A 72089-nucleotide genomic window follows, 5' to 3' on the forward strand; every position below is an offset into this window, starting at 1 on the left:
AGCTGGGTGCCATTATTGCAACTCCAAGCTTTTCAAACTGTGGGGTTTTTTATTTTTTTTTTTTTCTTATAAGCCTAATAGGAGCCTAGCAGTAGCAGTGACTTTGAGTGATCTGACACACAGCAGGACATTTCGTTCCTCTGGGCCCTGGGTAACCACATCAAAGGTGCCATGCCCAGAGCCCTCATGCATTTCCCAGAAATGCGTTACGAGCATTGAGGTGCGCTGGCTACTTTAGGAGTTCATATGTAAGGATCACTATCAGCAAGGGGATTTCTGCTGGCTGGCATTTAACAGAAAAGGATTACAGGAAAAGTGTCCTAAGCCCAGTGAGCTTGAAGAAGGTCGTAAAAACCTGCCATCGTTTTCCTGGTCCAACTTGATCCGAGTAGGATATGCTGAGAAAAGGAGGATTACTCCTGCCATTATGGAAGGCCAGAGTCAATCACAGATACTTTTAATAATTATCTGTGGAGGTGCAAATTGTCTGCCATGATAGAAGGCCAGGTGAGAGTGGTCTGTGATGGAGAGACATCACCTCTGAACTCTGGCTGCCAGAATTCAAAGAATTTAAAGTCTGTGCTGATATACTTGCTTGTCAAATTAGACAGTCTTCCTCACCAGAAATCAGAGGTCCTGGGAAAGTAGAAGTTTATTCTGGGGTATGTTCTGAGCGTTCTTTTCCATTTGTAAAAATTCTGTTTTCCTGTTGGAAAAAATGAACTTCAGGACACTTCAGATAATGTAGTGTTGTAACTTAAATGACAACATGTTGTCACTTAAAACCAATTTAACCCCACTTTTCATACCTACCTGAAATTAAATGTTCTTATACTTACAGTCCAACAGCTGTCTGTATATCATGTCTCTGTTTTCTCCTTCATCTACAAAGTTCTAAAACATGGCTTAAATTAAATTATGTGTTAATACTCACTTGCAGTTGATTTCGTTATTTGCTTAAAGTTGACCATGTAGTAAAGTCCTTGGCTGAATCATGACTCATATAAATTATTCATTTAATTATTTTTCAGTCAAAAGACCTCTAAGTTTTCTGTGATTGCTTGCAGTTGTGTCTGAAAGTAACTGTTGTGAATCCAACCCTTGCAGACAATTGTCTAAGCCAGTTAGTAGCTACTTATCTCCTGCCTCTCCCTGTAACATCTGGATCAGTTTCTGGTAATATCATGCTAAATGAGGGTGAGAATTCTGAAGAATTAAATTAAGGGGATGTTATAGAAGTTTCCTGGAGTGCAGTTTGTTGCCAGATGGTGATTCATGTTGATGAGAAACAACAACAACAACAATAGCGATTATGGATAGATCCTGAGCCAGGAATTAAAATCTGTGCAATAAGGTTTACATTCTCAGATAAGCTTTTGCTAAATTATTTGGAACAGAAAAGGGGCTACTCAAAAGAGAGAATAGCAAATATTTTAAAATCTCTTCCCAAGAAGCATGTCAGGGTATGTCAAATACATATTGCTTTCACCTCAAAATGGCATAGAGGAATATAAGATTCATAGCTCTGGGTGTGTGGTTTGCTCTTTCATTCTCTCTTCCACACTAGGGTTTTCTAAGCCAATAACTCAGAGAAACATGAAAGCACTGCCTAGAAAAAACACATGTCCCTTTTTCACATTGTAGAGGATAAGACTTCTGTTTTCAACTTACTTCTGTTATCCTGCTGTTACTTGTTGATTACCTGTTGCACCTAATACCTGTTGCACAGATACTAAGATATATAACTAAAGTTATATCAAATTAATTAATTTTCTTTTCCCTACTCATTCAAAAATGCTTTGTTTCCCAACAAAGCACATAAAAGTTCATCTTAGGATTTCCACAAATTGTCTGGGAGAGAGGAGGTAAAAGGGCTGTAGTGTTTGGTTCTCGAGCCTATTGCACCCTTTATTAGTAGGCTATAAAGTGTGAGCTGTTGCCATCTTTTTATTTCATTTGTAGGAGTAGTGACTGAAGAATCATTTAATTCCCTTCCTAATCAGTCAGAGTCTATATAAAGGAAAGGAGTCAGCAACATTACAGAGGAAAGATGCAGTGGAACTGGATTATCCTTCTTTCACATGTTCCTTCTTGAAAATGTGGAAACAGTATTACATTAAAATTTCATCTTGCTTTTTGGCAGGGACCAGTGTTCCAGATAATCAGCAGGAATACAGGTAAAAGGCAAATTGGGGCCTGTAAAGCAGGGGGTTTTCTCCTCTCAATTTCCCAGTCTGATGGCCTTGTAGTAATTACATGCTGATTTATCTTCAGGGAGGAGAATGGGTATGTGCCTTCTTTAAATAATAGCTACCAAGCCTTGGCCAAACATCTTAATTAGTCCTTCATTTTGCCTTGCAGACCTGGGAATTAACTTTAGTGTCCTTCCCTTAAAACTTGTTTTGTCGTGTTAGTGATTTTTGTCAGTTTGCCACTTTGTTGCAAAAGCCTTTAAAAACAAAACAAAACAAAACAAAAAAAGGCAAAGAGCAAAAGCAAAGCTTTGTGTGTGTGTGTGTGGTGACGAGCTACAGGCCAAATCCTGGTCCATGGTTAATCAGCAGTAGATTTTTGGCTCAGTGAAGTAAAACTTTGGCTCAGAGGGAACAGCTCTCTTGAAAAATGCACATCATTCCACATAAGATACTATTTCACTGTTATTGTTTTCTCTACTTTTTCACCGACTCAAGTTGTGGATTGTTGTATTACGGTACATGAGAGAGAGGAAATAACATGAAGCCATATGACCTTTGGAGGTTGTTAGTGAACAAGGATGGAAGCAAAAATCTTTCAGGGTTTTTATACTCTCCTAGCTGTAGTGCTGTGCTTCTTCAGAGATCAGCTATTCAACTTCTTCAAGTAATGGGTGAAAACACTGAAGAGCATTAAGAGAATTAAGATCTTTAAAAGAAAGGGTAGGAGGCAAAATTTAGGGAGCTCTATAAAGTTAGAAGTATATTGTTTCAATTTGCTTTTATTTTGAATGTTCTGGCAGAGTATTTTTGAGTTGTAAATCTTTTTTTTTTTTTAATGATATTTTTCAGTCCATGTCATGCCAGCTCATTAAATGGAATGAATGAAAAAGAGAACACACAGGCCAAAATTTATGCTGGATAAATTATATTCCAAAAATTGTATAATGATCTCTGGCTTCACTCAAGTTTTTTTTTTTTTTTTCCCCCCCCTTTCAACATGACATCACAGGATTTGCCGTATCAGAAAATAAAAAGCTTTTGTTAATTAAAAGGAGGCAGCCTCTAACATGACTGTATTAAGACTGAGGGTTTTTGTAGTCTGGATTCCTTGTGATAAACCTTTGCACTCTACATAATTTTGGTGGTACAGAGCAACACATATTTGATGTTACAAAATGTCATCTCTCCTCAACATCTATGTGCCAGCAGGTTTGATAAGCATCATGTTTCAGATGTTAGCAGCTGGTATGTTAATCTTTAAACTTACTGCTCTGACTAAAGCTTTGCATTGTGATTTACTAATTGCAGTTTGGCTGATGTGAATATGTAGGCGACCAAGGTGAATTTCTTCCTCGTATTGGGCTTGCTGGCAGTGTCATATGTGAATTTTTATTTTTTTTTTCACATTTAGTTGCCCTAGATAAAAGAGTTTGGACTCATCCTCTGTCCTTAACGTTGTGCAGCTATGCAAATAGATGGCTCAGTGTTTAGGTACTGTAACGTGGCTCAGCAGTTCCTGAAGTCTGATCCTAGTTACAGCACTGAGTGCTGCATAGCTTTGGGCAATTCATTTAAAACTAGTTTACACTCTCCTGAGATGAGTAACCTCATTTAATAATACAAGTAAGATAGGCGTGATTGCAAGCAGAAGTGTTAGTTATATTTCTCTCTGAAACAAACAAACAAAAAGTTTTATCATCTGTAAAATATAACCAGTAATAGCGGTCAACAACAGCACTGCAAGAATTCTGACTCTGTGGGATAGGCAGTTTGTTTATGTATATAATTTTAGGTAGAGATTGGCTTAAATTTTTAAAATTCTTTGCTTGCTGAAACCTGCAATATTTCCATTTGATGGGTCTAATCCATAAACAGGACTTGGAACTGCTGTTGACATACTCATGAAAATGTATCTTAAGAAAACTTGTCTTAAGCAACTCTTTGCCCCCTCCGGCCCAATAATATACATATTTAAAGCACCCCTAACTGCATTGAGATTTTGTGATTTTTAAAAAATAAATTCCCTAACATAGAAATATTGGCTGTGAGGGAGGGTTTAAAAGCTCATGTAGACCTTGAGGTTATGTTCACTGCCAGAGAGCTGTGAACTGAGGGATGGAGATGGATGAGGGATGGATCAGGATAAATAAGGGATGACTAGCATGGAGATGGCAACTGATGCTGAGTTTGCTGCTGTCTCAGTGATGGTGAAGGGCGGGAAGATGGACCTGCACAGGGAACTGGAAGGCAGCTAGAAAAATTGCTCAGGAGTCACACTAATGATAATGGGAAGAAATAGAACAGAGCATTATCAGCACTGGCCCAAGTAGCTACCAGGACACAGAGGATTAGCAATTTAGCCAGGAATTCCTGATGCCTGCTTACCAGGATATTGGCTTGGAGGTAACAGCTAAAAATGCCAATGGCAAGTCCAATGCCATGGCAAGTCCACTGTGACAAGTTTCTGTTCTTGGCTCTCCTGTAGCTTTAGTGAATAATGTGCTTGTCTTTAATGGTATATTACTATGGCTGTCAACACTGTGGCGTTGCTTTTCCACTCTATCTGGCTGAAGTTCAGCTCATGTGGAGGAAGATATTAACTCTTTCCTGTTCTCTGCATATTTGATTTGTCATATGGTAAGTGGCAAATCAAGTGCAGATGGGGGATTGTAAATTGAAGTATTTAAATCCCTTATTAATATAACATTAAGTTTGTTTTGTGTTTTAATCAGTTGGTCTTCAGTACTGTGACCTTCCTTGAGAAGATGTGTCAATCACTGACATTTCCCTGATTGTTGTGGACTTATGGGCTAAGTTTTCCTGTCTTCAGTGACACACGTACAGTTTCTGACTTATCTCTAGGCCACTCTGAAGATGGAAAAGTTCTTAGCATGTGACATGCAAACAGTCTATGTACATATGTAGACATGTGCACAGAGGTGCAATTCCAGCTTTTTGGAAGCATCCAAATGTATCTTGAGTTGACAAAATGATTCAATTGCATGTTAGAGCCCTTTGTGTTTTCTAAAGAGGCCAAAAAGCATGTGGATACAAGTGATCCAAGTAATACACCCCGCACAGCTTCCCAGAGGGCTTTTATCATGGTTCCTTACCAGAAGGTTTTAAGTAAAGCTGAGGATGAAAGGGATGCCTGTGGACAGGGTGTATAGCTGCCTGAAAGAGAGGAAACAGAGAATTGGTGTAAATGGTGCTCCAGTGCATGGGGTCTGCAGGGAGATGATCCAGGGGTCGGCGCTGAACCTTGTGCTGCTGCAACGAGGTGACAAAGTTTGGTGATGACAGAATGTTTTTCAAGTTGGCGAGGAAGACTGCAGGACTGCAGGATTGCAGCAAATCCTTACAACAGCAGGTGAAGGGGCAGTGATCTGGCCTCACTGAAGCTCAGCGTAGATAAATGTAAAAAGATTCACATGCCTATGTGCAGCCCCTGTTTCCTGTATGAAATGGTGGGCTCTGGACTGTCCATTACCAAGACTTTGGCTCTACTATAGCTCGTATGATGAACACATCAACTCCCTGCTTGGCAGTGCTCAGAAAAGCAAAGCAAGTTTTGGGATTCTCTGCAAAGGAATAGAGACCGAAACAGAAAATATGAGCTTGCCATCAGCTTGCCCACATCTCCTGTGCAGCATGCATGGCTAGGACTCAACTCACAAACAGGCTAGCAAACCTAGAAAGGTTAGAGGAAGGCAGCAAGCGTGATGAAAGCTTTTGAGCCCTTCCCATGTGGGGAAGGGCCAAATGGAGCGGACTTCTGCAGCCTGGAAATCAGACTTCTGGGAGGGGGCAGGAACCTGCGGGAGCTGTTGTCAAAGGAGGGGATAAATGCAAACCACTTACATGGATGGAGGAGCAGATTGAAGAGGTGTTTGTAAGAGAGAGCCCCTGAGGATGACTGCAGAAAAATGAGAACAGGCTCAGAAAATCACCAGAGCTGAAAACAGAAATACAGTTTCAGGTTTTTACAAAGCAAAAATATATTTTCTCCTTACAATAAAGCTGCAGAGAACTCTGTAGAGCAAACCAAATGTTGTGTCCTGCCTTTTTTTTGTGTGTGTGTGTGGGGGCGGGGAGGCAGGGGAAGTTACTTGCACTATTTTAAAAGTTATTTACAAATAAAATTGACTTTGTTTTGAGATGCACTTTTCATTTTGAAAATGTGCAGAGCTGACTTCTTTTCTCTGTCAGAAGCCAGACATGACCCAGGAGCTGAAAGCTGGGAGGAAATCATTAAAAGCAAACTCAAAATGCTGCAGCTCCTTCTGAAAGTGCAGTTGGGTAGAGGGAGATCCCTGTGCTCGAGCAATGAGAATGGATCCTGGGTATTGCCCGTGGTGCCGCAGGGTGCCCCGGTTCCCCACGGGAACCTGCTCAAGCTGAACAGGTCTCCACGCTCTGTCTCACCGGTCCTTAAGCAGATAGAGGCACCTGCAGGCTGCTCGTGGCTTTTTCTGTGTCCTCCTGCTCACACGTGGACCCGTAATCACTGCGTGGCTCTGAGTGGTTCCCTGTTGGAAGGGTGGTCTGGGAGCTGTGCTAGACCTTGGCACTGGGAGGCATCGAGGAATGCAGTTGTGGCAGGGCACAAGGAATTTGCAAAACCATAACTCGATTTGCTTGTTTTGCTGTGATTGCGAGAGACAAGGCGGTGAAATGGATATCAGATGGGGGGAGAAAGGAATGGGCGCAGGGGAGCGGGGCTGTCCCGTCTTGCAGGCAGATGTGGTGCAGGCTGCTGGCTGCCCTTCTCCTCTGCCGCTCGCATCCCGGGCAGCCTGGGGGACATCTCTTTGCTTCGCATCGTCTTCTGCCTGCTTTTTCCGCGGCAGTTGCAAATTCAGGAGAGAATCATCTCTCCTTAGTCCCAAAGGGTCCATGGCAGCAGGGCTGAAATCTTTACTGCAATTTCTAGGTCTTGGCATAATAGCAGTAAGTTAATGCAGTAGTAAATGTGGGGATAATGGGAGTATACTTAAAAATGCACAGTGAGTATGGTCACAAGGAGAGGCTGGAAAGCTTCTTACCTGCCAAGTTAGTCCTATCCAACCTTCTTCCAATCACAGCAAACAATCTTGGGGTGTTTTGCTTAGGGTTTCTCTCAGGTTAGCAGATCTTTGGAAGCACTTATAAATCAAAGAACAAAAAATATAACTCTAACAACCGACTGCTTTGTATCAATAATGTTATCTTTCATTTTAAAGGTTTATTTCAAAGCATGGAAGCCCAGAAATATGTGTGTGTGTCTGTGTGTGAAGAACTTACCCGTGTGGGAACTACTCAATATTTTAGGAATGTGCGGCCCTTCACCGGAATATAGAAGGTAAGAATAGCAACAAGGATATCTGTCTGGGCTATCAGCTCCACCAGAATTTCCTTGCATGTTTTTTGTGCCTCAGTTTCCCCACCTGTAGTAATTACACTGCTTTTCTAGCCTTGTCATTTTAGCCTGCAGTCTGTTTAGGCTAATGGTTGACTCAGTGTGTCTTTGTGCAGAAGGCTTCACTCCTGCCTGGGAACTTGGAGCATAGCAGTGAACACAATATTATGTAGAAGGTGAGGAGCCAGGAGAAAGCCCTTGTTATATTCATGAATCTACCCAGGGGCTTTCTCTTTGGCCCAAATTTAATGAGAGTGTTATCATCTGTGTTGCACAGACTTCCAGAGCTTTACAGTAGCTGTGTCCGGTGGAAAGAAAAAATTAAAAAAATACTCGCACTGCAGAGGCAAAACTGTTAGTGTCAGTAGGAATTTTTGCATTGGTCTGTGGCTCTGCTTCAGAATGAAGCTGAAATCACCTGATGACAGTGGTCTCCTTTCAGAGCTCTACAAAGCCGCAGCGAGTCGCGCCTGGCATCGTGAGCGCCGCGTCCTGCCCGAGAGCTTGCCGCGTTGGCTATCAAGGGAAATACCTGGCTTCTAAGGTTACAGGGAGGCGGTAATGTAGACGGAAAGCTGAGCTCCCAAAAGCTGGAGGTAATTTCCAGCCCCGTCTGTCAGTCATCGCGGCGCGGCGGCACACAAGGCTGACAACAAAGCATCCTTGCATGGCCTGGCCGTGCATTCCCCGTGCACCCTTCATGCAGGGGAAGAGACGCCTCTTTGTGCTGGAGATAAGCTGAGAGTGAGGATTTGCTGAGCAGCAGAAAGCTACACTGGGCACGTCTTGACTGTAATTAAATCCGGTATTCACTTCTGCTCCCAGTGCTGGCCATGCTCGTAGCCGCGCTTTATAGACGCTTAGACAGTGTAAAAATAATTAAACAGTAATGGGGTTTAAATGCAAACCTGCTGAATCCAGGGAGCTGGCTTGGGTGGGTTTCATCTGCACATTGAGAAAGGAAAGACATTGCAGCCGAGGTTAAAGTAGGGTGGACTCAGCTGTTTGGGAGGGCAGCTGGAGAGGCGTTTCAGCTCTGCTGACCGATAACTTCTCCTTGGCTAGCAAAATGCAGCTGCAACATGGATTTCCTTTTCACCTTGCACTCCACAGATCTCAGGGCCATAGGGATCCCCTGGCGAGGGGTCATCCCCCCAGCCCAAAGGGACTGGTGGCGAGGGGCTGTGCCATGGGCCTGCCTGGTTTGTGTGTGCTCCCCGGGACTGAGCGCTGCCTCAGCTCGCTAAGAAGCGCCCGAGATGGGAGCTCCTCAAATGGGGATTTTGACATCTCTTTAAAACATCTATTCAAGCTTGCCTGCAGCTTGTTAGAGTCAGTGTTGGGATCACTAGGTGAAGTTCTTGGCTTTGATGGTGAAGTTAAGCATAAGAGCAGGCAGATACCCTCCTGGTCTTTAAATCTTGGACTCCGGTAAAAATTAAAGATGGGTTTCCCTGTGGAGTTGGTGGTTTGCTCCGGGAGGGGCTGCGGCTCTTGCTGAGCAGCAGGTTCTCTTTCTGCCTTTTCTAAATTGCCTTTAATTACAAAATGCACTAAGTAGCCAGCAACAGTGAAATCCACAGGAGTTCCAGATAGTTGTCATGTCTTTTTCTCACGCTTGTAGAGATTTGGGATGTCTGCCAAAGACAAACAGCAATAAAGAAGCTTAAATATATAGAGTGAAAAACTGTGCCATAAAAGCTTTCTGTGAACTCTCATCTAGTCCTATTGCCTTTTCTTTCCTCCATCTTTCCTCCGTCTTTCCTCCATCTTTCTTTTGATTATCTACACTTGACTTTCTTCCTCTTGTTTCATTATCCCTTAATTTGGGAGAGGAAAAAAGGCAAATTTAGGGAGCCTACAATTATCTGCAGGGTGTTCTTTTGTCTCTTCATACATACTTTGCATGTATGTATGTATATATACATATGTATTCTTTCGCCTTTCCTCATTCTTTGCCTCTTTCCTAATCCAACCTTCAACTTGTCTCCATTACATCTGCACTGCCCATGCTTCATTTCTCTCTAGTTTGTGATACTCTCCATGTTTTGTCTTTCAGTCATGTTTTCAGGACATTCCCCAAATTAGAAGCTGCTAACATCAATGTTAGCTGCGTATAGAGAGTGTATAAGAGTGTGCATGATAGGTCCGCACGTACATTTATTCAAGTCACCTTTGGGAAAGCCTGGTGTGTATTTCTGTGTGCGTGTTCATCTGTAACTGTGTTGTGTAGCTGATCTCTAGGTCTTGCTCTGCTGCAGGTACTCCCATACATGCTTCCTTAGATACAATTACTGTGCTCCTATGGGCTGTTGTGGCATCTGTGCAGTATACAGCTGGCTCGTTAGTTTTGCAATTAAACATTTTCCCGAAGAGTTACCATGGAGGGTGGCCCGATAATAGTTTGGCTTTCTGAAATGTGGCCTTTGCTTGCTTATCATTTCCATATGAGCAGCTTGAAAAGGAAGGCGAATCAGTTCTTTTCAGCACTGAGAATGAGGCATTTTTGCTCAGACGTACAACTACAACGCAGACCACCAATAACTGTTATAACTGGTTTGCAGAGCAGATTCGCATGAGCTTGCAGACCGAGTGGCCCCAGTTGGGAAAGGTGCACACACATACCCCAGAGCACTTGGGTTGTCCCATTGATGTTGATGGAGCTACTCCTGTTACTAAAGATCAGCATTGACTTACCTTTCTGAATGGTGGCACATAACAGGGAGGTGGCAGGGATTTTTTCCCTAGAATAGCAGATTTTGTCCCAGAGCAGCAGATTTGCTCATGATACAGCTGTTGTTGGGTAGGAAATCACGTTTTGTATTCTGTCCTTGGAGGGGAAGGCTCACGTTTTCACGTTCCCCACATGCCAGTGTTTTGGGAGAGTCAGGAGAGGGAAGAAAGGCTTAACACAAAGGACTTCTGAGCTTGTCATCCAGATTTCCCCAGTGGCCCTCCTGAGTGTATCTCCCAGCTCCTGTGTGAAAGCCCAGATTAGTCAGGTTACAATAGCTTTGAAGTGAATAATAGACCTGCCCCGAGATGCTCCCTGATCAAAAGGATGCAGTGATAACGTGGGAGACACTGGAGTCTGCAGAGATGGTACAGACACCTGTGGCCAAATGGGAACAGAGCTGAATATCCCAGTTATTACAAGTGGTTGTTACTCAGCTGATAACCGGTGGAAATGGGAAACTACTGCACACGGTCATTCTCAGGCACAGTTGAACTATAAGATTATTTAAGGCACTCAATCCTGTCTTTTTCAGAGTGTGATTTCAGACTAAAGAATTATGTTAGACACTCTGGTGAGAAGTGGAAAGTCATCAGCACGTTTGTAAGCTGCCTCTGATTACAGGAAAAAAATAAAAGCTGATCGATTTTTCCAAACTTTTCTTTGCCCTAGTCTAAAATGGAGAAGTTAGCCCATGATAAAAATTCAGCTCAAGCAAGTTTATGCTTTATAGGAGAGTTCTGGAGCATGACGAGATGCTACTTTATTTCAGCTTGATGATTTGTTGTTTTGGTGATGCTGTGCCCAACATTTACAGGATTGGCAATTTCTGACCAGGAGTTTTTAGGAAGATATTGGAAGATTTCCCTAGTGGTCTTGAGTGCATATAGTGATTTGGTATTTTCTTTGATTGGAGTTTTCAAGCTTGTTTTTGTGACAGAAGGTCAATATATTGATGACACGACCTTATGATAAAAATTATGGAGACAAGATTATTTTCTTCCTATTTTTGAAGACTAAATAGGTGCATTTAGGGGACCTAGACTATGAACTAGCTATCTACACTATATTCTTTGATGTTGCTATGTCTTTTCATACAGAATGAGTATTTCTATGTACATAAAATAAATTTTCCTAGTTTTTCTTGTAAATTAACCTTCATTATTACATACTAGAGCATGAAAAATAAGATGTTTTGACATAATCTGAATCCCTCCTGATTCTTAGTGACAAACAAAATCTCATTAAAATGAAATGTCTCAGCACAGACTGAATTTCATCCCTTAATAGAAATGCTTCTAATTTCTGCTTCCTGACTCTCTTTCATTAACTTCCATCCATTTAAAAATGAGCATGTGACACTTTTCCACGTTATATAGCTTGCTGCAATGGCAGCAATGAGATAGTAACCCAACATATAGCTATACGAAGGGAAGGGAAAAGAAATAGAAGCTTGAAAATAAAATGTACTGAGGAAACATTTGGAAAAACAGACTCAGATTTTTTTTTCTTAAAGGATCTGTTGTTTTATTATTGTTTGCTTGTATACTGGCAGCATGTGGAAGCCTGCATGGGGATTTGAGCCCTCTTGTGGTTGTGGCTCTACACAAGCCATGCAGAGCCTCCAGCATGAGCCTGGTTGGAAAGTTGGCACAGAAAAAGATTTGATCCAGAGAAATTAGGGAATTGGCAATTGCTGGCAATTATGTTAAATGATATATTGCACTCCTACCGCCATTGCCGTCTTCTTATTGACAGAAGAATGTCAGAAAACGCTTTATGAGATGTTTAGAAGTGAAAAGAATAAGCTGGAAACATATTTAAGAGACTACTCTTGAATATTTCTCCATTTCTAGCAGTATTTCTCAATCTACAGCAACATTTCTCCATGCACTGGGTGTTGAACACAGGTGGGAAAAGCAAACTGAAACTTTATCCCTTCGTGTGTGCAGAGACAAGTGAGCAGTTCTCCACTGACCTGAGTTTTCAGTTTCTGTTCTCCTAATCATTGCTTCTGGTTTGGGTCTGGTGTTTGGACAGGAAAAATTATTTTAGCAAGTTCTCTGTATCTTCTGGAGAAGTGATCGTAATTCTTCCATGTCTGTCCCACTGGAATGTTTTTTTTTTTTTTTTTTTGAAAGCTTCTATGTTTTCCTCATAATTTTTGAACAACAATTTAATCTGCTTTTATGAGGGTTTTACAACTTCCCTACACACAAACAGGAGCAATCACAGCTGATCCCGAGTCTTCCTTTGCTTCTCTCGGTGCTTCTTGGCCTCACAGATCCAACCTGTCTCCACTGCCCTTTCTCCATGAGCTGCCCTGTGTGTCTCGGTGAGTTTTGACCAGAATCATCCGTCCTCACTGGCTTCCTCTAGGAGAGATGGACTTCCTGGCACCCGCTACCAGCCCGATGTCTCTGCAGGGAAAGGTCTGCTCAGATCTGCCAGCTGCAATAGCACCTAAGACCAGTGAGCACTTCGCTCGGTTCTTCAAAATCTGTCTCTTTCCAACATTTTTGCCCCAGAATGCGTTCCCCCTTGCTAATAATTCTTTTGCTGGAAGCATTGCAAGTTCCTTTATAAAATTAAAAGTTATTGCCTTGCGTCTGGCGTTAGCTTGTCTGTGAATCACAAGGGCCTGAGATATTTCATGGTAGACGTATCTCCTCTCCCATCTTTATCCCCCTGGATATATACTAATTGTTTGGTTGTCGAAGCCCTGACTTTTTGGCTCGCCCAGTGTCAATTGACAAAAGACACACATTAGCATTATCCCAGATTGTGTCTGTCACCCAAGGTCACACAAGATAAGCTGCCAGCTGTCGGCTTCACCAAGGCACGGTACATTGGACATTAATTAAACTGTATTCAATACTGGTCGGATTGATTCAGGATGCCAAGATGCCTAGGCTGAGTCGTGCAAAATGTATTAGAGCAAATCGCTCTGCCAATACAAAACGCATTACAGCAACATCAAAATATTTCCAGAATCCGAGACATGAAGCTTAATAAATTAGAGGATAACCAGATAATTGATTTCTGTCATATTAGAGAAGGGATCCAAATGCCTAAAGGGTTAGGTATTTAACCAAGGGAAGGATTCTTTTTTTGTGGATGAAAAACCTGCTTGATAGCAGCAAAAATATCTCAGGACTAGAATTTTGAAAAAAATATTTTTATTTTTAATTCAAATCAATTAAAAACAAAAACTGCTTCCCTCTCTCTCTCTTTTTTTAAAAAAAGTCTTAAAAAATGAAGAATCAAATTATATTTCTGCTTCTAAATGAACAGCAGACATGGTAAGGGAGAAAGACATTATTTTTGCCAGGAAATGTTATCTTTGCTGTGGAAATGCTTAAGTTTCTCCATGAAAGGGGAATTTCCCTTCAGAAGTAATTTAGCGAAGAAAAATGATAGTTTTGACCAGTGGCTGGAATTTTACTGCCTTCCATGCAAAAAACGTTTTGGCATTAACACTCTTCACCACAGAAAGCTGACCAGAAACCCCATTAAAACTGAGTTGTTTCTGACTTAAACCCAACTCCTTCTGAGCTAGTTTCACAGGAGTGCTGGTTTAAGGAGGATGTAAGTGCTTGTTCATATCAATATGTGTAATGAATTCTTTGGGAGTGTAATTTTGGCAGAACTTGTCAAAAAGAAAGGCAAATGTAAACAGGTATCGTCATCCCATGCTAACACCCAAGCTCTTGATAGGAATGTGCAGGGGCTCCAGTACTAGGTGGACATATGTACCCTTAATCTACCATTCATTAATGGCTATCACTGCTGGCCCTAAAGGCCCCAAGAAATGAAGTCAGAGTAGCAAAAAGTAACATAAAAACTGTCCTTGCTCTCTAAAATCCTGGCAGGCTGACACGGCAGACAAATAATAGAGAAATTGTTGTTATCAGTGCGCAGATGGGAAGGGAAGGAAAGCCCCAAAGGGTTTATCGATTTGTCCCAAAGGCAAACTGGCTGCAGATCCTGCAGTTACCAACGTGCTGGATGATTGGAGGGCAAAATCCTGGTGCTTGACTCTGGATTTTCTAGTGCCATTAGTTTATCTTCCTCAAGGCCTGTCCTGAAAAACTAAAATGCACTTTGTATATTTTTCCTGCAACATGTAAATCTACCACCTACCCCTGTTATCCTTCCAGACCTGGTTCTCTTGAGCTTTCTTTGTACTTTGGGGGAAAAAAACTCATCTGAAGGAACGAGCATTTGAGATGTTTCCACAGTAAAAGCTGTGTTGAAACCAGGCAGTCTTAAGATAACAGTGCAATCTGCACATCCTGATGGCTTTACTCCCTGCCTCTTTCTCTGGCCTGACCAGATGTCTCTGTTTGCTGCTGTAAATGAAGGTTATTATTCCCACACTGACATTAGCCATTGATTGCAGTGTGGTTTTCCAAGCTGGAGGGAGGAGGAAATAGCAGAGAGCAATAAAGCAATAGTTCATGGTGTTAAAGCAGTGCAACATCTCCCTAAGAAGCAGGTGTGAGCTGAATGGAGTGAATAATAGGCCCTCGTTAGCACTTTGGGAGCAGTCTGCATAATAAAGTTCGGACAGCCATGCTGGCCATCAGTATTGCATGTCAGTGGAACAAGCCTGATAAGAAACCCTGTGGTGGAGCATCAATAGCGTGTCCAGAGTGAAGTCTGCAAGCTGCACTCTCCGTGGTCATCTTTTCATCCTTCCAGTTCTTTCAAAGCAGTAAGTTTTTCCTCTGACACTAGCTGCAGTCGGGGAAAAAAGCTGGATTTCCCTCTGAAATAATATCATTTGCACTTTTCGAGTTACAGGAGTTTTCTTACATGAAAAAGAAGCATTCAGGGATTCTTTGGCACCCTTTTCGTTCGGAACGGAAGTTCAATGGTAACTTCAGCATTCGCAGAGAAATAGATGTGCGTAAGCGTATGGTAATTCTGACTTTTTTCCCCCACCCGAAGCCACAAAGGTATTAGCACTTTTCACCACTTCAGACTAAATTTCAAGGGCCAAAGCTGCTGTGGAAAGAGTGAGACCCTGTCTGTGTGAAGGAAATGAACTCTGCTGTAGTTTTATCAAAATAATTACTCTAAGCGTGCCAGGGCATACTTCATTGCACCGCTATGGCAAATTCCCTTCGCATGGATGTTGTCCTGGGTTTTTCAGGAGGGTTCACTCCCCTCGTTGTGCTGCCAAGACATGGGGACCCTGCCGAGCCCAGTGTGGAGCGACGAGAGCTGTGTGGTCCAGCCAGGGCGCCCAGAGACCCGCTGAGCTTAGCAGCTCTGCAGGGCACTGGCAGCCGGTGGACCCTGACTCTGCTGAGCCCTTTAGGTGTTACGCTTGTAAAGCAGCCACGGTGTATTCCAGTTTAGCCATTCAGTCCCTAAAACTTTATGAATGTAAAGCTTTAACGGCGGAAGTTTTAAACTGGCTGAGGTCTCTGCTATTTTAGCATTAAAACCATAAAAGTTTACGTGGCTTAGTTCAGCTTGTGTAGCCCCCGCTGCCAAGGAGAGGTCCTAAAGTCCAGACTGTGCACAAGCGCCTACTTTATTGCTTCAGTTGTGCTGCGTCTTCGTGCTTTCTTTCTCAGCAATTTGTGTCCCATAATCACGTGTGAAAATCTGCTTCTGTAGGAGAACAACCTTCACCCTGACCCACGCTTGCAAACTCCACAACTTCCCTGCTGGAATTTGGTCTCTGTGTTTGCTCAAAATGAGGCTGAATTTGCTGATCTTCTGGCAATACCTAACAGATGGGAATTTTAATAGGGTTTTTGGCACTTTGGTGCTTCCTGGGTGCGATAAGGGGGTTCTCTAGGTCTGCATGTGGCTGAGTTCTAGCCCGGACATTGCTTCAGGGCTGTTGCTATTTCTTGTCCTAATAATGTCATGGACATCTCTTTTCATCAATATTTAGATGCAGATAAGGAAAAAGACACGAGTATCTCCCTTGCTGTACACCCTCAGAGTTGAATCAGGTTTCTTGTGAGCTCTGTAAGTCCTGTGACTTGCTGGTTAGCAGGCTGTGTCCACTCCATCTTTGTGTTTCACTCGTGTAAAAGCATGACACTTACTTATTCATTCTGAAAGTAAACACACAGAAAGTCTTAAATCTTTGCGTGATGCTTTCCCTCTCCAGGTCTGCACATGTTATCTAGAGCGAGACACTTTTTAGAGCAGAAAATACCTCGCGCGATGGCAAGAAATTTAAAATGTCAAACTGGCATCTCTGAATTGCCACAGGAGCAGCATTTTGGGGCAGGGCCTGAGATATTTTTGTTTTTTACTCACTGCCTGTAGCACAGAGCTTCCCCAAAACCAGAGTCTCTCTAGCCAGTGAGAAATTGGCTGCAGTCAGCAAAAGCTGGGTGGCTGCTCGTGGGTCAGGAGTACAGGAAAGCAAAGGTCAGAGTTAGTTCATATTTCTTTTGTGCTGAAACTAAGCACGCACATTCATTCTCCCGTATTTGATGCTTCCGGCTACCGACCGTGGGATTTGCGACTGATGGGGACAATGTCACTCGGGTGCTAATTCAGTCCTTGGTCAGGAAAACGCGGCGCTACCGCGTGAGCAGAGCTCCTGAGCCAGCCAAACTGCCAAGCTGCTACACGGCCTGAAGAGGCAGCTGGTATTAGTTGCAAGCGCTGGTGTCTGGCGCAAGCCAAATCAGATCTCTCCTTTGGAAATGCAGGTACTGTTTGTTTTTTTGACTCCCAGCAGCTATGCTGTATTTCACGCTGCAGAAATCAAATCATAAGAATCAAAAAACAAAAATAGATTTGCTGTATAAACGGGGCAGGCTGCATCTTAGCTTTGTCCTGAACTTCGTACCGCTGGCATGAGAGTCAATACATTCCTATGGTGTGGAAACTGCATCAAATAGGAAACATAACTTGCTCTCTAATACAGTCACCTCTTTACAGACATCAATTTCTAAGCGCTACAGCTGCTGGCAATCAAATGTGATTCATAACACAGTAACCTCACTACCTAAGCACATGTATTTTACAGCCTCACAAGTCCTTGTCCTTTCAGTAACACTGTCTTCTGTAGTGCTTACACACATACACTACACCCATTGCCCAAGACACTCAGGACAGACGTAGACAACCTCACATGTATTTATATCTTACAGTGTATTTCAGTAATTCTCCCAGCCCCTCCTGTTCATCCAGCAATGCGCACAGCCATTCCCTTTATTTACATGTATTTTCTTAATCAACCAATTCTGTTAAATAAATGTTGGAGCAATGATCCACTCCAATTAGTTAACAAAGGTGGAGGATAATCACTTAATTTTTGCTTCTGAGGACAACCCCTTCGCATACAATTGGCACCTTTTCCTCTAGTGTCAGTATTTAATTTTTTCCTCAAAAACCTGGCCAATGCAGAATGACATTTCCCTCTTTACTTGCAATGTGCTTGATCCTAAGGCATCAATGTAGCAGGGAGAGACTTTGTTCCAAAGATCTGCCAAATTTTATGAATTTCCCTTTACAAGCTGGCACCATACATACTTGCAGTACAGTGTTAGCATCTAGCAGTCTTTCTCACCAGCACATCTCTAGGCTGTGACTCCTGATACACAGTTACATTTTTTAAAAGTGTCTTGAGCTTTGAACTAGGTGCAAATTGAATGCCTGACTCCGTAGTCTCATTTGAAAATGATTCCCAACTTTTTGTATCAAACCTCCTGAACAGCAGAAGCGTTTAGACAGAGGAGCTATTTTACTGGTATTGGTTGCATCTCTGTTGAGAGCTGCTCATACAAATACACTGTTTAGAAGTCTGAACTTTTTCTTCCATGCTCCATTAGGAGCACTATAGCTCCTTATGCAAAACTAAGTAGTGTAGACCTGTCTTTCAGCGTCACTCACTGACTCTGAACCGTAGCAAGCTATACTGATAGAAGATGGTTTTGGCAGGACAACTGAGGCTTACTTCTCTACTCTACTTAGACATAGACATCACTCTTCATCTCAGCTGACATGGTTATGCCATCAGAGGTCATGAACGTAAGAAATGCAGCCTCTTATCTAAAACACAGAGGCGTATCTAAGAGTGAGGTGACAACTGAGCATGTTTCAAGAAACTGGCCCAAGGATTAGGAGTTGTGAAATCCATCATGACTTTTTTTTAAAAAAAGTTAGTTGCTTATCTCAAAATGGACCTGACTTTATTTTCAAGCATCCTCCTTTTTCACTATGACCTCCTTAGTTTTTCCTAACTTCTCTTCACTGTCTTCCTTAGAGTTTTTTGGACACTCACATGATCTTCTGAAAAAATGTGTTAACAGAGTTATTGAGGGTCACATAGGAAATTGGGCATTAATTGAAATCCTGTTGACTGTCCCTTGCCATGAGAGAATCATGAGACTGTGGTCAGTAATCCTTGAATGATGCCCTTTCTATTGATTTCAAAGTGTGTTTCTTATGGTTGCACTACTGGGAAATGTTTGTTTTTACTGGCCTCAAGACCATTTCTGGACAACTGCATGTATTCAGAAAGATGTCATTGCCTGCTGTGGTGTTAAACATGTCAGGCACCTTCTAAATTTCCATTGGTTCCAGTATAGTAAAACACTGCTTGGGCAGCAGGTGCAGGGTGAGAGCCATGATGAAAGAGTTAACAGTGTTTCAAAGCCAGATAGGTTCTATTAGTAATAGAACCTTACATAGGCCAGATAGGCCTATTACTTCGTTTTAAATTTAAGAAAGTGTTTAAAAGTGAACACTGGGACTGGTAGGCAAAAAAATAACAACAACAAAAAAATAGAAACAGTAAGATTAGTTGTTGAAAAAGAAAACCAACAAAATCATTAAAATAGAAGGCTAAATGTATAAAAGAAATGATGTGTTAGGCCTCGGAGTTAAATGGTTCATTTCCTGATTCATTAAAGCCTTCCTTCCCCAAGAATAACTGGAAATTACTAAGTTCTGCCCTAGGGGGAGGTTCAGGTAATAAAGGAGAAAAGATCCAGAAGCAAGTGAAGAAAAGAGTTATGGGGAAAATCCTCCAGAGCTACTTTGCTTGTTTACACATTCAAAGGGAAGGCTGCTTGCTTTGCATTCAGAACTCCGCGCACAGACACGCAGGTACAGAGTATTATATCAGGCTCTATTAAGGACTCATTAATAGTAAGTAAGTAGGATAAATTTTATTTGCCCAGAAATACTCTATTGGACCCCAGAACTGATTTAAAGAGCATCGTGCTGTTGCTTTCTGCCATAAGGATGTGAAGGGACCACAAGTATCGCACTGCTGTTCAATGGTTCAGTAGGACTAAGGTTATATATCTACTTTAAAAACCTCTATTGCTGGTCTGCAGCTCTTTTTAGGTACAGGTTAACCTCAGAGCACTTTGCCAAGTCGATCAATAGCGCTATTCCACTTGTGCCTCCTGGGAAAACTGAGGAGGAATAACATGTAAGGCTGTGCTGCCAAGGCAGATTCAAAAATGCGAGGGGTAACAACACAGATGGATGTAATAATAAAGTGAATAATAAGCTTCATATTGCTTAACCAAAGACATTCCATTACAAACAGAAAGTCCATCCTTCATCACCAAAAGCAACATTACTCACTAAGGATTGTTCCACGTAAGTGGGTTGGGGTTATCCTTGCTTCTTGTTTACAGTGAATCTAGGTTGTTAAAGGGATTTAGGCAGCTAAAGTTGAAGTGAAACCAATGGGAGGTTATTGTCTAAAGGCAGATAAAATCTTTACCTGGGTCCTTACATAGCATTAGAAGTCAACTTCTAGTTTTAAATATTTCTCTTGACCCACATGGATGAATAACGTTGGCATCTAAAATTTAGTTTTCAAGGTTTTCCATGCAATTTCCTTGCAAACTCAGCTTCTGTAAGGGTTCTTAATAGCCACCCTGCAAATGTTGATGAAAGTGGGTGAAAACCTGCATGTACTTTTGCAGGGGCCTGACCTCGCTACCTTCAGTGTGCTTTGGCTCAGGCTTGTGAACATTCGCAGAAAACAGACTGGACCCAGTCACCCAGCTCCAAGGAGGAAATGTTAAACAGATCACACTGATTTTCCCAAGGTTCCTAGTTTCTCTAGTGTGACAGAAAACAAACCTTGAGGCCTCTTGTGTGAGCAATCATTGTGTATATGGAATGTGAACCATTTCTAATTTGTGAAAGCAAGCTCCATTGCCTATACTGTACAAACACACACACACAAACACCATGTGGAAATAATAAATGTGTTTATGATGGAGATCTTTGCTTCCTTTATTATTTTAGGATTTTGTCCGGATTTGAAACAATTGCTAGGAATGTTAGCCTCAGTCTTTTGTTACCAGCACATGTATAAGACTGACCTCACTTAGTATTAAGGAAGATGTATTTCTTCTTCCTAAGATACAATGAATTATTTTTAAACATATCATTTTTTTCTTAAAAAGTATGCAAGATTTGGAAAACCAACCAGCAAATTGAGATTAGGCAGTGCTCATGATGGTCCTCTGTTTTTTTTTTTTTTTTTTTTTAAGCATTGGCTGCAGAATTCAAGAATTGCTTCCAATGTAGTGAAATTTAAGAGTGGGGAAGTTTTGTGGTTTGTAAGCTTCTTATTCATACAGAGAGATAAGAGTTTTTGAGGCTTCCCTTCTGCTTTTTGCAGCTTAGATTCAAACTTAGTGTGACTCTAAAGGTGGACTTGCAACGAATGGTCTGTAGCTCCTTCACAGTCTCCTGGTTTGTGCTGCCTGTGCCCACAGCTGCATGCAAGGGGGCTTCTCTTTCTGGTACTTCTTCCTAGCTGAGGAAGTTTGCTCCGTTTGAACATAACGGGGACTAAACCAGGCTGATATACATAACTAAAAGTTATTTTCCAGAAAACAATTTTATTCGACCAGCACTCTTTCAATTAGATTTTGAAAAAAGTATTTTAAAATGCTTACATTTGAAATGTAGTTCACTCGGGTTGACTGAATTTGCTTTGAGATGATTTTCTGTTTTCATTCATTTTCCTTTTTGCCACAAATTTCGGAAGTATTCCATATGTCTACTTCAGGTTAACTCAAAACAGTTGGGAAGTTGTCTGTGCATGAAAATAATCCACTATTTGCCTGGCAGTGATAATTGCGGGCTCTTTAGAGGACTTGGATCACATTGAGTGTAGGGGCCTTTACAAAGTACCTGCACTTCTGTGATGAAAAAGCTAGCATTTTTTTCCAGCTAATAGAGGTTTTGTTCTCATCTGGCTCAGATGAGGACAATATGTGCTTTTAGATACAAAAATGTCCTCGGTCTGTGTACAGTGTAGCACCTTCCTTCCATTTCCTGACAGAAGTCACAAAGGCTGTGGGATGTTACAAGAGCAGAGACCTGAACCTGCTTTTCAGGTGAATGTATGTGAAACAGATGGAACCAAAAGTAGAACCAAAAACTATTTAAAAAGTTGTGGGAATGATGCACAGGAGGCATAAATCAGGTGTATTATTCAATGCTCTTATATAGTTTTGTAGTTGGAAAACCTTGGAGAGTCTTGGAGACAGAAAATGCTAAGTGCTCTTCACTGAAAGTTGGTTTCCATCCACGCAAACAGCATCAGCTAAAGAAACACCATACAAGGACTGGGGAGGATGGTGAAGCCCGCTTCTAGGATGGATTTATTTTTATCTTTTTTGGAAGCGTTTATCATCCCATTTTTTATATCTCCCACCAATGAAAGTGCAGAATGACTGAAATAGCACAGTGTGTTGGAGTGTTTTTTTCCCCAGGAGACTGATTTTGTTTTATTATTGCTGAAGAGAACAGGAATTTATTAAGTCTAGAAAAGTGGAGGAATTGGTACTTTCCTGCCAAGGTAGATGAATTCCCAAGCTGTTCCAGTCACTCCTGAGAAGTTCTGTTACTGACTTTCCTGTATGGTGGGAAAGGCCCTATTTTGTCCATATTATCAGCTGAAAACAAAACAACGAAACTCAAAATGGGGGAGGAGAGGAGGAACTTGTTCAAAAATATATTTAAAGACATCAGCGTTCCTGTAGAGCAGTTTGTTTAGTGAGAAATGGATCTCTTGCTACAAGCTCCAATTTAAACTGGCTGACCCAGAAGGAAGAAAGTGCCTGGGAAAGAAGCAAAAGCAAATAAATAAGAAAGTAAAAAGCAAATAAAAAATAGGATTTGTCTTTCCCACTTTTAAATTTGTGTGGGTACGATGGGATTTTTCTCTCCTACCTCTCCGGGAGCCAAATGCTTTATGTTTGTGCACGCCCTGTAGCAAAGGGCACAATGACAGTCTGTTACGGAGCAGAGCATGTGTCTTTCTTTCTCCCTGACTGCTGCATACTAATGATAGAAAAGTTAATTAAATCCAACAGTGTTTACCACGGGTTCAGATAAAGGAAGTTCCTGAGGGTCAGCAGCCCTTGGTCAGAGAGCAGCTATCTGGCTTGCTCGGTGTCCAGTCCCACTCACAGCTATGGATCGCTCCATCACTTCCACTTTCTGCTCTTCATCCCGCTCTCTGTGTTTTCATCCTTGTCCTCCTCCTTTTGCTCCCCTGACTACCATCTCCTCTGCTCAGCTGTGTGACCCTGCGTGTTCTTATGCTTATCACCTGTTTCTGTCGAAAAACTTGCACTGGTAGTGATGGCGATGAGAGGGAAGGTAGAGCAAAATAAGCAGCAACTGAAGGAAATATCCTCTTTTTAACAAAAAGGATTGAAGGATTTGCTCAGCTGTCAAAATTGGACGGTCTTGACCTGGACTAAAAACAGAAATTTCTTCAAGATTTGAAATACCTCACACTTACGTCATTTCCTCTTAGACCTATAATCTTATAGTTTGTCAAAAAAAAAAGAAAAAGAAAAAACTCAAGAGACTCTTCAGTGATACTCAGATTTCATGATTTTTAAAGCTTTATTAATATCAGAGAGGATGGAGTCCCTTTGGTGATGCTTGAATTGCCTTCAGGAAGTTGGCAGGTCTCAGCATACCTGCTCTGGCCCTTCTTGCTCAGAGGTGATGCCAGGGGAATTGAGCTTGGCAAGAGGTTCCCTGGACGTTGCAGAGCCTCCTGGCTAAGCACCATTCGCCTGTACAGAGTGATCCACGCCAACCTGGTCAGCCCCATGCAGCTGGACTGAGGACATGGGTCTGATATACATCCATGCCTTTAAGTAGCAGTGATCCGCAAAGTACACAAAGCCTACATGTTAGTAGGAAAGCTGATTCGTGTCCTACCCATTGGGACAGGTCATTTCCCTCTTTGCAACGAGGAGAGAATTACTGAGGTGGTAATAAATAGGTGGGGATGGCAATAACAGCTGTAGCAGGGATTGGCAGCTCTTTCTTTCTCCAGAGACCGAATTTTCAATTGCAAGAAGTTGGTTAATATACAGAATAAATTAAGGGATCAATTCTGTATTATTTGAAGGAACTCGAAGTCACACAGTTTTCTTTATCTGCACGAGCAGGAGTAAGGAGCTGTGAAAGGAGGATGGACACAGTCATAACTGGCTTTACAGCAACTTCAGGTCAGTGGTAACGTTATCCCCTGGGGCAGCGAGGACTCAGGGAGGAGAACAGCCCCCAGACTTACCTACCTTCCCTCTCCGGGTCCTGTTACAGCAGCTCTGCAGGGTATCACCTCTCCCGGGGGACTCTCCTGTGCAAATGCACTCAAGCACAGAGGAAATTTTCCCATCTAGTCCTTTATGCTGACTGCAGATCTTGCTGGGGGGAAGCGTTGCTGTAAGCTTTCACTGCACTGCTCTTTATTAGGTTTGGTTCTCTGCCCACTGGATAGAGAGCTCTGTTCCATATAAAAACCTATTACAGAAACAAAAGGGAGCTGATAGCAATTACTGCCTGAGGTTTCAGTGAACCTGCATCTCCACCCAGCTGAGTAGTGGCTAATTTGTAGAAGTTGTTTGGAAGTTAGGCAAACTTCTACCAAGCACAAGCCCTTTTCAGTATGTGCATGTGGAGGTATGAGGGTGTATGTGTCTGCTACCTTGTGGTTGAGATGGGAAATAAAGTTGCAGCATCTATTTTGCTATAGATTTTTTCCCTATATTTTTCCAGTCCTAAGACAGAACAGTTCTTTTTTTTTTCTTTTTTTTCTTTTTTTTTCTTTATTTGTTCCTTTCATAGTGATGTAAGATGAAAGAGAGGAGCTTATCAATCACATTTTCACTTTTTTTTAATACAAGTACTTGAAAATGGCAAGAGAGCATCTAAAAGTCAAATTAATTTCAAGTCAGAAAAGATTAGACAATGCAAAAAACCGTTGTCGCATCTGCCATGGCAGGCAGAAAGGTGTATCAGGACCAAAGAAGCAGGCTGAAAGAGAAGCATTTGCTCATTTGCTAATAAAGGGATTCATATTCCCAGTGCAATTCCAAGGAGATTTTCCATTAAAAAGAATCCATAGATTTTCCATTTAAAGAATTCAGTCAATATTTTTGCTTATTGCCAGCAACCCTGTGTGTTTTCTGGGAGGAGCCTTGTTAAGGTGCTACTGTAATTCTTAATTAATTTTCAGAAGGAACATGCTTTAAGATAGACATCTCTAAAATAGACATGGGGCCAAACTGGAGTTTCATACCTTCTTAACTCCCAGAATTAAGGCTGGATTTGTTTTGGCATGTCTGCCCAGATTTGAACTTGTTTAGAACCCACAATGGGGTTATTCAAATAATAATAATAAAAAAAAACATCCAGGGGCCTCTTTTTGCTTGTTTTTTTGGATGCAGGCCAAAATGGCAGAGCTTTTGCAAGACCAGACTGCCTCCAAACGAGCTTACAAGATATCCACTGTTGGGGCTGAATATTGGCACAGTTGTTCATAGGATGCTTGTGCTGAGAGACTCAGTCCTTAGTCTGGCTCCAGACTGAGACCTGAACCCCTGAATTTTAACATAATCCATTTCCAGACAAAAATTGGTTTGCTACGCTTTTGGCCATTTTTTATATATATATATATATTTTTTTCATTTTTAACAAAACTACATTGCAGGCCTTCATTTAGCAATGACTTCTAGACATGTGCCATGTTGCGTTAATTAATTCTTTTAAGCATCCTTTTACAGACAGGTTTTGACATGGTACTTTCTCATCTATGTTCCTGCAGAGACACCCATGAAGCAAAGAGGGTTTGAAGATGACAGCAAAACAGAGAATTATACCTTATATTTGCTCTCTGACAGAGGCAAAGGGATCAACAAGACTCTTGCTGTGATTTCACAGTACATGCTAGAATTTTGATTTGTGGGAAATATGATCATTCTTTACCCATGGGGTGAATGTATACAGTAAAGTCTTCTTGATTTTACCATCCTTTACCTTTCTGGACACTTAGTACAAAGGAGGCAAAAGTCTGTAATGTGGAGAAAACTGCTGTCTGATGGCTACAGCACCTTTCCATGTAGGCTAGATAGCTTCTGGGTAAATAATGCCTTTTTTAAAAGTTGCTGTTATTTACATTGCATGCTCCCAAAACTCCTGGCAGAGACCCTATTGTTTCAGGAATTAGGCGAGACACATAATACAGGATAATCCTTCTAGGAGTGATTATGGGCAGGAAAACTGCCAATGGCAGCCTTTGGGTGAAGAGAGGAGGTTTGGATATATACAGAAAGATACTCACTTAATGTTGCTGTGGTCTTTCATTAATACTCTGTGTGTGGTATTTTGTTGCATGAAGCATTTATTTTTTTCTAGGTTTGGGAGCACAGACACCAGAATGGTTTTGCTGGTGAAGTCAGACATAGTTGTGGTATTAGGAATTATTCTGGACATAGTTGACTCTTGTTGTCGTAGTACTTGCATACTGCAATGCACCTCGGTGACTGCTACATGCCACAGAGGGCAAACAGCAAGAATGGCTTTCCCTTAAAGTGAGCATGGAGAGACTCCCATAGGAAATGTTCTTGTTTTGTTTTTTGAACCTGTGTAGTGTAGGAAGGGAATATCTGGCAGAATGATAACAAGAGAGAGCATGTCTGCAAGAGAAGATTGAAAGGGCTGGTAAGCAAAAGTGCTCGAAGTTGAGTCCATGTCTGCAGAGCTGTGCAGCCTCTAGGAAAGGTGATGCTCATTTAGTTGTGTAACTGGGTACTGAGTTCCTGGAAAATCCAGCCCTCAGAATTATTAAAATGGAAATACAGGCTCAGTTTTAAAAATCCCTTAATGACAATTCTCTTTTCTCTGTGTTAAAAGCTTGACAAGAAATACTGCCTTCCTGGCTAAGACTTTTTTTCCCTCCTGTTTAGAGAAAATGTCTAACCCTGCTTTTCCAGTGATTTATTCATGAGCCCCATCTTGTGCATTGCTTCCAAGACATCTTACTTTCTCTCATGGCAAAGGAGTTTTTCAGATGTCTTGACTGTATAATCTCCATCTCCAACCAGCATGGGTGACTGTAACTGGCTGGATGACCAGCTGGCTTTTGAAATACAATATATATAAATATTTGTGTGTGTTTGTGTGTGCATATATATGTGTGTGTGTGTGTGTGTGTATACTATTGAGTGACAGGCAGGCTATATCAAAGGGAGACATTTACCAGGTATTTGTAATTGCAATGCTAATAATTATAAGATGTATGTGTGTATGCATATATATATATATATGTGTGTGTGTGTGTGTCTATGTGTGTATAATTAAATATATGTGTGTATATGTATATGTTTTACATATTATAAAATATGTCTGTGTGTGTATATAATATATTTTTAAATATATGTGTGTGTGCTTATAGGTGTGCATGTAAAATTGGGAAGACATCAATCATTCTGCTCTACTTTCTATGATTAAACTCTATTAGCATTGCAATTACAAATACCTGATAAATGTCTCCCTTTGATCTAGCCGGCCTGTCACTCAATAGTCTTCTAAACTCCAGCTTTCCTCTCTCCTTCTTGACATTTGTCATTGTCTTCCTTGTGAATGCCTTCCTTGCCGTTCTCAAAGCTGGCCAAAAAGCTCAAGGAGGGCAGACTGTAGTATCAAGTACCACACTGGAGGCTCAGAGGCAGCTGACATGTTCTAAAAGGTCTCTTTATTCTTTGCAGCCACAACTTTGCAATTGCCCGAATAACAAATATTCACTTCCCTCCCCTTTATCTTTCGGAGAAAAAAAATCCCCCAGAATAACAATAAGTTCTTCCCTGTTTCCAGTCTAGCCCAGGGTACATTAATACACCTTGTAATTGCTTGTCTCTGTTGGTTTCAGTCCTTTGCCCCTGTTTTTTTTTTCTTCTTCTTCTTTTTGTACTTCAGCTTCATCATTGAACCTATTCACTCTATTCCCAGTGCTGAAACCTAAGTCCCAAATGCAAGCGAAAAATACTCAGCCATTCATGACAAATTGAATGGCTCAATTTAAAGGGGAAGATAGCACCTCATCTACTGTTACTATTCACTACAATAATCTCCATCACTCGTTCACTGGAGAAACCAGCACGTCTTTGGTTCAAGTACAGACTATGCTGATGATCTGTGGCTTGAAAGGACTAGAAGGAGCAATGCCCATGACAGGGGGGTCACCTTTCTGCCTTTGAAGGCTGCTGTGTATTCACAACAGTACAATGGTCAACACTACTAAAAGCCCGGGAATGCTCTTCTCTTCATCCCTGCCCTGGCACCAGTCCCAAGCAGCCTGAGGCCACATGCCAAGAAATAAGTCAAGGAGGCTAAAATAGGGCCAGATCCTCAGTGTGAACACTTCTGATACGGGATCAGGGAAGATGCAGGAGCCAAAGCAAACCCGGGCATTTTAGGAAACGCTCCCCCAGGGACGGCTGCGCTGGACGTGTCCCGCTGATCTCCCCGGAGCTCGAGTTGTTTCTGCCTTTGCAGACTGATGTGTGCTCAGACGCCCTGGGCTGGACACGGTGGTGCCAGGCTGGTGTGTCCCGGGGGACCCCTGAGTGTGTGGGGCTTTTTGTTCTGCTTCTGTGCAGCAGAACACACTGGGTGTCAGTGTTTCCCAGGCCCATCAAAACCTCCTCATCAACATTTACTCCTGTTGGGTAGCTGGGCTTCTGACAAAGATGTTCACAGTGAAATGGCTGAGCTCCCTGAATACTCTTTTTTTCACACTTTTGGTGAGGTAGGTGGAAACCTCAGAAAGTTTTCTCTGTAAACTGAAAAAAAATAGTAGTAGTTTTTGTCCAAAAGGATCTGATTCTTGCATTTCTCCGCTGAAAACGATCCCTTTCTAGCATATTTTAAGTGAATGTTTTCAATCAATAATAACATTCTTCCACTTCTTTTCTTCTTAACAAAAGTTTAAGTCACTTTTTTCTTCTTACCAGAAGTTAAAGTATTTTATGTCTCATTAGGCAGCCTCATAATCCAAATAGTTGCTAATTAAGGCTTTTGGGTTTTGTTTCTCCCTGCTAACTTCATTAGCTATAGCATTGTGGACTCTAAATCTCAGTTCTCCTGCATTTTGTCAGCACCATGACTGTGCTGCATTAACAGAAAGGGGGCACGGAGCAGAGAGAAAATTAGGCTGGTTACATATAGCAGTGGCTCAAGCCGTGCAGACTAGGGAAGGTTTGAGAGCCTCTATTATAGCATTACTGCTCTGAGACCGGTTGGCAGAAACTCATTTCATGATTTTTTTTTTTTCATAATTCTATCACTCTCCAGGCATCACCAAGGGCCAGTTTTCACTTCTTGGCTCTCTGCGTGAGAAAACCAGCTCGGGAAGACTTTGAACTCTTAACTCCTTGCCGAATGTGATCTGGGAGTCCTGGAGGAGATTGACAGCCAAACAACCAGTCAAAGGAGGAAAAGGGTAGTTTCAAGGTCTGTTTGCCCTGGAGGTGTCTTGCAAGGCTTGGCTTTGCCTGGGATAAACACAGCACAGAAATAGTCTTTTTCAAGGTACTTAACTATCACCAGCCAAAAGGAGGAAATGATACTCTGTGGGAAAAAATATAAACAGATATTAGCTAAGCTTTTTTTTTAAAGATTCAGGAATTTGACTTTCGGGTTATGACCAGTTCTTGTTTTCTGTAAGCCAATCTTATCCTCTGCATCTCAGCACAATTATTCTGTATTTGTGTGATTCAGACTGTCATCTGAAATGTCAGCCAAATAGGAGCAAGAGGTGTCTGTGTCTGTATAGACCTCACCACCACAATCTCTCAATCTTTCCTGTCATTTATTTATTTATTTATGGTTAAAAATAAGGTCTTGCTGCCACAGAATTCACTGAATTATAATACACTATTCAGAAGCGCTGCTTTCTCTTTATTGTTTCCTGTTTTCAATCTCATGGGATAATCGGGTGCTCATCATCTTTGCAAATATTTTTCTATGATTGCAGGGGCATATTTATTGGTTATTTATTGCAACCATGGCTAAAATTTGTAACCTGTCATGTGCCTCTGTTAGCCCAGATATATGTACAACAGCAGCAATTGGGAGTCATAATAAAATCCTGGGACATAATATCATTGATGCATTAAATGTTAACAGAAGGATTAACATTTTAAGTTTTGGTTACTATAAACACTCTTTTTTTTTTTTTCTGGAAAACTTCGTTTTTTCCCCTTAGTTCAGAACTGAGATTAAATTAATGTAGTTCTTTTGAAAAATGCTGACTTGCTATTCCTATCTAAAGAAGCTGAGGCTGCGAGCCAAACCATTTATACTGAATTACAGAAGATACTCCTCAACATTAAACCCTGCTTTATGTTACAGCCCTGTGAAAAAAGGGAGGAGGAAGATTGCATTTTGAAGGAGATGACCAAATTCCTTTTGATCTGTTCTTGAGAGCACAGAGCTTGGTCTAAAGGCCATCCTCAGGCATTGGAGACATGACCAGTGAAATACTCTTCAAAGGATGTAAAAGATAAAATTATAGCATTGCTTTGGCTCTCTGTACACTAAGTTGTGCAGAAATGGTTGGCCAAAACTCACTTTATGTCATCTTTAAATTAAAAATAAATGCAAAGAAGTGACTATTTAGCACGCTAATTGAGGAATTTCTTTGGGGCAATTCCTGTCTATGCTATGCGTTCACTTGAGCTCTTTTTGAACTTTAGACAGGGTTTTAGAGATTCTTAAATGCTGAGGAGAGGAAAAAAAAAAAACAAAGAAAAAAAGAAATGACTCTCTCTCCTGGTCCATGAGTCCAGTTTCATGGCCCACACATAACACCTACCCCAGCTGCTGCACTGAGCCCATTGTCCTGTGGTGGAAGTGATGCTTATCTTTTGGGAAGAGATCCAGCTTGATGGGTAAGATCCAACTGATGCAGATTGCAAAGGATCCCTTGTGATCTTTTCTCAGTTCCTTATATAAAGAGCTGTTAATATCCAGCCAAATCGGTTATTTGAGCATTAAGATGCATTATCATTGCACCTAAATAAAGGTGCTGGCATTATAGGGCTGCTGATCTGGCAAGGCTTACCCCTTCACAGAGAACAAAGTTATTGCACCTGAAAGTGTCTACTAATCTGAATACTAAAGCAGATCAGTATGCCAAGGCATGAGAAAGAATTCCTATGTTTTATAATCAAATCCTCTTGCAATGCATAGCTACAGTATTCTCCATATGGCCACAATCAACTTTATCTCATATCATCAGGAGATTACTTTCTTCAGAAATCCTTACACATTGTTTTCTATAGTGGATGAAACATGGGTTAGAACAGCTGCTTTGGTAACTTCAGTTTTAGAAAATTCTGGCATTTCTCATCTGCAAAATCTTTCCTGTTACTGTTGCCATCATTTTCTTCACAGGGGTTTGGTCAAATAACTCCTAATACGTAGCATTTATTAGGCCTCAAGGAGCTACAGCAAGTTGGTTTAACACACTGCCTTTTATAGAGCAGAAGCCAGGGGCTCAGCTGGTGTGTGCTGAATTAGAAACAATTAGAAAAGATTTAATTGAAGTCAGCAGCGCTACCTTGACTTGCCACATAGGAGAACGCAGTGTGGCTTGTGCAGCCCTTGCAGTTAACAGGGCCCGACTGCTGATCATGACTCATGTGCAGACTGGGAAAACAGGGAATTTCTACACAACATCCTTTTTGTGTTGCAAGCGGGTCAGATGCTCTCCCATTTTTACGACCCAACCGGGGGATGGAGCTTAGGAACATGCGAAAGCTCCCAGAAAGGGCTATTGTTGAGGCTGCATTTTCATAGGCACGTTATTGAACTCTACCTTTGGAGGACAGATGAGCAGGCGATGTCCTAACACGCCGCTCTTGCCTAATGATGGTGTTGTCGGGCTGACGAAGGCGGAGTGGTGAGTTGCTCAACAGCCCTGCACTTTCCCATGGTATAACGCGGGTGATACGGTTAGCTATAATTAAAGGGTTATATAAATAAGCCATTGGGAAACAAATTAATTTATTTCCTTGGTGGGGCTGGTTATGTAATTTGGGGCTTAGAACTTCATCTGCTTTCCCTTTGAAGCGCTCAGCCCCCCCAAACCTAGACCTTCCCTCCCAATTGTTTTAAAATAATTTCAAAACACGTTGAAGGAATGCAGACGTTAAATGGGCTGCAGCTTGAACTTCCTTGAAGCAGCAAGGCCCTTAATGAGAAAAAGCTGGAGAGCAGAGTGAGACCTGGCTTGTAAACCAGTTTTATGGTATGTTTATTACTTTATCAGAAGAGGCCTTCAAACAGACAAAACGGAGTATCCCATGACAAGTCAGAGTTGTCTGTGCCAGGAGGCCATACATATATATATCCATATATTTACGAATATAAGTGTATATATATGTATATTTACTCAAAATTGGTACATTTTCTTCCCCTTTGGCTTTGCAGGCAGTAGACGAGGTGGTCCTCCTTAGTCAGAGGACTTTCTTCCAAGGAGATATAAGATGTCACTGGAAGTCTGAGTTTAAAAAAAAAAAAAAATAATAAAACACAACATAATACGAAGTTTTCTTCTATGAGCTTGTAAGTAACATCATTAAACTATATTCCAATCTGTGAATGCATTTGTATTTAATCATGTTCCTTTTTTCTTCATTCTACTTCCTAGAAAGGCAAACCTTTAAGTGTGAGAAATTTAAAAACAATTTCCAAGGTTCAGTTTTGCACACACAGCGATAGCACAGAAAACAAACACTTTCCATGTACCCTATTTGTGCTAAAGGCTACATTCATTTCCTGTAACAGACAACACTGTGGTTTCATGAGAAAAAAAAAAAAAAAGTAGAAGAAAAAGTCCCATTAGTACTTCCTGACGTGAAGGACATGGTTACGCTCCAGAGCACTCCTTGCGAGATTCAGACAAGGTTCAGCCAGTAGTTTTATCACTCTCTGATGGACTTTGAAGGGACTCAGGGCAGAAACTTGCTCTTGGGGTGACTGTTATTTTAGTGCTCGGAAGATTAACAGCTTTGGGTTTTGAATCATTATCACAGACTGCTAAGGAGAAGTGGAAATTGTGGCAGATGAACAGGAGCGTGTTGGGTCGGGCTCTCCTGCGGGCGCCTGGTCCCCTGTTGCGGGAGTTGCAGGCGACATTGGCTCACGCACGGTGCGTACGGGATGAGGGGTGCGGAAGACCAGCCCTGGCTTCTCATGTGACTTTGGGGCACTGTCCCCCCATTTGGACTCCTAATGGCATCATGGGAATGTGCAGAAAGTTGGCAGTATGTCAGGAGTGGGATGAGCGTAATGAGAAGCTTTTGGCACTTGAGGGGATCAGGGACTTGGGAGATCAGAAATGGTGGTTTTCTATAAAACTTGCAAGTAAATTTAGACAAATTGCTCTAAACTTTTTGTCCTTGATGCTGGAAATTGTCTAAACATCTGCATTAATCCATTCCTCCTCAAGAAACTTAACTTTAATCATACTTCAATCACATACTTGCGTCCCAATTATGCTAATAGCACTCAAGCACATCCTTGAGCGTTTTTCTGGCTAATGTTGTTTTTCTGAACTGCGACTGCCCTGCTTTGTCTCCCTTTTCCAGGGATGCTGCATTTCCCCTAGAGGAGAGGAGCAGTCCCTGAAGTGGCTGAATAGGAGCTGCAGGGTTGTTTGCATTTGTTAAATCTGGCTTGGTGCTTTGAAGGAAGAGCCTTCTGCTGAGATCCAAGTGTTTCTCTTTTCCTCTCCTTTTCTTTTTTAAAAACATCAGGTACAGAAAAAAATGTTTTAAAATATGATTTTTTTAAGCCCTGATTATTGGGTAATAGAGTGTGGCTCTTCAGTTGAAAAAATGATGTTTAAGTTATTGCTGCAAGGAAAAAAACTGTCCCAAACATACCAATCTTTCGCTTTTTATTTGCATTCTTGAAACTTAAAATGGCTTTAATGTTTTTATTGAAAAATCTGGAAACTTGATGTTCTTTCTCTGAGGCCTTGTGGGTCAGGTTTCAGTGCAGTCTGAATCTTACTACTGACTTTTGAACCTCTGAGGACACTGCTGTGTTTGGGCTCCACATGGCTCCCCTCTTACCAGAAAGTAAGTCATTGTAAGTCATACCTATCACGTGTTTTTCTATTTTGTTATTGAGAATCTGCTTGCAAAGGAAGGGTCAAAAATATTTTGAGCAAAGTTATATTAGTTTATATAGCTGATTAAAACTCTAGGCTCCATTTCTTTGCTGAAACGGCATCCACCATGATAGTCCACCTAACCCATAAGGTAAGTGACCCTTTTGGCAGCCATGTTATTAAAACTGAGTTTCACGCTGGGGTGAGAAAATAAACTGCAGACACCTTGAGGGAATTTTCTGAAGGCTGAATGTAAACTTAATATCTTTATTATTCCTTGCTGCAGCTGATGGATCTCAGGTTTTACATGTGTGTTGGAACAACCGCGGCAGTGAGCAAGCAGCTGCTGCTTCCTCACTGGGCAGCAACCTGCGCTAGGGCTCTTCAGCAATTCCCAAGGAGAAATGAACTTTTGATCTTCTGACCTCTGAGAGGGGGGCAGTTTCTAAATTTGGAGCAAATATAGCACAGCTATTAGGCAGAGGCAGATGTGGCGGTGACACGGATGAGCCGCTGCGTTCCTGGGATGCTAATTGTCACGTGCATCTCGTTGTGCAGGGGCAGACGTCTCAGGAAGATGCACCCTCTGGAGATGGGAGTCCTGCGAGGCATCAGTTGCCCATCAGCAGCAGTTCTGCTTCCTATAAGGCTTTAATATGTACTGGTGGCTCTGAATTGCTGTCCTTCGCTGTAGCATCAAAGCGTGAACAAACTGAATGTTGCCAGACTCGGTCATTCAAACATCCCCCTTGTTAACCAGCCCATTTCCCTTTCTGATGAGGGTGTTTTGCTTTCCAGTGGTGCATCAACACAAGTCCTCAACCACATGACACTTGCTATAGATTCATGTCAGCCTCAGCAGCATCCGTGTAGACTCAGTGGAAGCCAGTTGTGGCCACCATGGCTGCAAGACCTTTCCTGAGTGAAAAGTGGACCCTGTACAAGGAGATCTGCACAGCACAAATGATGTCCTGATATGCCACAAGTGAAAAAAGCTCAGCACACAGTGAATATTGCTATGATGGTGACCTACAAAAGCTGCCATACACTATAGTTGACTTCTCTTCCTGTGGCAAGATCAGGTAAAAGTCAAGGACCCAGGTGGTCAGTAGTTGTGAATGCCTTCATGTTTTGAAATTACTTTGCCAACCTAGTGAGTCACAGAAAGCTGAAACAACCTTTTGTTTTTATTTACTTGGATAAATTATGGATCTTCTCACTTTATTTACTTGCACCTTCAGTTCCAGCTTGACTTCACTGGTTTTGGACTAAGGGGTGCCAAAAATATAAAAATGCTAAACAAATATTAAATATTTCTTATTTCCACTGCAAGCCTATTTTCAAGTGGCAGTTTTAAATATCTGTTCCATTCTGCTCTCCCCTAAATTTGCAGCAGCAGCCCACACCAATTAAAAGACCAATTTATTTAAAATGTAACTAATAAGCTTTCTTTGTCCTCTCTCTCATGATGGAAAATCCCACCTGATCCCTAATTAACAAATTGATTTATTAAAAGTGTAACTAATGATTTCCCTTTGTCCTTTTCTTTGAGCTACAGCATCCCACCTGATCCCAAATTACCACATTGATTTATTTAAATTAATACATGCATTGCATAGTTTCTTTATTTAGCCCTTCACTGTATGCCTCAGGCGTATGTTCCAAGTCAAGTACTGAGGCTCTGTTTTTACCACTCACAGAGCAAACACTTTAAACTTTTTTTTTTTTTTTTTAATGTGCCCGACCGTACCCCTGTGTTTTTAATTATTCAAGTGTTGCTTCTATTAGGGTCAATATGAAGTCACAGATTGTAACTTACAAGATGAACCTTGCAGATCCTGTTCCAACAAGTCACTTAAGCACGTTTTTTTTTTCTTAAAACCTACTGGCATGAGCAGATCTACCCAGGTCACTGTTACTTAGTATGTTCATGCAGTGCTTTGTAAGCAAGCAGTGCCCCAGAGAGAAACCCATTATGTCCAGGGGTGTTTCTGCTGCGTGTGGAATAGAGAGTCAAAGAGCATTGGCCAAAAGGAGGGCAACAAGGGCTTGCATGTCAGTGCTGGTTCACCGTTGGTTCTTGAACCTGGTTCCGACTAGCCCCGTGTAGGTCCACCACAGTGATGGGCAGTGATGTGCAAAGCAAACACTCTTCAAAGGGACCTGAACTGGTCCCACCACCTCCACAAGGGGAAAATCCACAGCAGCAACCAAGACAAACGACCTGAAGTATCTGCCTTCCTTGCAGGAGGGCTCTCCAAACTTAGATTGTATAGGACTGTGTTAAAATTCAGGGTGCTCTAGCCTTCATTGAGAAAGGGCGTTGATTTCTCTGGGGCATTAATAATCTCCATTTGTCTCCAAGTCCCTGTCTCAAATTTCCAGAAGAAAGTTACACTATGCCTAACTCCATGACTTAACCGGATGGTAAGCAACCTTTATTTCACTTGGCCAGCCTCTCCCCTGGCTTCTCTCCCACTGCTAAGATCTCTTGGTTAGCACTGCTGGCCTATTGCATAGTTGCCTTTCCATCTTCTAGACCCTTGCGGGTTTCTTTCTTTAACATCTGTAGCTTCTCTGCTCTCAATAGTTGCGTCTCTTCCTACATGCATCAGAAAAAAAGCCTGTGAAGTTTAAATATAAATGAAAAGAGAAAAAAGGAGCTAAAAGAGCCAGTTTTCACCTTAACTGCTGTGCTGCTTAGCACAGAATTAAAATGTGCTAAGTTTTGCTCATCTTCTCTAAACTAAGTGAGCAAAACAGTGGCATCTAGCTGCTTAATCCTTAAGATGTATTCTTCCTAACCCCTATTGAAATGATGTTTTGCACATCATAGATCAGATGAGAGGAAAAACTGCAGTTCCCCTGCTCGTATGGAGAATTTAGGCACCTGTCTCACAAGCTGCTTGGGCTTAGCTCCTGCCTGCCTGTGTCTCAGCGAGTGCATTTCAAGTCACGTTGAGCCCCCCTCATCCTCCTGGGCAGCCCAGATGCTTCAGGGAGAAGAGTCCAGGTGCCACCCCCAAGAAAATATTTCTATGTGGCCAACAATAACCCTCCCAGATGCTGGCATTTACATCCCAGCTTGTTTTGTTGGGTGTGGGATACGTGTGTCTGTCATCGTGATGAACAAAGGAAAAATTACTGTTGATTAAAAAAACCCTGAAAAGCATGAAAGAGACAGTTTCTATGAAAATTTCCATTTTGTGCGTCCCCACCTTAACTCCCATCAAAGAAAACATTTAGACCAGCGTCACTGTATTCATTTCACAGAAATGAACTACACAGAAAATGTAAAAGGAAACACGTCTGCCAAGCCAGTCACCCAGTTATTATCTTGCTAATCTTAATTGGCATTTCCTTGTTTGTCTCCTTTATCCTTCCTCCCTGTAGCTTTGCATAGGCCTTTTTCTATGTTCCAGGTGATAAATCTGGAGAAGGGCCCTGGGTACCAGCTGACTAAGCACATCATAGTGAGAGATTGCTTTGGGGGTATTTTATAATACCAAAGAGAAAGTGTCCAAAGGTAACCATAAGCAATAACCAGTAGCTTTAGAACAATGAAACCACAGGGTTTTTTTACCTTCATTTCTGGCAGCTCAGCTCCAAGAATATCATGCCCTTATCAGATGATGAGTTCTTTAGTACTAATCCCTTATCTCAGCAATAATCAATTTCTGATGCTTTGCTGACAGGTTATATATAAGTTATCGGTTGGTCTGCTCAATTGATAACATATATCTAAGTGATACTGTGAATCTCAGCAGGGCAAAAGACAACTTCTTTCCATTCTTTTGGCTAAGCACTAAGGCTGGACAATTTTGAGGTTAACTTTACTACATGAAAAATTGTTTCCTATCAAAACTTTTAACACATTTTCTGATTTTATATGAAAAGTAGAAATAAAATCTTCAATTAGAGTATATTTTAGTCAAAGGATGCTTCTCAGTATCTGAGCTGTGACTCCATCCACTGGACCAAACCCCTCTGCAGATTTTCACAGAAAATACTATCTTTCACAATTTAAATATGACATGTATGTCAGCTTTTATTGTTGGTTCCCTAGAAAAAATATCCACAATAAAAGCATTGACAATAATAATAAAACACTTCTCCGACAGCTTATTTCATTCCAACAATACTAAAACAACATTCAAAACACTCAAAAATATTCCCAGCCTTCAAAGCTTACTCACTGTGACACTTATACACTAGCACTCCCAAGACTGAAATTGCTCAAAGGCCTGGAGACATTTGGAAGAGGGAGTTCACCTATACTGAACAAATCCTTCACCTTACCACATCAGCGGTGATGAAAGCAAGTAGACAAAGCTGCTTTTAGCAAATTAATAGCACCTAGACCTGGTGAGAAACCCTGTCTGTTCTGCAGGTTGCCTGTCTGGGTTCCACTGCTTTGCTTAACCACAGCAGGTTGATCTTCTCTTTGAAAGAGCCTCAGAGCCCTGTTAACACTTTCTTTGAGCTTGGTAAAGTTTTGAGGGAGTCTGAACAATGTGCTCTCCGTTAACAATTTGTCTTGTTCCAAAGCGCTACACAGTGCATAGAATACCATGGACAAAAAACAGTTTCACATACCTACTGGAAGGAAGGATGGAGAAATGCTATTTGCGCTGGTGGAAGGAGTAATTTGTGCATCTTCAAAGGCTCCTTTCTTTCCTCTTTAACATGAGTTGGCCATACTTAGAAGGAGGTGTGTCAAAGCTGCTGCTTCCTTTGGGAAGCTAACCACAAGGCTTGCGTGGTAACAGTTTATTTGGATGGTTAACCTTTGTGATCTCTGCACAAGGATTGCCTTCAAGGTCAACTTTCTCTTTCACATTTATTTCTTTGACTGCACAGATACTGGCATGAGCTCCTGTCTGTGTGGTATCTGAATGATTAACAACATTCACAGGAAGTATTTTCATTTTTCACATGAGGAATTGACCACAGTAGTCTGGATAAGTCGTCCAAGGTTGGTCAGGATATGTACGGTGCAGCCAAGAATCAAGCTTTCAATTTCTTAAATAGTTCATTTTCTAGTAAAATATCTTCCTGTAGTGGCAAGATAGTGGAAGAGAGAAACCTGTGCTATTGCATGATTAAAAGATACATTCAGAAGTTACTAGCAATCAGTAAATATATATGCAGAAACCTGTATTGTATGTGTTCACATGCACCAGGACTGGAGACACGCAACAGCTGTATCTGCATTATTCCTTCACAGAATCACACTTGATGGTTCTCAGCAAAAAAAAAAAAAAAAGAAAAAGAAAAAGAAAAAAGCATATGATAAGATCTGGCAAAGAATTTCTCCAGTACGCTTATCCTTGAGGACTATCAAAGATGAAACGGGGAAGCTTGTGCTTTCTGCCAGCAGGACAGATTCATAACCAGAATGTAGAAACTACTTTCCATTGTATTTTCTTCCCTTATTTTGAGCAGAGCTCTGACCATGGAGTGAATTTGCACCAGAACAGTAAAAAAAAAAAAAAAGAAAGAAAAAAAAAAAAAACCACAACCAAAAACCCAAGAAGTCTATTCCTCAGGCATTTTCCTGGTATCCTCTAATATGCAAACGACTGATAATATCACCATAATATCTCAAATGTCTGCCTCCCAATAAATTAAAAGCAAAGAAAAGCCAAAATATTGAAGAAATGAATATAGAAAGCATTTCCCAGTTATTTACTGGCCCTGCAGTGCTTGCTGTCAGAGGTAAAAATGAAGCCTGTATGTTTTAAAGGAAAATCACAGAACAGCCATCTCGGCAGCTTATACATATAGAGTGAGGAACAACAACAACACTGCTAGGACTGAAGGCAAAAGGGCTCTTGTTTTGACTAGCATCTGAAACGTCCATTGTGAATGATGTACTTGAGCCTTGCTAGCAGGTGAGAGGCTGCCCCATGATGGGATGAGCTCGGACCTGAGGCGGTCACCAGCCCCAGACATGATCAGGGAACAAGGCAGGTGCAGAGTCCACCTGGGAGCAGCAAAAAACAAGTGTTCAGCATGGGTCTGAGGTAGGTACAGGGGACAGGGTTTCAGGCAGCTCCCTCAGAGCACAGTCCAGGGGGTGCCCATAGGCATGGGGCTGAGCTGAAATGGAGCCACCAGTCCTGGAGGTCCTGCTGGGCTCAGCTGAGTCTGCTCAGGGCAATAAAGGTTTATTAGCACCTCATCCTCCTCTTGGGCAATTTCCCAAAGGGTTGCATCCATTTCTTAAGCTCTTCTGAGTTTAGGTAGGCTCCAGTCATCATCTCTAGCCTCTTGGACATGTTCCTTTGATGCAAAGCCTCTGAACTGATTGAGTTGATTCCTCCCAAACAGCTTCCCCAGTGGCAGGTCAGTTTTCTTGTGGGAACCATATGGCTAAGAGTTGTACCCTACAGCACCCAAATATATATGCCATGGTGTTGGATGCAGGATGGAGCTAATAAACCTGTGGAGTTTGTGTGTTGACACTTACTTGCACCTGCATGACTTGGAAGGTGAGCAGAGGAGTTTGGGTCTACCTGCTTCTAGGGAATGGTCATTTTTTCTGGTGAATGGGGAGAGAAAAAGATTTCTCTGGTAGAGAACAGCAAGCATCTGACCTGATGTGTCAGCTCATGGAGAAGGTTTTTCACTTAATTTCACTTAGTGATGTAATTAGATTATATCAAGTCTGCTCCTGCTTGTTGGCTGCAGACACACGTGTCCAGTCTGTGAGATGTGTAAGGAAACAGTTTAGAAAAAGCTTTCTGGAGTCAGTTACCTAGTGCTCTTGTTAGAGGAGGCAGAGAAAGAATTAAAAGGGACTAGTGATAGCTGAGCTGCTAGAAGACAGTTTGAAGATGGAGGGTTATTTATTACTGTTAGTGGGCTAAGACTGTGCTGAGCTCCACAGGAGAATACCCACATATTTGTAGGAGTTTCCCATCCTGGACTGTACCATATCGCAGTAAAACACTGCCTTTATAAAACATTACTCCCAGTTGAATTGTTATCCATTTAAATTGTGTCCACATGTAACAACCCTGACTTTAGCATACTTTTGACAACTCTGAAAGTAAAATTACTGCAGAAATCTGCAGAATTTTATTAGGAAGGGGGTACTACTAACCATGAAATTCATATTGAAAATCCATCTGTCTTATGATTTGAGAGTAGTAGCCTAAGGCAGGCCAAGAAAGGCACAGGGGCCCCAAGAAGAGAAATGCCAGGAGACGGGGAAGAAAAGGTCACATCTATTTTGCTGAAGAAGCAAAATGAAGGCTTTGCAGGTGTTCAGGGAATAGGAATGTCACCATTTCACTGATGGTAGATAACGGTCTGTAACATGGATATTTATTTTGATATCCAAACATTTAGCATTAAAGAGTGCTAACCATGGGATAAAAGATGTCTGGGAAAGACTATGAATTGTGAAGATTTAAGATTAAATTCAAGAAGCAGCAATATAGATAAGACCAGGGAGAGGAAGTTTGTAGATCTTGATTCTGCTCCCACCTCTTCCTGTGGTTTTGAATATGTCACTTTTCTTCTTTGTATATATGTTTTTTCAAGTCTTTAGCATGTCTTGCACTTGCAGTAGATCTTCCTGCTATGGGTGTGTCTCTACATTGGCATTTCCATGGGATCGTGGTGGAATGGGCTTAAAAAAGATCTGGTCTATACAAAAAATAAAAATAAATCACAGAAGAATTTACAGAGGTGAGAGAGTAATCATGGCAAAGGTTGTGTAAAACAAACAAAATGCTGGAAAAGTATTTTACACAAGAGTTTGAAATTAATACAAGTGTATGAAAAGGGTTTGTGACACTTCCGTCAAACCTGGGCCATTTGCTTCTTTAGTTTGGAAATCATACAAGACGCTGCCATTGTTGCTTTTCATCTGCTAGCATTAGGGAAACAATTGTACTGAGTTTCTTGTAAGTGTTAGGAACTGTGCTTTCCTAGGTAAGGCTTAAGTAGGATTTAAGAAGTGGAAAAAATTCTACGTACTGTTCTTTATGACTTTTGAAATTTATACAGATTCAGTGTGAATGTCACTGCTCTATTTCTGTGGTGACTTCTGGCAAATATTCTGATGAGTTTGCAACCTGAACAAACAGGGAATTTAAAAACATATTTCTGGATATTATGGGATGCACATATGGGTGTACTATGGATTTGTTCCAGCTCTAGTTCTCCTGTTGTTTTCAGTGGAAGTCATTTAAAATCGTTGTCATTATCCTGGAGGTGAAAATTACTTGAATTGCTCAAGATTACGGTCTCTGTTACATCTTACAGTAATATAATCTGGGAATAAAACCACAGGGATAAGTCACCGTAATATCTTTCAAGTTGTCAAATGGTGAAAGTAAATGAAAGCTTTTTTACATCATCACCTGCATTTTTTTAGAGCGTTGTGAGCGTTTTGTATAATTCATCATGTATTGATCAAAAAAGAGACGTGGATTGTGTGGATCTGTGCCAGTTTACACTTGTGCAACATTTTCTTCAAAATAAAGCAAGCAAGACCAGAAAATGAAGTATTTGCCCTGGAAAGTTCTCTTTCTTTTTAGAAATAACAACATTCACTAATCAAGAACAGCCAACCCACTTCTTGTCCGCTCCCAAAACCTTGTCCTTACCATCTCTAGGAGACTATAAATTGATCTTTGTAACATGTCCAGAAGATTAAAAATAATCCAGACTCTCACAGAAGGCAGAGATGCATCGTTCATTCCAGCATCGAGAGGTCCTTAGGGAAATACTGCTTTAAAGTTAAACCAAGATAACTTTAACATGAGTTACTGGTCTCAACTGGGCTGTGTCCAGGAAGTGACTCCTCAGTAATCAGTTTCCTAAAGTTTCGTAGAAATTGCCAGAGAGATTTTTTTTTAAAAAAAAGAACAGAAGTAGACTTAACAATAAAGACCTTCCTTTGCATTTTAGTGTTCCCAATAACTTGCTGGTGGATTGTGTACAGGCCACATCAGCTGTAGAAGCACAAATGTTGTTTAATAACAGTTTTGCAAGCCACAGTATAACTTTACCATGCCCTCCAAGGAGGGCCTGTAAATATCACGTTTACACACCAGACTACCAACGCTGACTGTGGATTTTCAGGTCTGACATTTACTTTTGTCTTCTCAGACAGGACAGATCAATGTGCATTGAGCGATTCACAGCTGCAGCGGTACCTCCCCACCAAAAGACACTGCTTGGGCATTCAAACAGCAAGGAAGAGTCAGGCTGTCTGGTCCCACAGCACCCACCAGATTGCTAGAGAGAGCTTCACGGTAGACATTTGTTGGCAGACAAATGTTACTTCTGGGTTAAAGAAAAAGATTTACTTTCATTAGAAAAGTAAATTCTGTCTCTTCTCTGAAAATTACTAGTTTCCAAGAATGTAAATGCAGAAGTCCAACTAGCATAATCATTGGTTTGCACAGCAAGCCTTTAGACACTGTTTTTCTTCTTCCAGAAGACTTTCACAGCCCAGCTGGGAAATAAATTGCTGGGCAGTGCTAGAGTTAGCAAACCTACGTACACTCGTAAAAGTTCAAACCAAAGTGTGATCATCAAGTGCTTACAAGTCAGTAATCACACTCTCAATTTTCAGAAATAGTTTAGAAGAGGTGATATTAGCTGGGGGAGAAAGTCCTTCCTTTTTCTAAGTATCCCATTATAAGCTATGAATACATTTGAAAAACAGGCATTAACTGAGTGCTCCCTGAAGCTAATGGGAAGTCTCTACTTAACCCCAGGGCACTTTGGTGTGAGCTCTTCAACCTATTCTATTCAGAAAAGTACCTATGCCTCAAGCACTTTATGAGGTATCAGCTATATTACCCCATTTTAATTTCAGATATATTGCCCCATTTTGATTTCAGTGGGATGTAGCTACATCCTTGAAGTTAACAACATGCTTAACTGCTTTGCAGAAAAAAGATGCACTTAGAGTGATGCACTGCTTGCCACATAGCAATGTGGCCACTGTTTGCATAGCCACATAGACCTTCTGCCTATATCCTATCCTAGGGATATTGTTTTGATTTTTGGAAAAAGTTCTTTCATAACGGGTATTGAAGACCTCTCTCTATAGGTAGCATGATAGACTCTTTGAAAAACAGACTGTTGTGGAAAGTGATAGAGTTACGTAGCTGTCCCAAGTTACTCTCAGATCATGCTGCTGCTGTGCATTTGAGTCCCTGTGGATAAGAATATTGTGTTGTTTCCCAGCAGTACTGGCTACAAAGAAAGGCGTAAAGCTATCAGGTTTTGAGAGCTTTTCTTTTCTTGTTTCCTTTTTTTTTTTTTTTTGTCTTTGGTTAGTATAAGTAAGTTTTAGTGGTTCTGGTCTCCTAGCTTGCTGAAATGCCTATAGCATTTGGAGGCGTCTGTGCCTCATGAGCTGGCTTTTGCATGAGTAGTTTCTCACAGCACAATCTTCTGCGCTTCCAGGAAATCACAGGTGTTCTCCACATGGCTTGAGCAGGTGAGAGCATGACTACGCCAAACCATGATGAAGTTTGGTAGCTGAAACACAAAATCCAGGTTTGGATGGAGATCTGAATCTGGCACACAGCTTTATCCCCCTCTCTGAGCCAAATCAAACTGCAGCAAGTCATGAAATCCAAACACTGCTGTGCTCTGCATTGCTTAAGATCTGGATCCAACTACAAATCGTAATGAGGAAGCTCTATACATGTAGCAGCGGGGCTGATGTGCAACGTACTCCTTCATTAGCTAGGGGCGGTAGCAGCCTGGGAGAAATTCAAGCATCCTCTACAGGGATGATGCTAAAATGCTGAGAAGGCATTCGTGGGTGATATGAAATTGCCTCTTTGTGAAGCTTAAGAGAAACAAACCCACCCAAGTAAGCTTTATGGGTGGTTCAAGTTCTGAGGCAAAGCATCTCCTATGCCTTTTTTTATTTTTTAATGAAGTCTCTTATTAACAGCTCAAGACCTTCCAGGAAGTAATTCATTCAGCCCTCCTGTGCTTTCTGGGAAAAAATAAGACTAAAGGTTGTGTTCCATCTTCTTCAGGAAGGGCTGCCATGCTCCTGGACCTCTGTGTCATGCCAGCCAATTCTTCTACTCTCACTATCTTTCTTTTTTCTTTCTTTTTTGTTTTTTTCTTTATAGGGGAGAATTTGGAGTTTTGTTCTAGTGTTTGGCGCTTCTGGTAGAGCCTTTGACATGGCAAAAGTTTCGTCTTTCAAATGCCCATGGCGTTCCCTGTGAAAGGTGATTTTTAAAGTCATTTTATTTTCCTTCCTGGCAGGGATATCAAAGGAACAATCAGTGCCTGATTTGGAGCCAACAATTTATTTCCATTATAATAAACAGAAAACAATGGCATGCTGCCTTATTAGTTATTTGCTTTCCAAGTCAACAAACTTCGAGGGTTGGGATGAGATCTAGCCAGAGATATGCTTTGATGTTTTCAGTGTGGAGAGCTGGTCTCCTAGCCAAAATGTTGAACAACAGCAGTTCTGGGAGAAAAAAAAAGGAAAGGAGGAATGGAAGGAGAGAAGAGGAAGGCCCAAAGGGCAGGGGCAGCTCCAGGGAGGGCTGGTTGAACCGGGATATGATGGTGGTTGGGCACAGGAAGATGTCGGAGTTAGGACTGTGGCACTCCAGGAGTCTCATATTAGGCATGACACATGTGCAAAGGGAAACAGGCTCATCTGGTGTAAATAGCAGCAGCTGGATTGATTTCAGTGCTGTTAATTTGATTTATACCCACCGAGGATCTAGCTCAAGACGTGCTCAAGATCTGCTACTGTACTTTTGGTAAACAGAGCCACTTCTGCAGTGTTTGCAGAGTGTGCTGAGGAGGTGCATGGCTCCACACCAAACCCGATGTGCACGGTGGTTTGGGGTGCTCTCCCCTCTCTCCCAGGAACAGGCTCTCGTCTTTTAGTGCCATTGCATAAATATGGCTTTGCAGGGAGTCTGCCGGAGCAAAATTAGTTTCATTATTTGACACTGTACCTTTGTTATTTGAGTACTAATTTCGCACATGAATAATATTCTGTGAGGGAAAAAACCTTGGTGGAGAAGTGTGAGGAAAAAGTGCTTTAAAGTGTTTTATTCTTACAGAGGAATAAAACCATCTCACAAATGACGTTTGTAGGGAAGGGTAAATGTGGAAGGTAAGTATCCACTCTCTATACAGAAAATTCTGATTAACTTATTTCTTGGCATCATGATACCAACAGATACTGCAAAAAAGAAAGACTCCCCATTGCCTTGAGCGTATATCATCCTCAATTCCAGAAGAGTCTGAGTATCTGTATTATTTAATGGAACAGAAAGCCTGAACACAGTGCAAAGCAATTGATCATACCATGTTTATTAATCATGTCTCTTGTGGACAGGCTGCCCTGACCCTTTAAAATTCTTTTCTGATAAATATGCAAACTCATTAAAAATACATTTGTTCCCACAGAATTGATGCTGTAGACTGCCGGAGTGATTTATAACAGTACCCAAATGGATGGAAACAACAGTAAGTCAGGTAGATTGCTTTAGTAGAGAATTGCCTGTGCTTTGTAGGGAGATACCTACTGCTAACCTGTAGATGGACTTCGAAGGAGTTTGTATGGGATTTTTTTCCTTAAACTGCAGCTGATTACGAACTTTTTTTAAGGCCAAAAGAAAAGTTTCCAGTCTTAAGAAAAGCAAGACAGATTGCAGCCTGCTTCAGAAAAGGTGTTGCATGATGATCATAAACCATCATCTATAAGGTAATCAAATACAGCATAGAAAAACAAAAATACTTTTTTTTTGTTTTTGTCTTCCTCCTCAGAGGAGAAAGAAGTGCCTCCTCTGAGCAGTACTGTTTAGCAATAGTTTTATGTGTATTGTCATAATACCTTTAAGTAGCCGAAGGCCCAAACAAGGACAGCAAAATTATTATTGTGTTTATTTGATCCTTTAGTAAGCTTGCTGCTATTTACAAAGTTTAAATACTTATTTGTGGTATAGATTCTGCAGTAAGATTTAAATTATGTAATTTCTTCAGAAAGCCCCTCTATACTATGGTACTTTTTCATGTGTTGTGTTTCCCGCACTCAGAGTCAGGGAGCAGAGGGAGTCGGGCTGCTCCATGCAGAGGGCTGCGCTGGACCCGAGGGTCCTTGCTCCTGCAGACAGCCAGGACCAGGACCAGGACCATGGCATCTCTGAACAAGAGCAATTCCCCTCCCTGTTTTTGTGTTGTCAGGGTTGCTGCCACTTCTCGATCAGTCATTGATGTCCAAACCCATCCATATCCCATGTCATGGAGGAGAGCATCTAAAGCAGGTATCACTGCACAGTTGGTCTCTTAGTAGGACCTCATTTGTCCACCAGAATATGTGTGACAGAGATGGCTGTTAGAGAGCCGTACTGGGTCTGAGCTTGAGAGAGTTTCTTGGACTGGCACTTTTCAAAAACATCTCCCTGTAGTAGCTGGCAGTGGAAGTGGAAGTAATAACACTCATTGCACCAGTCAATTTTCAGTGCAGAACAGCACTTCAAACCTTGCACAAGCCATTTCCTCTCCTTTGAACCCTCTTTCACATTGCCAGATGCTCAGTCACAGTCTGGCCCTCATTCTTCCAGTCCCCTCCATAAATTGAAGCAAATTTTCACCACGAGCTTCCTTGGGGCATAAGGAAATTAGAAAGAGAATAGACCTGGAGTCCTCCAGTGCAGCTACAAGGCCTCCTGTCAGACCCTGCGGCCAATTTCTCTTTCCTGTGCTTTGTTGCAACATCATCACTCTTTTCCCTAGCCTAGAAATTCTGACCCCTTGCTTTCTTCTGGCTGGTTTCCTTTCACAAGAGAGGCCTGTGATACCTACTCGTAACCCCTTAATCCAGTAACCCAAATGTCTCACAAAAAGAGCTGTGCTTCTTGCCCATCTGTGCTTTCGTTATTGCCTTACAGACAGTAAGATGCGATTCTGAAATTGTTTCAACAGAGATGTGAGCTTCTCCTCCCTCCCTCCTTCCCCTAAGTGCTGGTTCTCTCCCAGTTGAACTCTTCATTTTACCCCATCATCTCTGCCTTTCTGTTGTCCCCTACTTGTTTCTTAAGCCAACAGTCTATGTATTTGTTGCCATAATGTCCCAGAGCATGTGGTGCTCCAGCATGAAGTTATTTCAGGTCAATGATGGCTTGGGCCTCCCCTCTTTCAAGTTGGCCTGAGGATCATCGAGTAACTACTTATGGTGAGGAAGCTGCAGCTAGAGCCATCACAGGGCATAAAGGAGAAAATCTTTAGCTGAATTAATTCTCAGAAAGAATAAGATTGGTATCTCATAAAGGAATACGTGTCATCTCAACAATATTCACCTTTTCTTTTGACCTTGCAATGAATTCAATGTGTTTACCTAAGATGTACAAAGGCCTTCACTGAGGTAGGTATCTTGCAATAAAACCATGCAAAGGAGATGAATCAGGCAAGAAGAAAGTTTGTTTCTGCATTCCAGAGACATGGAGGGCTTGGTGAGGTGCTTAGAGTCACAGAGAGGGTATGCTGTGGAAATAGGAACTGCGCACAGGCCTTGTGAATCTTTATTTGCTGTACATCCTCTGATGCAGAGCCAAATGACACTCCTGTGAAACCCCACTGAATGTCGTATCTACACGTGAGGAAATGAGAGAGATGTTGCCAGTGCTTTTTTCAGTTGTGTCAGGATTCCTCAAACTCTTCTGTTTTATCTAACTGCTGGACAAAGCTTCTCAAGCCGGCAGCCAGCGTTATTTGGTGAGGGCATAGGGGTGAAAAGCCCAGCATTCAACAGAGATTCCTTGGAGTATCTTTAAGATCTTGGATCACATAAAACAGTCCCCTCTCATAAAAGGAAAAAAAAAAAAAGAAAAAACAGAAGAAAAAAGCACACAAACTTACCATTGTTGAGTGTTTCCTTAATAGAATCAGAAACAAATTTGTGACCTTGTGGCCCAGAGGTGGGAACACAATCTATAAACTTGCCCAGACATAGAAATGCATTCTGCCTGTCAGTAGGAGTTTTCCATTGAACATGTATATAAAAAAAGCTGGTGTTACATTATACCAACATTTTTTAAATGCCACAGCTCACTTTATATGCTGTAAACCTTGTTAATGTTGCTAACAAGAAAGTTAAAAACTCAAGGCTATAAAAAATAGGAATGCCACTGCTAACTAAATAAATGTATGTGAGAATCATGTATTCAAATTCAAGTTCTGGAATGGCTCATGTGTCCAGGGAGGGAGAAAAGAGAAAAAAAAAACAACTTAAGTTGTTGCTGAAGTTATAAAAGCTCCATATAGTCAGCAAACTTGTCCCCTTTTCAGTTTAATTTAATTTCAGATGGTTCTTGACAGCTCAAATCTATAGCATGAATGAAGCAGACAGTCAGCTCTGGAGTCAGGGCGTGCAGGCCACAGTGACCACGCCAAGAGAGAAAATTCAGGCTGCGAGATGGCAGGAAGGGAAGGAGGCTTCTTTCTATCTGACTCAACAACAGACTGTTAACGTGGCAGTACTGGGGAAAATGTTTCCTTCAAAACAGGCCACCTACAATTTCTGGCCTCTACTGTTGGCTCTGAATCCAAGCTCATAGGCCCAGTTTGCGGCTGTTGCTTGCGGTCTGGGATGAGTAGTGAATCTTTTCAGTCCAGACTCTACCAAGGTCCAGAGCCTGGAGATCCTAGGGTTTATTTTTGGCATTTGTCCTTTGAATGCAAGTATTTGGAATTCTTTATCAATGTAGCTTTTTAACTCCATGATGCAAGACTAGAGACCTCTTCCCAGTGTCAGACCTGCTGATGCTGGAGTTACGTGGCCTTGCCCCAGTACTTTGTTAGCCCTGGTGATTCCTTTTGTGTTTTCTGGTCCTTGCTTGTGAAGAGCAGCCTTCTGCTTTCCCTAATTTATTTCCTTTGAGAAATTGCAAATGAAAGATCTTAAAATATATAATAATTGCTCACACAATGGACCTTCATTTAAAATGTAGATGACACCAAAAAAGGTATCTTTTTCTTTGCTTTTCAGAGGAAACCTGCCAAGATGGCAAAACCACTTTTAGTTAGAAACTCTTTTCTTCTAACACGATCCAGATGAATGCAAACTTGTATTTGTTTTGAAGGAGTTTGCCTCACTACATGCTGAACACTGGCTTTGTGTGTCCTGGAACCGGTTCCAGTAATTTCTTTCTGCATTGTTGCTGACTGTCTCGATTTCAAGATGCATCCTTTCAGGAATGTGTGGATTGTATCATGCTCCCTGTTGCCTTGAGCAAACACATGAGCAGCCATCTCTCAGCTGAAGAGTACACAACAGCGCTCGCCAGTCTTCTCTGACATCTTTGTGCTTTCTGAACAGGATAACAGGGACTATCAATCAAAAAATACTTGGGAGACTTACAAGATTTATCAGGTCTTTCAGTGAAGATAGATATGTCAGAAAGGTAGCATCTTTCTGTAAACACTTGCTTTGAGATCGATGCTGAAGAGATACTATATTGGAGTTGTGGCTGCGTTGAACATTCCCACTTGTGGCTATGCCAGGCAGCCTGATGAAGTGTGAATTGTTAGTGTATGAACATATACACTAGGTGCATCTTTCAAAACATTCTTGGTGAGATTTGTTTGCTAATAAATGCAATATTTGCATGATTACAAAATTTTAAATATTTTATCTGAAGCCAGAGTTGCAGTTTAATTTTGGAAGAAATAATAATCTTCTTAAAGCCCTGAACATGGACCTAAAGCATCTGCCTAGCTTGCTGTGGGAAGAGGACAAGGTCACTGCTCTGATGACACCACTTCCCATTGCCTCGGTGAAAGGAGGAAGACAAACTGTGCAATATCCAGGAAGAAGAGACTTCTGTTTCTCAGCCCATCAGAAGGGTCTTGCTTGGCTCTACGTATGGATGTGGCTGATCATAGATATAATCAGACTGTACCTATCAGGGCTGTGTAAAATAAAGCAAAGTTGGCTGTGTATAAAGACTTCACACACTCAGTGAAAGGGTGTGCTCAGTGTGTGACTTTAGGCTGGTGTGGCTTGATCTATCTGATTAATAAAACAAGAGTAAATATAAAGAGGTCTATTAATTAGACTGGTTCAGCTGGGAACAAGAGAACCTTGTTTATTCAGTGTGTTGGGAACATACAATGTAAGTAATGAACTTGTTTGTATTTCATCCTATACTTGCTGGAACAGTACTTATAAACTGGTAACTCAGACCAAGATGATGTCTAGAACATGTGGACTTTGTATGTAAATCTAGAAAGGAAATATGTAGTGGATAAAAGTGGAGTAAAGAAAGAGGAGTTAATCCCACCTTCTTGTGAACACAGACCTTGTCTTTTTCTAAGAAAAAGTTATACATGAGCCATCCTTTCCCTCTATGAGTATGTGGAGTGTGATGAGAGTGACAGATGTGAAACAAATTCATTTTTATTTAAGCATTAATTTCCTGATCCCAGACCCAAACTCTGCTTATGCAAGTCCTTGTACAGGTAGCAGGTCAGGCTCTGAGAGGCAAACCACCCTCTGATGGCACAATTTGAACAGCATTTTCTGCTCATGGCAAAAATCCCTCTCCAAGGGAGAACATAGGAACAGGGAGTCTTTGTCAGGTCTCTGAGTCCATTAGAGCCTTAATGACCATAAACACCTCCACCTGGGACCTCCACCATATCTGGGAGCCTCCACCCATGCACCCTCTCCCCATTGGTCCAGAGATGCATTTAAGTCCATGCTGAAACTGCTCTGAGTACCTGTTTTTCTCTAGCCTTTGTATTGGCCTTATTGGTCAGAAGGGCAGTGGACCACATTGAAAAGGTAAGTCACCTTGGTGTTGATCAAATGCCAGCAAGCTCAGTCTTTGTTGTATTATGTTATCTCAAAGTTGTAATAAAACCTGATTATTTTAGTCTCCTTGGGTACAGGGGAGACCTCTAAGTGGACTCTCAGCTTCCTACTGCTCTTGCATAGTTTAACTGCTGAAGGACAGAGGCTTTAATTTTACAGGAGAAATAATATTTAAATACTGAAATATCCTGGAAACTTGATGACTTTTCAAGGGTGGAAAATGGAGAAGGGGAGTGTGTGATTCCTAGTATGCTTCTAGGCTTAGAGGAGAGGTGGTCAGAGGGCATGAGAAGGGTATCGTGACCATGGGTGTTGAAGGGAAACTCACACTGTGAACCTGGAAAGGATTGTCAGGATTTTTCATTTGAGCAAAAGGAAGCAGAAAAGCCAAATGAAGGCTTGCAGGGCAGCATCTAATCATAAGGGCTCCTCTCTAAAGTGGTATTAATTTATCCCCCCTTTCTCTTCTAATATTGCCATGTTTCTTTAAGCCATTTCTCTTCTTTGATGAGGGCAAACAGTTTATCTATCCCATGTCTGGGCATCTTTTGCTATTCTCCCTCATTCAGGCCATTTGTCACATTTCAGTATTTTTGGTGAGATGAAGTAAGCCTCTTGTCATTAAGGGCAAAGTGCTAAGTTTCTTGTAGCTTCTTCTAGCCAAGAGAAAGAGCCTTTTCAGTTTTGAAGAGCATTTTGCACCAAAACTTAGCAGTGTTTAAGGAGAGACGGGAAGCGGGGCAGGGGGGGAGGTGTGTTTTCTGCTCTATCCTTGATTGTTATAGGCAGACCCATAAGGGTCAGAAATGAGGGATAGTTAGAGAGCTCATTTTGCCTTAAATATGCCCCACCGTGTGCCCCCCCCACCCCAACCTCTACATACTTATTCAAGTTCACCTTTCCAAAGAACAAGAATTGCTTACAGAAGCTATCCTGCTTCTTATGAGAAAACAACATGCTTTTTTCAGGGCAAGAGTCATCATTTCAGAAGATGATGTTCTCAATATAGGGATTAGGTGCATGGTTAACAATTTCAAACACTAATCAAGCATTAATAGTGTAAGTAGTGGGAGTGCCAATATATTAGGAATTCCTCCAGAAGGAGGTATTCATCCTGAAGGAGGAGTAAGGAGGATAGGTAAGGGAAGTGTGAGCACTATCTTCTTTTACTGTATGGTTGGTTAAAACCAAGCCTATTTAGTTCTCTAAAACTTCAATCAAGCCTTAAATATATTTAATCCATATAGAACAATCATCCAATTATTTGTAAGACTCAATATAATATGCGTATAAGAGAAAAACTGGTGGAATTTTATGAACAATATTTCATTTTCAATGGCTATTTTGTGAGAAGAACTTTCCTTTTTACTTTTCATGTCAGTAGTGACTGTGACTTATATCTACTATATTTCCTGGATAATGTGCTGAGATGCTGGCTGTGTTGGAAGACCACAGTCAAAATTGCACTGAAATTTAATGCAGCATGGGAATTATCTTAATCAGAATTTCACCACTGAAGTCTAGGAACAATTTTAGTGGGTCATGTTGCATCTTGTCAAGGGCTTTCACAAATTAAAAATCTATTTATATATGAATTTTAAATCAAAGCACAAGCATTCTGTGCTTTGGTTTAAAGCACTTACATTTCTCTCTTCACCGCAAACATGGCCTGTGTTCAGCATTCTCATTTGAATGTGCACTAGCATAACTCCTGGGAAAGAAGCTTTTTCAGCAATCTAAAAGGTTTGTGCTGCTACATTTCTGGCATGAGGAATCAGGTAAGATGTGAGGATGGCAAAGTGACAAGTTGCTGCCATTTTAATTTCTGCTAGAGGGAACCAAGGCAGGTCTGGAATACAGGAATTTAGTTCTGTTTGATTTCTTTCTCAGAAAGACTAAAATCACTTGTTCTGTCTTTTCAGACCCACGAAGTAAGATAGCTTGTAAGCACTGTTGAATGTTGGGGCTGTGCATTACAAGAGCCTGTGAAATGTCTTTGCTTACAAAGCCAAGAAGCATCATTTCATTTGGAAACTGTGATCAGTGGCACCTTGAACGTTCTGCAGGTGTAGTTGTCTTGGATAACAATCCCATTAACTGCTCATTTTAGTGCTTGTTAGCCTGAAGGTAGCAAGGGAAAGGGCAGAGTGTGCTTGCCCCTGTAGCTCAGGAGCCATTCTTGGTGTGTGTGAATCTCTTCTGTCTTGGGTACTACTCAGTCCTGAAAACTATGTAGTCTTTGGGTCACTGTTTCTTTACTATACCTTATATGTATGAATATGAACTCTAGATCTTTTCTAGAGGATTTTACAATCATTATTCAAAATTTATAGATATAGGGACCTTCCTTGTGGCTTATATGCAGCAATGAATGAATTGTTTTTCCAGCATCTCAAGATACTGGGTCTTCTACCTTGATTCCTTCCTCTTTTTCAAATATTTGTATCTTATGTTGTTTTGTGGCCAACTGGCTGTAGACTGGAAATTTGTTTTGGACTGCACTTCTATAGACACTTTTATGTACCTTTTCCACTTTGATTCAATTCTGAGAACAGCAGTGACAGCAGATATAGTGCTGGTACCAAATTCAGCATCTGTAGACAAAGCAATAGTCAGGAAAAACATGACTATATTAACAAATTTCCAGTTATCTGTCAGCAGGGTGCCCTGCAGAGCTTGGTATGTGGGAAGTCGCTTCCATCTATAATGAGAAAAAAGTCACCCATAAAGAGAGAAGTTCACTGATGAACAACAAGTTCCTGAGTCTACCTACCGATATGGCTTTCTTGTGTATTGTCAGAGTTCATCAGACTTGGTGCCTTTGGGCATTGTGATATGAGCTAAGATTTAGCCGAGCAGCCTTTCTGATGCTGTGGATGCTAGGAAAGCTTACTGGAATTCAATGATACGTTCTTAGTAATAACATATATTATATATGAATGTGCTGTGACATTGCTCAGCAGATGGGCTGTTTGGTGTAGGAGAGGTGAGCCTAATTTCTTTTTTTTTTAATGCCTCTGGCAAATGTCCATAACTGGCTGACTGTGACTGGGCAAGATTTGTTATTTGTAGAGCAGTGGCTGCCTGGAGAAATGTTGTAACAGGGCGTTTAGCCTGTGTGTCTACAAGCAGCCTTTATTAATTGCAGCAGTGGGTGGAAAATGCATTAACTTCATGTATTACTGTTGTGGGGGGTTGGCAGCATTCACTTTCCCAAGGTTGCTGCATATTTCTAAAGCTATAGCTGTATGACATTAGAAGTACTTCACCCTCTTTTTGCTTGCTTTCCCTCGAGACACTCAGCACTGCATGTGGTGCACTCATTCCCTGCATCTTGCTAGCAAAGGCAAGGGATGGCAGAGCCCTGGCATCAACCTTGAGGTACTTCAGGATGCTGTTGAGCAGTGGGGATAGAGCTTTTCCAGACTAGTTCGCTTATACTTTTCTCCTTTCAGGAAAGAAAAGAAGGAAAAACATATATATATAGTAATAAGAAAACATTATTCTCAACAGAATATTCTCAGAGCTTTCCACCTTTCATCATCTTGCCCTCTTCTGGGATGTCCAGAACCTCTCCCAGCCTCAGTCCCGCCTGAGCAGTTCTGCAGACGTGTTGGCTCGTGGCAGGTATGGGAAACGGTGCAATGTGCCAGTTCCTTTTTATGTAGCTGCTGATATCTGGAGCAGAAATGTTGGTGGCCATGGTTTGTCAGCGTCCTCCTGGGCTCTGCCAATGCAACTGTACAGGTGATGCCCTGTTGGGGAGGAGGGGATAGGAGAAGGTGGAATTTAAGGCAGGATGGAGGCTGCTCATCTAGCAGGATGGGAACCAGCCTCTGGGAGCAATGCTCAGTACTGATGTCCTGGGGAGGAGGCTGTTTGCATTGAGAACCCTCGAGGTGTTGGTTGAGCACCCTGCTCTGCATGGGATGTTCTCCTGGTGCTCACAGTAACCGGGAAATACGGATATAGGTGTGCTGCGGGCAAGATCACAGCCTGCTGGGTTTGAAGGCAAAAATGTTGTCTGCTCTCCCACCATGAGCCTGCCAAGATGGTGTATTAAGAAATATAGCTGAGTTCCTTTTGTGGGCAAGGTCACACAATTTTTATTCATTATCTTTTGGAGGGATGGGGGGGAAGAGGAGGGAGGGGATGGGCTGGAGAGGAAGGGGTAAGGAGGACGGCAGGTAACACCAGAAATGCAAAACACAAGGCTAGGAAGCTTTGCCTTGCTGCTTTTTGTAATTTTCTAGCCTATAGCAGTTTTTCAGCCAGTACTTTCCCTGCAAGTGTAGGTAACTGTTGTGTTTTGAGGGGCAAGTTGCAACTTTTGTGTATAGGCAAGCTGAAAAGATTTCTAGGGTTTCTTTTTTGGGAGAGAAACCTGAAGATGCTGATTTCAAACTTCTAAGTCCTGGGAGAGAATTTCCAAATTATTAATTTTGAAATATTCCATCTTCCACATTGCTGTCATGAGGGACTGGCAGATGAAGTCAGTGAAACTTTCAGATCAAAAGCATGCATGTTGTGTGTGACTTGGAAATGGATCCTTGTTCTATAGTGTTGGGCTCTGATATGAGCTGATCCAATAATTTTGTTAAAGCTCTGCTTCAGCCAAGATGGGAAGGATTTGCAGAGCATTAGTTTGAGCTTGATATAATAAGATATAATAATAATAAGATCTATATAATCTATATAATAATAAGATCTAACCTTCTTTTATTCAATTAATAATGGTGCTACAGGTTTCTCTCTCTCTTTTTTTTTTTTTTTTTTTTTTTTTTAAAGGTGAGGGGGCAAGAGGAAGTTTGTTTTGGGCCTTATCTTCAGAGGCTTAATCAGGAATTTTGTCTGAAAAGACTGTGCAGGTTCCCTTGCAAGTTTTATTTGCTCTGTTTTATGAGTGCATGTGATGACCTGTTTGTCTTCATATGGACTATTTACATCATGATTGCAAAGATAAATGGAACATGGTTAGTGCTGTTGAATTCCTGTATCCCCTCATTGCACAGTAAGTTATGAACTGCAATGAAGGAAATAAATTTGAAAGAAGTGATCTAAAATGCATCCTAGTACAGGAATATTACAATTTCAAGCCACATTTTGCGTTATGAGTTTACAGTATTGCATCAGTTTATGAAAACTGTACTGAAATTGGGAATCACTCTAGAAGTAGTAACTGAAACAAGATGGCTCCATTTTAAATATTTATGCTTTTTGTCCTCTGGGCTTCAGAGCATCAGAAATTTTATTTCATGAAATTGAGAATTAAAGTTTTTTTTTTTTAATAGCTTTTTTTTAGTAGCTCTGACTTCCGGTTCTGGAAAAGGAAACTCGGCAAACCAAATCTCAGATCAGGAAGGGTAGGTATTACCAAACTTGCTCTGCCAGAGGAAAACACAGGAGGTAAAAACATAGCGTTGTATCCAGAAGATGCTGCCCTTGGTCACCCTGGAGAAGCTCCTCTGAAAGCCGCAGCGCTCACCCAGGTCATGGCAGTGTAACTGCATGTGCAGCACTTGGGCCAAAGCAGCAATTACGAGCGACTTTTACGGGAGAGCATTAAAAACTGCCAATATAAAATGTTCTTGTTGGATCAAAGCATCAGTGGGTGGAGTATTTCCTTTGTGTTTTCACAGATAAAGTATTTGTTTCTTGGGGTGACTCACTCTGAGATTAGTACTAAGAGCTGAGCCAAGGTGGAAGGGTTTGTTCTGCCTTTTCTAATTCATCTGCCAAACATTTTGTTTCTGTACAGAGTAGCAAGCGCTGTACTTATAGTACCACATTCTACTTTTTGATCATCTTTTTTTCAGGTTCAGATTTAAGTTCAGTGACACTCAATGCTCTGATAAGTGATGTTGGCAATAGCCTCTGGAGGTGACATGACCCTTGGAAGAGCGTGTTGAACTACAGCTCCCACTTCATCTTCCTTCTCAGGCTTTTGTCCCTGCCCCAAAAGGTAAAAGGGAAGAATGAAGACAAGGTGAGAGGTATACCTGATACTAAACTTGTGAACATACAGATCATTATTGCTTATGAGAGGAAGAATAAAACAAAATTGAACAGTACTAAGAGTTAAATGATGTGGAGTCTGGAAGAGTTTGGCTCCATCTTGCATTTGAAGCAATGGATAAGGAAAACTGCCAGTATTGGGATTCTCATCACCTGCAATGTACAGTTCTGGAGCCTGAAACTAGAAAATAATATTACTACTTGGGAAGGAGGTTAACTTGATTAACATAATAGAGACAGAGGCTATTACAGCTAGCATGGGTCAATCTATAGACAAAAGCTTCAAAAGGAATTAATCTTATACAAAAGGCATGTCTAAATCTTAACATTTAAATAACTCTGCTGTGTTTATACTTATGTGTTTTTATTAAGCTTGCCAGTGTATTTTGCATGGCCTGAGAATAACTTTTGCAAGACTGTTGTAGTCTAGCTGAGGAAGAGGAAAGTGCTTCCAATGTGAATTTTGTCGTTTTTAGACTTGCACAACTGAAAATGTCTGAAGAAATTATTAGCTGTATATAGCTATGTTTGGTTATTTGGGCTGATTAAGGCTTAATAATTCACATTATTTGTAATATATTTGCTATACATGAAGCATACACAAAGGTAGAACAGCTGACATGGCTGGAAGCTGTTTGGATCCCACCTCTGGAGCTGAGGTAAGGATCTGTACCTAATCCTGCATTTGAAATGGAAAACATATGACTTCAAATGAGGACTTGGGGCAGCTGCTCCCTGGTCACTGCAGGAAGCTGGTGCATATTGGTGTGCGTTTGTGGTGCTGCAGGGAACAAGCCCAGGCTGCTTTGGACTTCTTGCTATATATCTGAATCATCCTTCAGTATTATATGACCTGCCCTAAATACAGGGAGCGTAAAACACCAAACAAGCAGACCCCACTATTAGCACAGCCAAGCTCCATGTAAAAACTCATAGTAAATTAGTCTTACCACAGCTAAACCACATGTAAAAGCAAGCTGTGAAATGCTCAATGTCGCCAAGCCACATGTAAAAACATGCTGAAAACCATCCTCTGCATAGCCAAATTGGTGATGGAAAACAGTTAAGGTCTGAATGTTTACTGGAATAACTCAAAACCACCAAGGAGCTGGTCACACAATTCACTGTATGTCCCACCAGAAAGTCCATGGGGCTCCGTCATAGAATGCACCAGGTAGATCCACTCCCAAGTCACTAGTTGTCAGGTAGGCAAACTGGCCCCAGTAGGAATAAATCCAGCATGCTGGATTCTGTGTTAACTTGTTCCATGTTTAAAAGTAGTGAGAAAAGAAGCTCAGAAACAACAAGGGAATTTTCTTGTCTAATCTGGACAGAATTCATATTGCTGAGTTATTTCCACTAATATATCCTGTTAAGCTTGCTTATGACATAAGGATAGTAAGTCAGTCAATTCAACTGGCTCTTGTGATTAATCTTCCCTGATAGACATGAAGGAATGAGATACAATTAGTAACCCCACTTTCAGTTGTCCTAACTTCAAAATTTTTTTTGAAGAGAAAAATGTAAGAATTTAGTTTCCAGGTTGTCTGGAAGTAATAGTGACCATTAGCTGAAACTTAGATGGCCTTTAATTGCGCCTATCTCATGTGTTATCATCACTGCAGTTATCAGTGAAATAGTACAAGGACTTCTACAGCCTCTTTCTTTCAGTACTCCTCAAAGCACCTTAACATGGGGCTCCATATTGTTATCTTCACTATACAGATGTAGGAACACTAGCAGGGTGACATGAAATGTCTTGCCTAGCATCACCCAGCAGGTCAGCAGCAGCCCTTGGGGCAGAACCCACATTTATAGCTGCTGGGTGTTATTTTCAGTTATCTGTCGTGGTAGGAAGACCTGGTAATGGCTGTTTCTTGCTAGATTAACAGGAAGCTGGTAAATAAACATGTTTTAGTGCCATGTTTGTTATGTTGGTCTGAGACAAATATGAGGTATGAAAGTGTCTTACATTGGTAAAGGTTGCTTAAAGAAGGTGTTAGAAATCTGTTTAAGGGTGTGTTCAACCAACAAGTTGTAGTTTTGCTTTACTTTTGCACCGATTTGTTCAAACATGTTTAATATGCCATTGGGGAGTTTGGGAGCTATTTCTGCAAGATAATGCAGGATTCTTGGCTTTTGACAGGCAATGCAGTTCCTGAAACTGTGGGGAAACAACTTTCCTCTGGTGTAATGCAGGAAGAGAAATTTCCCCTTCTCAGGAGAAGAAATTTCAATATATGTCAACTGAGGATTTACCTAAGGGACTGTGCTCAGACTCAGTCTGTGTACGCCTTCATATATTTCAGGCCTGCATATAAAAATTCAAGTAATTAATAGACTTTTTTTTTCTGTTCTAGGCATCTGAGCTGAATAGTCTGTGGGGTTATCACTACCATAACTTAACGCATTCTTTTAAGTTCTCTAAATAGCACATTGGATGAGTAGTTTTTCCTCTATTGCTCATCTTCACAGTCATGCCAGCTTGAGCATTACCAGCAAATACAGAAGGGAGGAGGCACTGGTGCAAGAGCAGTCCTGGGTCGTGGTAGGCTGCATGATTTCTTGTCCACTGTGCAACTATGACTGGTAACTGCCCTGCTTGAGTCCCAAACATTAGCTATTGCTGGGTGAAAAGAGGCTTAGGAACAGATCTTCCAACATTTTTAGCTCTGTCCTCTATGCCTCTATGTGGCTGGCCTTTTAGCTGTTGCCTTTCAGCTCAGCTCTGAGGATATGTGGTGTGCTTGGGAGGAGAGGTGAGTGTTGGAGAGTTTTGTAGGACTGTGCTGGACTGCAAGCAGCTGAGCCAACTTACTGCAGCTTGGATTCATCCTGCAACTGATCTGTGCTTGTGTGTGGCTGGTGAGTCTGAACTTCATAGTAGGTTCAGGTCTATGAGTGGTTGTTCCCAGCTGATGTTGAGCTTTTGTCCTTCTTTGAATCCTTAATGCAGTGACCAACATGGCAGAAGCCACTTTCCCAGGTGAGGACCTGGGTGTCTCTGGAGGGCCAATATCATCCTAAAGGAGAAGAGGACATGACTCTCTACATGGCATCTCTTCAGCTCTGGCACAAGCTGGTGCACCTGGTGTCCTGTATATCTAGCTATCATTAATAGATGAACCACAGACTCTTAAAGGAGAATGTAAATTCTCTGCAGTATGTTAAAATGTTCAATATTGGCCCTAAGAAGTACCAGCTGCTGCATTTATGGCAGAGTTATGGTTGCTTCTAACATGCAGCATACTGGACTAGATTTTTTTTTCCCAGGAAAGCACAGAAGATAACAATAAAAATGTCCCTAGTAATACATGTCATAGAACAGCCCCAGGTCTCAGTAGTGATCTTACAAAGTTCAGTGATGTTTCAGCCATTTAGCACAGCAGGAAGGCTGTCTAGATGGAAGAAAGAGAACAGAGCAACAAAAAGGAGAGGACCTACTGTTCCTGATAATGGAGATCCAGGGTAAAATCTTGAATAGAACTTTTGCCATTGATTTTTAAGAACAAGAATAAATGAGTAGATAATCAGGAAGAAAAAAGGACAAGAATGTTTTCATGCAGTATGTGGAGGGTTGGCTTTTGCTATCTAGGATCATGCATTTATATTCTGTTCATTGCTTCTATGCTATGCTGTTGCTCCCTAATGTTATAACGCTGTGTATAGTTTTACATTTCAGTATCTGATGTACTTTAACAAAATATGTGAACTTAAGAACATAAAGCCAAACAAAGCCCACATCGGCTCATGCCAAATCTTATCTCTTTAAGCTAGAAGGTTAATCATGCACACAATTTGGAGTCTGTGCACACACACCACAGTGTGGTTAAAAAATATTCCCTCTGTCTCTGTGAAAATTATACTTATAATCAGCTTTTAACTAGCTCCACCAACAACAACTCAAAATGTATGTGCGTATTCTTGTTTATAAAGCTAGAGGCTCTGCAGATGTTGAGGTAGATTCATATCTCTCTAAGTACTTGTCACTTCAATACTGCCTCAAATCACTGTGGATAGAATTAGTTTTTCCCACTTGGAATTCAGTGGGAAAATCTTTCCTGGATCTCAGCAAGCACCCTAAGCCAGGACTAATTTGGCAAGGTCAGGATGAAAACGTCTCTCTACTTGCTGGTAACAAGCTTGAGGTAACAAACTTGCTTTGTCCAGCTGTCAAAAGCTAGAAGTGAGAATTTAGTTTGGCCACAAAGATATGAAGATTGACTAGAGAAATATCCATTGGAACAAAACTTATCCAGTAGGAACTGGGTCTTTAGATCCATCCTTCTAGGTTTTCCAGCAACCATCCCTGCCAAAAATACAGCAAACACCAGTTCTTTCACAAGGCCCCTTGGTATCTAGTAAGATGAATTTTGGCAGCTCCAGCTTCTGGATTCAAGCTGAGCCTGCCCCTACCTGTGTGCCCTGATGCAGACAGAAATGAGCTCAGATTTTTTTTTTTTTTTGGTCTTCAGTGGGAGCTAGGAAAGAAAACTTAACTGAGCTACTGTACCCTCTGCATGAGGTCATGAGAGGAAACCAGTGGACATTATTTAGGGCATCAGGTCCGGGTAATTCAGGGGTTCAGAGCCGCTAAGTCTGGAAAGAGCAAGGCCACTTTTGCCCTGCTCACCTTTAGCAGGCTCTGCAGCAAACCTGGCCCTCTGGATTCTGTGGTGGAGTCTGAAGCAGGAGGAGCACAGGCTCCTCTTCTGTGCTTGGGCAGGATTTGTACTCAGGAAGTCGCATCTTTTGTGGTGTGAGCTGGAAAAATGAGGCAGGGATAAAATAATATAGGAAATCCCACGGAAACCTTTATGTGGACCATTTTCTAGCCAGCTGCAGGAGGCAATGAAGCTGAGAGTGATTTCCCATTTCCATCCAGCTCCTTCCTAAAACCTACAAACTCCAGCATAATTTAGACCTCTGTTAAGATTAGTGGAGAGACTTGCTGAATTTGTCCCATTTTGAATCAGGCACTAGAAAAAGTTGCAAAGCCCTTGGCCAGTATCTGCTGACAGATTAAAGTATTCTAACCTCAGCAATGACCTTGATGCAGAGAATTTCTTTCACCTTGAGCCCTCCAGTTTCTCAGCAAATAATCCTTAGGATGTGCCCTTTGCCTTCATCCTCATTTCTTGGACAATCTGGCCTATTTCTGTTTGCCTTTGGGTCAGATAAACTCAAAATATTTAGCACTCAGGAAAATCAGATAGATTTGCCTCAGGAAGGAAAGATGCTAAAATGAGAAGAAAAAAAAAGCTGCTTCAATGTACTAACTTTACGTCATTTCTTTTTCTTTTTTAACGCTTTCCATTGTTTTATATTGGGTTATCCCATTTCCAGAAGTATGTAATAACCCCATTCTTATTCTTGAATGCCTTTCTCTAGGACTGTAACTGCATTTTGGACACTTCTGAAAACAATTGGATCCAGGTGACCAACTCCTAGGAGAGTGCTTTTTTTGTGTGCCTTACTACATGTATTCTGGGAAGAGGAGCACAGGACCCATGATAGGTAGGAGAAGGCTTGGAAGCAGTTCTTCATATTGGTATTTTAATAGTATTCCCCATTTGTTTTTTCCTATTTTCTTTTTTCTTTTTTTTTTCTTTTCAGATGTAAAAAGGTAATCGAAAAGTTTACATCAATCAAAGCAGCTAATCAGAACAAAGTGCTGTTTTCTTTCTCCTGTTCTGTTTCTGTTTGGATGGAGTATAGTTGCTGATATGTGTGCTAGTCTTCTAATCCTTTAATGGGGGCATAGGCTTTTGAAGAGTCCCTCTCAGAGGTGCCATTACCAAGTATATGCTTCTAATTTAACTTCTCAAGCCATATTACAGTAGCCTGAAGCAATTGTAGGTGTTGGGTTTGTGAGAAAAGCCCAGTGCTGATGTTTATCAGATGACCTTTTAAAGGGTAATGTGGGGGTTATCCACTGGCATGATTAAGACCATATGTAGGTCACTTTTCCCAGGCACTTCTTACTGCTTTTCCAAATCCCATCTATTTTTACCCATACTCAGTCAGGTACCTTTCATCTCTGGCATGTTTGTGGGCATTACAATATTGGACTCAACTGAAATATTTACTCCTTAGGAGTTGTTCCCATTTGAAAATTCAAGAAAGGTTGCATGTGTAAATATGTAGTGTCAACTCATTGCTATTGCAGATACAGAAACATGAGTACTTTATTCTTAAACATTGCAAATGCATATAAGAGTTTGTTCTTTTTGTTTTGTTTCCTCCCCCCTCAGTTGTCCTGTAGCAAGTATCTGAAGCAGACCCTGTTCGTTCAGAAGATGCTCAGCAAATGTGCTGAGCACTGGTGTGCTTTGTTCTTTTTGACCACCAGATGCACCAGGCCTGGCAGATGCCGAGTACTTGGGGCACCCATAGGCACATGACAAGCTGCAGCATTTTCACCCCGCTGCTGGCTTCTGCAGAAATCTCCTCCTTGACAGCTCTTTGGTAAGAATGTCATTTCTGCACAGTCCCTGCTCTAGTAATATGCTTTAGGAGATGAAAGTGAGGATGAGGAAAACTATCAAAGCTGTCTTTTGCAGATGTGGCTATGGAAGCAGTGTAATTCCTCAGACTATTTAGTCATCTTATTCTATTTTTACTATTTTTTCCCTTAAGGTAGCCAATCCTTGAAGCATCTTTCTTTTACACCAGGATACACCTGGGGGATGTTAACAGTCGGCGTAATCAACACTTTATTGCTATGCATGCTGCTAGCAGACAATTATAGCTTTCCAATGATATCTAGACAGAGCCTCTCATGGATTGGTCTCATTTCCTGTGAAAATGGATGAGGGACTGTGAAATTATATTTTAGCCTTTTTAGCTGCCTTGGAAGTTCAGTATTTGCCTGACTCGGAAACAGTATTATTATACTAAATAGTCAGTCCTTTTGTTGCTTTTTAGGCATACGTCTATGAGCATAAGATCTTCGTGGTTTGCTGCACCATTAAGAAGAGATGAAGAAAGAAATTTCTTGGGAAGTTTTGCCGCAAAGCAGAGTTGGATACAGGTGGAGATGTAAACCCAGTATGGTGCTTAGGTAGTGCAAGGCAGCAGGTAGTAAGGCAGGCGTTGCTCCTAGTAACTATGAGTCTTTTCTGAAGAGGAAATGCTGCAAATACATCAAGTCTTTGTGTGTGAAGACTAGACTTTAACAGACCTTTTCAGTGGATCATGACCATATTCAAGTAGGTAGTTGTGACCTAGTGGTTTAAGTTTGTAGCATAAATTCCTACTTGTCTAGAGTATGCGCATGAGTCTGATTGCAAAGCAGAAGTTTTCCAGGACATTTACTGCAAAGGTGCAAAGTGCTGCCCTGCTGAAAGCAGTGGCAGAGCTCCTGCTGGCTTTGCTGAGCCAATGCTTTGCCCCCTCAGCCTGCAAGCCTGGCAGGAGATGCAGCTTGATTTCATCAGCCCAGAAAAATGGAGAACTTAAGGATTTTTTTCAAGACTGTGGCAGTGCAGCAGCCATGGAGGCCAACAGCCACATCAACAGTTCTCAATTTCCATCTCAGTCACAATAGCTACTTATTTTAGAAAGCATTGTGAAGGTAGAGTGCTTTACAGAAGAACATTTATGATTCTCCTTTAGTCCAAATACATGAATTATGCCCAAACAGCATGGGAATAGGCTGTCCATAAATTCTAGTAATAACAGCCATGAATAATATCATACAACCAGTTTTACTGTTCTCACTGCTTTAGTTCCCCAGTAGCTTGCAAAAGCAATCAACATGAAGTTTAGGGTGGGATTTATCAAGGGGATTTGGGCTTCTTAATGTGAAAGGCAGCTTTGAAAAACTCAGTTTTAGGAAACAACAGCTAATAATAATGATAATAAAGATAAGCTGATTTCTATCTCCCCACCTAAAATATTTATGTAGTAAATTAGTTAATTGTATTTTATCTCTTCCTGATGGGTTCGTTACTAGCCTTTGCATTGCAGCAGACCCAGGGGAGCTCTCAGGCAGTCTGATGCCAGGAAAGTGTGTTATTTCATATTCTGTTATTTGCTTTGGGTTTAACGTGGTGAGAGAAAATTCCCCTGCAACCAGCCCTAAGTGGTTTTGCAGTGAGCAAGCCTTTTACTGCTTGAACATCTTTCACTGAACATTTAAAAAACAAATCTTAACTAAATTAGAAAAATCAGATAACTTGCCATCTATCTAGATAGAAGTGTGTGGAGAGGAGAGAGAAAAAAAAAAAAAAAGAAAAGAAGGTACAAAATTTAATTCCTGTGTCATTTTGTCTGCCTAATAGGGAATGAAAATAGCCAGTGGGAAGCAGGAGCCCAGTGTGTCTGCAGCAGCCTGTACCCATCGGTTCCCAATGCATCCATCATGAGCCGGAGTCCCAGGTGTCAGCGCGCACTTGGCTTCCCTTGGGGCTTCCCACTGGGAATGGGATGTGCGGGTGGAAAAGGAGTCGAGGCTGCAGCTGCTCCCTGAGGGCACGCGGAGCTGGAGCCTTGGTGTCTCCGACTTGGCGATCGCCGCCCACCAGCCGTTCCCGGAGATAAGGCCGAGCCAGCCGGGAGAGGAAAGCTTTGATATTTCCCTGCCTTGCTGTGTAATTCCGCTGTAACAACAACACTTTGAACTTTTACAGCACCTTCTCATACCAGGGGCTGAGTGCTTCACAAACATTCGCTCCTGAGGCCTCGCACCGCCAGCCTGAGGAAGGAGGCTTTTACTGCATTGCTCTTACAGCCTGGATGCTCCAAAGAGCTCCAGGCCCTGGGTTCTTGCACTAAAAACTTGTTTGTCTTGCATGCAGGAATGTGTGTGTGTGTATATATGTGTGTGTGTATCACATACACCCACCCCACACACACACACACATAAACACTTACAAACTGCTCATCTCCTCTTTGAAAAACAGAGGTACCCTTTGGAGCCCCAGTGAGAATTTTTTTCTGACAAAGCAATTTTTTATCCAGACAGCACAAGTTTTAGTCAGAAATGCTTCATATAGGAGGTCTTTCTGTTGTATGTAACCATGTTAATGGCTAGTATTCAGTTTTACTTGAGAAGTAGAGATGTTTTTGTTTGCCATCGAAACTATTTTCTGTGATGCTGTTGCCTCTGGCAGCAGAGGGAGCAAGGTGCTCCTGACTCTTATAGCAAAGTGGGCAATAGGTAGATGAGTAAAAGGAGAGATGCTAGAGATCCCAGATCAGTGTGTTTTGCTTTATGAAGCAGGCAACAGGATTAAATCTCCTGCCTGCTTTCTCGGTGAAACCAACACAGTGAGGGCCGGTTTCTGGAGCTGATCTACCCGTATGGAAAGGTGGTTTTTAAAGTGCTACCAAGTGTGATTAAAGAGTTGCAGATAACTGACTGCAGCAATAATAGCACTATCTCATCATGAGGGTGGGCTAAGAGTGCACCCTGCAGCCCAGGGGACATTATACTTGGATTTGAGGTACTGGTCCCTTTAGGGAGGATGCCTGTTTTAATTCCTGTAAGGCCACCATCTATATAGCACTTGCACTTCAGTCCTGCCCTTATCCCAAAGCATCCAGAACAGAAAGCGTTTGAGGCTTTTCATTTCTCTGCATCAGACTGAGCATTTGAGTCCTGCTCAGTGAGAACAGCCATCCAGTGATGCTTTCAGCTCTCATTTCTTCCTGTGCTCCTGAAAACTGTTAAACATCCTTTACCTGTTAATTTTTAGGGCACAATGGCTATGTTGGTTGCTCCTGGGAAATGCAGTTATCAGCTGTTCCTAGGACTGAGGAATGCTAAAGCCTTTGGTCATTCACATCTCATGCACACAATTCATGTGCTTGTTGCAGTGAACCTAATCTCTTCATATTGAAGAGTAAACTTCAGATGTGCACTTGCTTATCCAAGCCAGACTTCTAGTCTTTTTGAGATTTGTCCATAGCAAGTTATAAGCATAGAGCAACAAAAAGAATTCAGAGTGATGGGGCTGAGCTAAAACTTGTCAGGTGTATCTGCTCTTCGAGTGAGGCTGGGCTAGCATGGAAAAGAGGAGATGGGCTGGTGGTCTGTAGAGCCTCCTTTAATGTGTGCTCATGGCAAAGGGGCAAGAGACACCAAAGAGTGAAAGCAAACAGTATTAAAACTGTTTGAACGGTCTTTGAACTGAAAGACCCAAGGTGCTGCTGGAAAGATGTGTTCTCAAAATCACTTTCTTGCCTTTTCCTTTGATTCAAGAGCTATATTTCTCACAGCTCATGTCTCAGCGGTGCCTAAGCAGATAAGAATAACATGGGACAAAAGGTATGTATGTGAGATGCTAATCTTTTTTCTATGTGTATAGGCATGTGTTCACATAGCAGATAATAGTCTTTCATTTTGAAAAGACAGTCTTCTACTTTACAGCAAAGTAAATGCTTAGCTTACTGTTCTCATGAGGCTATGACCAGTGTACTGTCTAACTTTAGTTTTCTGTCGCAAAAAACACCCCAAAACCAAAAAAACCTTAATTAAGATGAACTTATGTAAATGAGTTTACATGAGTGCTCAACTCATGTAAATCAGCATGACCCCAATTTCTCTGCAACTCGTGCTGCAGCTGAGCATGAAGGATACCCAAGGATGGGTAAATCAGCTTTTCGTCGCAGATCTTCTCTGCCATTGCATCGATAGGGTGGCTGATGGTGAAAAGACAAATCAATTTGGCCCTCGTTAGTGAGAGAGAAGTGTGTCAGGGAGAGGGATCAATAAGAGAGTGGGAAGATGTGTTGAGATGCTTAAAAGAAGGGATGAAGGGAGAAGCTGATACTCTTTCAGATAGTTCAGAATAAACTCTGAAGTACTTTGGATAACCATGTCTGACACATGCAATGTTAGCTATGTTCAGTATACACACTCCCAGATAAAAGTAGTGCAGAGAGGATTTCTCATGACAGATGCTTAGGTGAGGCAGGTGCTTTTATGATTTTTAGAAACTTGGTTAAGATTTTAGAATAACATCCATATTTCATATAATGAACATCTGAGTACAGTGCCTGTACAGCCCCCTAAGTGTACACAGACATATCTTTTGTTATAGGCATAAATGTGTGTCTTTATATTCTGTTGCATAGAGGGATATACAAGTACACACAAATAGCATGTATATAGTTGCATGAAAGAAGTATACAAGTATTTACCTTTAATCTCTGAGCTAGCATCTTTCCAAAGCCCAAATTACTTGTTAGGAGCAAAAAGTGCTATCTATAGGCATAAATAAAAAGAAACAAGAAAATATTTCACTCCAACCACGACAAAGTACATTGTTGTAGTAGTTCTGGAAGAGCTAGTGTGGGCACCAGAAGCAGGATGGCTGTGCTGAGGAACCACTTTTCTTAGATGAAGTGCATTCCATTTTTCAAATCACAAATATGGCATTGCTGTTTCTGGGACATGGGCCAGCTCGTTTAAAAGCTGTGCTCAAGAGATGGAGGCAAGGCAATTTGCCACAACACCTTTTCCATCTTGCTGCCTAGTTCACGGCTGCTAGCAGCTACAGATGGCCAAAATTTGTCTTAAACATTTTTCTTGCAAAACACAGACTTTTTATATAAAAGTATTTGCTGCTGTAAAATATTGCCCTTGAATTTAATTTTTCATTGTGCCTCAGCTTTTAGAAAGTGTTTTGAAATTTCAGATGTACCTGAATATGGTAGCAAGTATGCTCAGGTTGGAGGATTCTGGGGTTTTTTTTGTTCTTTTTTTGTACTTAATTTAGAGCTTCCCCTATGTGGATAGTAGACTGTATTTAAACTTCAACCAAGAGAGGCTCCTACTCTCCCAACACAACTCACTGCGAAGTAATCACACAGCAACAAATTGGACACATTCAAGTCAGCTTCTTTTCATTTACCTGTTCTGTGATTACAAAATGGAAGTAAATATAACATGAACAAAAGCTAAGTATTGTTTAAAATTTGGGCATATTTTTTTTCCCATCATTCAATGGCAGATGGAAATGACTAGAGGGAAAGAAACTTAGTAATTAAGTTTTGCAAATACTTTGGGCAAAAGAATACAATTTGTCCCAGTTTGAATTCTTTAAAATATAAACAACTTTAAAATGCAACAATTCCCTAAAAAGCTCCACTAATTCTCTCCATGCCTTGGACATGCAAAGGGTCTTGACAGGGTTGGGCTGAAAACCAGGGTTTCAGGTTCACAGGAAATAGTCTTTTCACAGTTGGGTTGCACCCTGAGTCAGACTAAGATGAATAGCTTCCACGTTCCCTGTGAACTGGGAATTCTAAGAATATTTTATTATTGATACACCAGAACGTGTTGTTTCTAAAACAAAGTATGTTTCCTGGGAGCTCCAGATTCCCAGGCCTGCTGCAGTCCTCAAGGAGTCGAAATGTAAATGTTTTGCTGTTAAATGTATTTGAGAGGTACCAGTTTGGTTTTTTTACTCCAGTTCCTTGCCAGGTTGAGTGACAACATAGAGCATTCAAGATGATGAGCTCATCTAGCAAAGTAAATCAGGAGTTTGCAATTTAGTTTTGCTTTCTCAAAAAATGCTGGCTGACCTGTCCTAGAGGGTCTGGAGTTTTCTCCTTCCCAGTTGAAGAAGCAAAGAGATTTGTTTTTCAAGACAGTATCAGAATTTTTGATCAGCTATGAGACTCGCCCTTGAAATTCCTTGTACTCTTGCTTCTCAGGAGGGTTCGCTATTACAAAGTGACACAAACTACTTCAGGCCCTGTAGAAAGACTGGGAGAAAAAAGGTTTCTGCCATGAGCAGAAAGTTAGTGATATTGAGGTAAAGACTTGGCATTGGAGAAAGTGCTTATGTCTGGTGACATTAGTTCCAATTGGGTTTCAGAAAAGTGCATCAGCTCTAAAGATCAGTAGAGATCAGGCTTTCACATGGGTCTCATCACAACCCTTATGGGTGAAGCTCTCTGAGCCCAGAGTACGTCAAGGAAGCTGGTTTTACATCTCTTAGCAGCCGAGTGGCAGCTCTGCACGCTGTGCAAGGTGCCCAACCTTTGCCAGGCTTTGGTGACTTGCAGCTCTTTGAAGCATCTGCTGCTTTCTCAGTCATGCACGAAAGGCGACTGGACCCGTTCCATGACGAGAGCTGCGCTGGCGGAAACGCGGAACAATCGGCTGGGAAACACAGCCCAAAATAACACACTGGCCTCTGCCAAGAAAGGTCACTGCTGGAAAGCCACAGAGGGGGGCAAGCGAGTGGACGAGGGAGCTCAATGCCTCTGCGGTCCCAAAGAATTCCTTTCTGTGAGCAAAACAATGCAGGAGAACAATGCCGATCCTTGACGTGCTTTCGAGGCGGTGTATTTTTTTTTCTCCTTATAGAAAGTAAAATTGGAACTGGTTCCATAAACAATAGGCATTGGCCACAGAAGAAAGCGCGAGATTTGCAGAGTTTTAAAAATAACCCAAAGTAAGGAGCGTATTGGCAAAGGGTTCTGTTCTTTTTTTTTTTTTTTTTTCCTTAGAACAGTAGCAAATGTAATGCAGCTTCAACACTTGAGGGAGAAAGAGGCTAAGAAAGCAGATTGGGAGACATAATGTGGTAAACTCTGAATATGCCAGATTTTGTTGTAGGAGCTGGTGTTTGATGCTAGGTTACCTCATGATGGGAAGAGTGGGATGGATCACAGGCTTTGCCAGCTCTTTCCCCAAACATTTTAAATCTTTCAAAATATTGTTCTCTAGCAGACCACTTTATCCCAACTCATTATACTGATGTGTCTTATATCTCAGTTCAGTTTGGTGCTCAAAGCTGCCCACAAAATAACATTCACAGATTTCAGGCAAAAATCCCTGTTTGCATAGCAAACACGCACAGCACTAATATAAATGTGACGCTCTGCAATTCCTGATCTCTAATTGCACCAGTACTGGTTATGTTACTGGAGCTGCCCTTGGACTGACAGAGCTTGCTTGTGTTGTTGTTGTTTTTTTGCGTGCAAATAAGCTGCCCCAGTATGTAGTGGTAGAGCTCTGGTTACAGCAGAAGAGGATGGATATGTGCAATTCTCTACTGACAAAGACATTGGTACCAGCCAGAATCAAGACGAGTGTCTCGATGCAGCTTTGATGGAGACTGGACTAGCTCCCAGCCCATGAAAATACCTTCTCCAGCTTCACAGTGAGGTACCTGGCCAGGGGCTCATGGGTTCAGCATAACTGAAAAGCTGTTGAGCCTTCAGGGCAAACAGTCTTGTGCCTCCATAGGTGCAATATCACTCAATGTTTTTTCCCTCCTAGTTATTACAGTAACTCAAATGGGCAACATGCTTTATGAGCGTCCCAGGCCTGCTGCACTGTGTGCGCCAGAAGATCTGCCAGGTAATCAGTATATGTGGTGAGAGCTGGAAGTAGGCAGTCACCAAGAGAGCATGAAGTTTGTTTCTGAAGCCTGAAGGCCCTGCTTAGAGCTAAATGAGAGCAAGCAGTTAGAGAGGTCTTGCAAATATGACTT

This window comes from Tinamus guttatus, unplaced genomic scaffold (assembly GCF_059628265.1).
Source record: "Tinamus guttatus ecotype Peru unplaced genomic scaffold, ASM5962826v1 Tinamus_guttatus_pri_ptg000403l, whole genome shotgun sequence".
Lineage (NCBI taxonomy): Eukaryota > Metazoa > Chordata > Aves > Tinamiformes > Tinamidae > Tinamus > Tinamus guttatus.